General features: G+C 43.7%; 1 protein-coding gene and 2 long non-coding RNA genes across 5 annotated transcripts; 1 reads left to right on the top strand and 2 right to left on the bottom strand.

Annotated features, from left to right (window-relative positions):
• Positions 1 to 24,507: 24,507 nt before the first annotated feature.
• LOC133219763 (uncharacterized) lies at positions 24,508 to 32,635 on the bottom strand. The gene is made up of 3 exons (XR_009727518.1): positions 32,476 to 32,635; positions 32,154 to 32,268; positions 24,508 to 24,733 (listed from the first exon to the last, which is right to left on the bottom strand). It is a non-coding gene; the product is annotated as an uncharacterized LOC133219763 (long non-coding RNA).
• Positions 32,636 to 40,376: 7,741 nt separating this feature from the next.
• Positions 40,377 to 44,418, top strand: IRX5 (iroquois homeobox 5). 2 transcript variants are annotated; one of them, XM_061367271.1, is made up of 4 exons: positions 40,461 to 40,852; positions 42,001 to 42,406; positions 42,656 to 43,405; positions 44,120 to 44,418. In XM_061367271.1, the coding sequence occupies exons 1-4, from the start codon at positions 40,604 to 40,606 to the stop codon at positions 44,128 to 44,130; spliced, it is 1,416 nt and encodes a 471-aa protein (XP_061223255.1). In that variant the 5' UTR covers positions 40,461 to 40,603; the 3' UTR covers positions 44,131 to 44,418. The 2 variants fall into 2 exon arrangements, with proteins under 2 accessions (XP_061223257.1, XP_061223255.1); XM_061367273.1 differs by lacking the exon at positions 44,120 to 44,418 and having other exon boundaries at positions 40,377 to 40,852; positions 42,656 to 43,925.
• A 12,079-nt stretch (positions 44,419 to 56,497) lies between these two features.
• Positions 56,498 to 58,821, bottom strand: LOC133219760 (uncharacterized). 2 transcript variants are annotated; one of them, XR_009727517.1, is made up of 3 exons: positions 58,540 to 58,821; positions 57,972 to 58,149; positions 56,498 to 57,342 (listed from the first exon to the last, which is right to left on the bottom strand). It is a non-coding gene; the product is annotated as an uncharacterized LOC133219760 (long non-coding RNA). The 2 variants fall into 2 exon arrangements; XR_009727516.1 differs by having other exon boundaries at positions 56,498 to 58,149.
• Between the last annotated feature and the right edge of the window lie 13,268 nt (positions 58,822 to 72,089).

Genomic DNA, 72,089 nt, shown 5'->3' with positions numbered 1-72,089 from the left:
AACCACAATTTAGCCAACTGACTCCCTGAAAGGTTATGTCCCTGTGCTACACATACAATATAACATCATTTCTTGGCTCAGGCACTATTTTGGTGTAATTCATGACATATACACTATATTAGTAACAATTAACATGTACTGAGTGCATAAATGCTTAACAAAGAAAAATACTGCTTTGTGCCCAAAATGAGGGAGCCACACACTGTGAAAGGAGATGTGTTCCCTGAAAGACAGTGCATGTTACAGTAAATATCCATTTCCATTAAGTAAAAATGCTATCACTTGTTAGCCAGATTTTTATGCACACATGTGCAATTTTGTATTTTCTTTTAAATATAGCAAATTCTATCATCATTCACCACTAGGTCTTAAATAAAGACTACTGATGATTTGGACCACAACATTCTGCCCATCAGTATACATGATAACTCTAGAATCTAGTTCCTATTTTGATCCAATGGACAGTAAGTCTTACACTGATGACTAGAGCGAGTGCTCTAGCTGTAACTGGACTCCAACACTAGGAAAGCAACAAACTCCCAGTGTCTTGGTCAAGCAAGGTAATTGCCCAGAACCCAATAACTTTATTGCCGGAGATATTGTTGCCAGTTCTCTCAGGGGCCCCATAAACTTAAAAGACTCTGCAGATAAGGGTGGGCAGACTTCCACATGATGCTAACCTCAGAGAGAAGCATCTTAGGAGCATGAGTCAATCACAGTACGCTCTCTCTTTCCATCTATAGGCAAGCCAATACCACAAGGTACAGAGAGTTAGTCAATAGCAACAAAGTTACTAATTTTTGCCCCAAACACCCATAAAATTATGGTGAAAACAAAGGCATCCAAAGGTAGCTGTAGCAAAATTTTTTATTATAATTTCATATTTCAAGTTTATGGTGGTGAAACAGGGAATTTACGCAATTCATTTTGATGTAGAGCCTCCATATGCCATAGACACAAGTGCTCCTTTTAGCAGTACCTTGTAAGATTAGGTGCTGGCAATATTACTTCAAAGAAATTCTTGACAAATGTTTTGTCAATATTTCTAAAGCAATATTTGAAATTAACCTCCTGTAGAAATGATATATGAACAAACAAAACTGGTACAATTAGAAACTAAACTTAACACTTAAAAAAATAATTAAATGAGGCAAGAAATTCTGGATTTGTTCGAAGAGCTAAACATTGGAAAAATATTATACTTTTCAAGTGAATTTTATGAGGAATTTTTACAAATTTGCAGTTTTCAAAAGCCTGTAAACATTAGCTTACAAGACAGGAAAAGAGGAAGACTAGATTCATTGGTGGAAGCTGAACATTTGATACACATTTTAGTTTCTTTTTTTTAAACTCAAGTAGCATAGGTCACTGACTGTGTAGTAGCTCCTTCCAAGGTAATTTGCTGTGATGCTAAAAATGGTCGCAGTATATCAGAGACAACATTTTATTTTATGATAAAACTAAAAAGTGTATAAATTATGGTTGGCAAAATAACCAAGGATAACACTAATTTATGTAAATATGTACTGTACAATACAAAGAAATATGCATTTTTGAGGAGCATATAATAAGATTAAAAATCCTGCTGATTAAAGCAAATAGCGTTTTTAATGCATTTTGGGTTAGTCAGAACGTTTCCAACATGAAATAGAATTCTGCTAAATTCAAAATATAAATAAAAGAAAATTAAAGAATTAATTAGAAACAACAAGCTGTATTTCTGATCACAGCCAAGAATACAAATCAGATAAGATAAAAAGGAATTTTATATCAAGTATTGTCTATCACCCACCTCATCTGCCTGTGTGATCACAACTTCTAGGATGCTGCTGCTGCTGTCATCTTTTCATCTTCATGCTGAGCTTCTTCTGTTCCTCCATGAACAGATAGATCGAAGAACCACAGCCTAGCACTTCACCAACACACTCCTCATCTTCTGGAAAGTCAGTGCTGACTGAAGTCTCAACATCTTCTACAAAGGCTGACAGGGACTCTTTGTTAGCACTGCGCACGCTGTCAGAGGTTACCTGAGCCTCGTCAAAGGTCTGGTGTCTCAGGATGACAAACTTTGTTCCCTGTTGAACAAAGACAAGACAAGACATAAAGGGCCTTTCAATAGGACACTGACTTCTTTAGCTTTGCTGTGAACTATATTTGATACATAAGGGATCGTAAGTGTGTATCATGCTGGAGACTATACCATTTCAAAGCTTGTACACTATCTTTCTCAGGGAAAGGGTTCTGCAAAACAAAATTATTGCACCAGCATTCATTTATTTCCACAGAGAAATCCTTCACACACAAAATCAAAGAACCTTGCACACTTTCTGTATCAAATAAACGAATAATTTTGTCCATGAGCTCACTACTGCCACAAGATTCAGACTATGCTCCCAAGTCTAGGAATTGCAAGGTTTTCTTCCCCTCTCCAAAACACCCGGTGCAGGCTGTTGCTCACAGCAGCAAGCTGAGCTACACAGCTCTGTAATCCATCAGGAAAATGAGTTTGGCTGTCGAGGAGGGCTGTCAGAGTGGTATTGGCACTACAGTTAAACTCATTATATTAGCATGGTGTTTATATACAAAGTACGACACACTATGCATCCAAGTAATTCAAGCTCAGGGCAGTGTTATTAAACTCCTTCCTTTCCCACATATTTGATGTTCTATCTCCCATTAAATTCCAAGGTTCAGCACTGGGAGGATTCTCATCTCTTCAGCCTGCAAATATTTATGGCTGTATGTGTGAGAACATACGAACTTTGGGGGTTTTTAATGCAAATCCACAGATGTGCACTATGGAACCTTGTTATGAAGCACTTTGTTATAAAGAGATATTATTTCATTATAATTATTACTCTAATTGTTTCTACTCCTGGCCTTTGAATAAAATAACTTGACATTAAGTGTGGGGTTTTTTTTCTTTTTCAAGAAATTGGCAGCATATGGCTTTCCAAATGACACAGGACACAATTTAGTACAAAAAGGAAATGTTCTGTGACTAAAATGACATAATGTTGATTTCCATGCAAAGATTGGTCTCAAGGATTTACAGAAAAGACAAGAATGACCACATATAAGTCTAGAGTTTCACTTAATAAATCCATGTAGCAGATTTACACTGGTCAGTTATGTACCCCAATAAAGCCACAATGAGCACTGTTCACTCACAAAGACCAAAACTGACATCTGCATTTGGGAAAAGTTCAGCTCTTTAGGAACAGTAGGATAACCTTGAATACATGTGAAACTCTTGCCAAGAGAGCATCACCATAATATAATGAGCACGTTCCCCTTCCATAAATTAGCAAGGTATACTTGTACACTCCTTTATATGGTCATAAAACTGCTGTGTCGTTTAAAATCTGAACACCATATACCACTAATCTACATATTTTTCATGGTACAACTTGCAATTGTGCTGTATCTCAATGTAAATCATAAGATCAGTATAAACCCAAAGCAGGTCCACCCCTTGTTTCCTCAGGATGCTGCAGACGCCCAGACACTTCTGACACATTCAGAAAAGCAATGTACGAATTGCAGGACCAGCTCAACTTCTCAGAAATGGGTCCAGTCCAGTTCTTGCCCTTACATCTCTGCAAATGATCCCATTTGCTGTCAGTTGTGTAATACGGGCAACTTTCCTACTAGTCAAGCGGAAAAGACGGGAATCCTGTGCACCCAGTGTGACATGGCACTGGAGGAGTGAGCATTAAATTAGAGTGAGAGGTTATAAGTCTGACAGAAACCTGATCTGTATTCCCTAATTATGGAGGCTCACTTCCACAAAACTGACACAAACGTTAAGCCAAATTAAATGTTGTCTAATTAACTATCATATACAAGACTTCAAAGTGGGATGTCTACATGTTATTTAGCAAAGTAACTGGAACAAGAAGACTCACGAGTGATCAGTCAAGGCAGATCTGCTAGCCCAGCTAACTGATACAAGGGTAAGCCATCTCATTCCCACTCATCCCTTCCGCAAGTGCACAGCTCAATATGTTTCCAGAAAGAGGCACTGTGGTAAACAGTGTCACACAACAAGGTGGGGGAGCTGGTAGGGCACGATTCAATGGCACCGATCTCCCCAGTGAAGTGCTAGAAGCTGTTATGAATGGCCTGGCTGATGGGCTGATGACTGATAAAGAGAAAAAAACACCAGTGCTGATAATCATTAAAAACTACACACTGCCATACGACAACTACAAGGGCCAAGTGACAGCTGTCAAGGTAAATGGAGTTTGGGAATCCTGCTTTCTTAAAGGATCATCTATGCATGTGTGTTATTTGGGGAGAGAACAATTTAGCATGCAGGTTTTAAGATCTATTCTCTCCCTTGGGAACTGAAGAGGGGGAAATAATTTATGATGCTCTTAATTGAATGTAAACATTCTGTATTTTGAATGGAGAAATAGAAAAGTATTTACTTCATTTCAGATCACTGTTCTTGTGCAGTGCTAAGACCTTCACCTGGCATCAATATGCGGATGAGTCTGAAGCATGGGTGAAGTTATCTTAACTAGGTGACAAGATGCCAAAGACTCCAGCTGAAGGAGCTATGGGCACAAAAAGGGAGAAAAGGTGGAGGCGAACTGCACTATGATGAGTATGGGAGAGAAGCAAAAGATGCCCTTAATGTGGGCTGCACTATCTGCAAGAGAGACATCCATCCAGATTAGTCTCAGTACTAATGGATCCTTAGCATAGTCTAGAACTGGGAGGAGCTGAGCAACAGACAAAGCAACATCTCAGCATGGGTCAGCAGGCCTTGGCACGACTGCTTTCCCACCAGAGGCGGGAGAAGCTCGGCTGCCCCTCTGCGTGGGTAGTAGGGCTCAGCCAACATGCATCCGATTGATTTGAAGGGGTTTTGTTTGTATCACAGAAGGAAACAGCTGCAGCAGTCCGAGTAAATCAGCCACCATTTCCCATACAAATCACTGCTTATCCTGTCTTAGCTTCCCAAAACCATGATTTTGTTTGTTTAGGAGCAGCCACATTAAAATGCAATAGCTAAAGCACTGGAAAATTGATTTGTGAAAATTTTAGATGATCTACATACAGCCATGGTTTAATGGATAACACTGACCATACAGAATACAAACACACAGAGCTCCACTGTTTATGTGCTCCAGGAGCATGGTAGGAAAGGCATGTCACAAAAAAAAAAGAAAATTGGGCAAGGAAAGTGTGAACAAAGCTGCTATTAACATAATTCTCCCTAATTGTTTTACAACTGTTGAATTGATAGTATAAAAGATTCTACTATTATTACCAGCTGTAGTTTATCTGTCTCTATTTACCTTAAGCTTCCAAGCATTCTAGTTACTCAAAACCAAATTGAGCTAAACATTCAAGCTGAAGTCACACAAAAAGGAGGATCTTGAAAGTTTAACAGCCACCCACCCCCAAGACCAAATACAACCTTTCAAGAACCTATCTTCTCCTGTTATCTCCAGTAACAAATCCATCCAGGCTAATTAAAGTTTGCACTGAGCATTTTCTTGAACTGCAAGTCATAAAATTCCTGGGCCCTTATTCATAACAGACTGTAGCCAGAGACAGTCCTTCCATGTCACTGTCTCCAAGACCTTCTGTGTTAGGAGCTCATTGTCTATCTTCGCTAACCATCCTGTAGCCTGATGAAAACCAAAAGGGCGACAGTACCCAGCTTTAGAGCTGAACTGTCAGCCTTGACCCCTGGCTACTGCTCTGTCAGAGCCTTGCCTACAGTTGGCAACACAGGGATAAAGAACAAGTGGTTCAGGTCTGGTGATTTTTATATACACTGCAGCAGGTTTCCATTTCTCAACATGCCATGCTTACCAAAACCAAATAAAAGATTAAAACCACTTCTATTTTTAAATGGATATTCTAAAACCTAATGTTTGCACAGAGTGGAGCAAAACAGGAATGAGGAGAAGACACCTATCTGGGGAAGTGAAAAAACAATGGAGAAACAGACAGCAAAAAAATGAAAACAGGGGTCCAGTTTCTGAGCCAGGCTGCAGTCTGCCTTCACCCTCACAGCCCTGAGACATCCAAGATCAACACAAAACACACAAGCTGTTTCCACCTGAGTATCAGCATGCGTGACCTGACTTGTCAAACAAAAGAAACATTAAAAAATAGATTTTCTCAAGGGAATCAAACACACCCTGTCTCCCCTTTTACCACAGCCCTGTGCTGAGCTTCAGAGCCTTGCCACAAGGACCTCTCCTATCCCCTTCACACACACTCCTCCTTCCTACCACCCTGTGAGACCTGCAGTCCTTTGCCAACCCCTCCTTGCCTGTCCCACAGCCAGCAGCCCACCCTGGGCATGTACACCCTCAGCCTCTTTCCCCCAACATAAGTGGGTCTAAAAACCTTTTTCTACTGTGTGCGTGTTGATCATGCCAATCACTTAAACTCTGTTATGGCAAGGGATAGCAAATACTCACTCCCTGTTCCCTTCCCCATGCTCAAGATCCCGCATCTACATTGCATTGGAATTACTTAGGAGAATGACAATACACCACTAATAAGAGCATAATTCAATATCCAAAGTGCTTTGGAGAGCAAACTGCTGACAACTCAAAATCCCTCTGCAGCCATCAAATACCATTCATGTTATCACTGAAAACACTGTCTGCAGCCCAATAAGCCACTCACTGACATTTGGGGTTCTGGGCTGGTCTTTCTTTTCCTCCACAAGACATTTTATCCAGTCAGAGTTTCTGAGCTTTGTAGCTTTCTCCAGAGTCCCCAGATAACCAGCAACCTGGTCAGAACCAAAATCAGATCAATCGGGTTCGGTCAACTCTCCTGTGTGCCTGGAGTGCCTACGGCTTTCTGGCAATGCTCTGCTCACTGTCACTGTTTCTTGACAAATCAATTGGGTATTTTTCTGCCTACCATGTTGCAAACAAGTGTGTCAACCCACTGCTGATCTGCAGGTTATGACTGGGAAAGATGAGAATAATTATTTTTTTTAATTCAGGTCCCAGAAAGGGTCCTTTCACACTTTGTAGCTAATATCTTCCAAATTATATCCTTTCTATTTGGACTGGAGATTCAATGTAAAATTAGTAATGAGGCATTTGGAAGATCTTGCAGAATGACTCAATTGCAGTACAAGAAAACATGAGAGAAGAAAAGCAGGTTTTTAATAAAAAGGTGGGGGGGGGGGATAAGCAAAACATTTAGAAATATGTAGCTGGGAGTTTCTTTTTACCAATGAGCATAAAGAGGGGAAGCTGCACAATTCGCACACATTTGGCTATTTTATAAAGACACAGCAATCTACTGAAATGCTGAAACAATTTCCCAAGTTAGAGTTTGCACGGATGATACCATATACCCAACCTTGTGGAGATCTAACAAATAAGCATAGCATGTACAGCAGAAGTGTTAATATTCGTAATAGTAGGAAAAAAAAATAGGTAATGAAAAATCTTCCTGCAGTGAAAAACTGCCAAGCCACCACGATTCACTCTGTAGGAGAGAGAGGGGAAACACACTGCAGCCAAAAACCAGCAGTCCCTGTGCTAGTACCTGGTAACTTTTTCCCTCTATGGGTGATGCAAACAGCAGTATCAGGTTATCATATGTTTCAAAACAAAACTTCTTTTCTTTTTTTATTTTAGGGAAACATACCTCAATTAGTATTTTCAACTTAAATATCTATAAACATAGATGTACAGATTTCAGTTCTCCTTGGCTTGAACTCAGAATTTCTGTAGAGCATAACCTGCTAATCTGTGCATTTTTCATTCTTGTGCAAATGACATGCCTCTCCTTTTCCACCTCCAAAAAAAAATATTAATAGCCATCTCAGCCATGCAGAGGAGTTTGTAACGTTTCTATTACAAACTTATTTCAACCTGCAATTACCAAATAACTTAATTATCCTAATTATATATGAAGCTTTACTATAAATTAAGATTAAACTAAATTGCTGAAATAAATGCTAATATATTTAATTGTGGGATGACTTATCTTGGCTTCACTGCTGTTCCTCAAGAGCAAGTCTTCCAAATAAGCATGACTGAACAACGTCTTTGCGTAGAGTTACCCAAGCTCATCATACAGCAAGCAAAAGCAATTCAGTGTTTCATGAAGAGGGCACATTTTCACTGCATATCTCTACTTCCAGTGGGTAGCTGTCGATTTCCATGCAAAGCTAAAGATTCATTTTTACTTCCAAAGTTCAAAATGAACCTGATAATGATTGAGACCTGTTCTCTTCCAACACATTACTGATAGACATGAGAAGATCCTGCTAGAAGTGTGGATTGAAGCAGATGAAGTGGAAAAGGGCAGGCCTGTCACACTTGGTGCTGCTAAAGATGAGAAGTTACAGCCCTAACAAACCAAAATAAAAGAGACAGTTATCAAACATGCTTCTACATACACTCAGTCTTGCCCAAATCTGCAGTGCGCTGCCTGCTCCAATATTTATCTTTCTTGAAACAAAACTGAACTCTAACTGAAGTTAATAGAGGATATTGCGACGTACCTGGGAAGAGGTAACTATCAAAATGCTTGTCTCTCATAACCCGCCTCAACATTTGAGACCCCATCTCTGCCACTGCAGTAACACTCTGTGTTAGCTAGTGTCTGATCTCTGCTGTTAGCTTGTTTGGTATATGTTAAAGGTAGGTACGGTAAATTTGATTTGCAACCCGTCTCATCTCATTTACATGATGAAGCCACTGCAATAAAGTACTTCTGACATATTACATGGCCTATGACATGATGCCAATGGAAAATGACATGCCCCACCATGCTGAATATGATAACATTTATCTGTATAACTAATAACTCCTAACAATTCTAAATTTAGCCAGAAAACACAGGAAAATAAAACATGGATGAAAAAACCACCTCTTTTCTCAGAATCTTTCTCAGGTCCCTTTAAAATCAGCCTAGGGCTCAGCAGGTGAAAACAAAAGACTTTCAAAAGGCATCGTTAAGTTTTTATAAATATCTTTTTAAAGTAAACATACATACAGAGTTCATCATAAAAATAGAATTATTTCAATATTTATTTTTAGTATTCTTCAAGAATTTCTTTTTCTGCAAGTGCCAGAATAGCGCAGATCTGATTTAGATCCATGATTAAAATGAACTTCTCAGCCATAGTTTTTCCCTCAGGGGAGTCAAGGCCCAGGCGTCAGAAGTTGTGTATGAATCAACATTAAGACTTCACGGACACACAGCATTTTCCTCTAAAAGACCTGAGAATACTTTATAAGTACTAATGAATTAAGTGTCCAGCACTTCTGTGAGATAAGGAAGCACCATCCTTCTTTTACAAACTGTGGGCAGAAAGAGGTTAAGTGATTTGTACAGGGTCACAAAATAAATCTGTGTAAGGCAGAGCAAAACTCATGTATTCTGTCTCCAAGTCACGAGCTTCAGTGCGATACCATTCTTCATCTCCACCTCAGTCATGCAAGGGCTAGTGCTAGAGTCACCAGGTGTTTGAAACACAGAACCTCTCACACACACAATCCCCATCTCCTGATTACTCAGATTTTAGAAATGTTTACATTTTTACATATTTCCTTCCGTGACAAAGTTTTACTTGCCTTAGAATTTGCAGAAAGGTCAAAGTAATTATGTGTAAATGTGTCATACGTGTTATAACACCCTAGAGAAATCAGTCAGGATTCTCGAAGGTCAAACTGATGAGGACTCTAGGAAACTGGAGAAAGCTCCATCAGAACCATTATAACCCAGTCGTTATCTGAAGACATTCCCCTTGGAGATGTGTGTGCTTGCAGGAAAGTTAATGGATCCGAGAAAGCAGCAAACCCCAATTCTGAAAAAAAATATTTAGGTTTTCTTGCCAGATCCAGTAATAAGATTAATTTAAAGAAAATTTTAAATTGAATACCCAGGGCAAGAAACCAACTTCCTGGTACTCCAATGTATTAAGCAATGTAAACTCCCAGAGGAAGTGGTAGAGCCCAGATTGCTCAGAGCACTTAAAACCAGACAGGACCAAACAATTAGTTCCCTTGTCCTGAGACAGACAATTTCTCACCTGTAAATGGGCATTTTTCCAGCAGACAATCTCAGCCTTTAATAAGATAGGATTTTTTCCCCCTTTGCGCACTTACAAACATGATGAGGCAGGCACAGACAGTGGAAGGGAGGTTGGATTGCCAACAAGAATCCTATTAGCTTTCCCAGCACACCCACTCCAGCACTTGCCATGAGCTCATTCACATGTTGGGAGGTGGGACACACTTATCAATAACAAAATTGGTTAGGAAATCAATGCAAGTCCACATAACCTTGAGTGAAAAACCTAATCCAGTAAGTGCCTCCATGAGTGTGTGCATGCAGTCAAGTGAGATTCTTTTAAATAATTTTAGTTTACTATTTTGCTATAGTTGGTTGAAAACATTTTCATTCACCCTGTTTCATTAAACCATCCACTACTGAGGAAAGGCCAGTTTAGAACTTTCAGTTTGAAAGCACAGCAGAAATGCACTTGTGATATGCTACAGCAAGCAAACCATAAGAAAAAATGACAAAAATCAGAGGAAAAAAAAAAAAACCAACAACGCTGCTTATTCTCACTCCTGGCAAGCCCAATATATTTAAAACACATGCAGAATTCAGAACTACTTACAAAGTGGACTTGAGCTGATGCTGGTGAATATCAAATGAACTATGAATGGTTTTGCAGCATGTAAAAGACATACTGGGAGACTGCTACGATCTGCCAGACAAAACCAGGCACAGTAAACTGATCCCAGGAATCTCAGGGACCCAGCTGCAGCGCTAAACCCCACGGAGCGGTGCGGGTCCTGTTACACCCTGCCAAAAGGTTGCGGCTTCAGATGTTCAGTCTTGAGCAAGATTTTAGAAACCTGAAAGAATTTCTCAGATGCTTTTTCCAGCAAACATTTTAACTGGGAAGGAAAAGAAGGGAAAATGCTTCACATGATGATACTTGGCTGGCTAGGTTTCTTTCTTAAACTTCAAAATGGCCACTGTGTGTTATTTACTGTGACCTTTTCACCATGAAGTTTTGTCACACCAGTTGTTCTCAAGCCACAGAGACTCTTGCACCAAAACAAATCTTTGCTGGGGAAGCATGCATTGCCTGTGCTCCCAAGTGCATGTTCCTGCAAAGTTAATTCTTGTGTGGGGACTGAAGGAGAGGAAACTGTGCAGTAAGACCACAACAAGACTTACAGGAATGGGAATTTTCTATGGCGTTTTTCTTGCACATTTTGCTGGTCATATGCCACAGATTATCTGTTCAATCATGAGTTTACTTAAAAAATATACTGACTGCTAGATGGAAGGAAGTTCAGAAACTAAGAACTGCAGAGCATCCTGTGCTGCTGGTATACAAACCAACTGGTTCCCTGCTGTGCTGCCAGAAAATATCAATTTTTCTTCTGTCTAAACAGCACTGACTGTGTAAGGCCAAATAAAATGTGTGACCAAAACCCACAACTACAAATAGCATTAGCCATTAAGGGAAAGGCAACCATCTGATTTGGCAACATCAACTGTAAAAGGCCCTATGCAAGCAGCCTGTCTAAGACCTCAGGTTGCACAGGCACACTTACTGGCATCAGACACCCAAGTGCAGCAAATAAATGGACACAGAGAAGGCAGCATTGTTGAGGAAGGTCATCTGATTTCAGGTGTAAAATTGTGGCTGTAAACTGAACTTGTCAAAAGCCAAAATGGGAGACAAACCTCAAATCTTTCTATATCCTTTATTCACAAGCTATGAAGTGCGAAGGGTGGCTTCATTCTGTGCATTTCCAGACCTGTTCTGACAGAACAAACTGCAGCATACCAAAGTCGGGGTACCCAGCTGGACCAGTTTGAACTGCCCAGAGCTGAACATTTAGCTGGGAGATCAGCCCAGTGAATGGTTTTATTGTTTCCTCTCCAGATCCATGCAGGAACCTGTGGTGTCCCCAGCACAGAGCAGATCCATCTGCTCATAGGCTGTACCTGAGGCATGGTATTAGACACAAATGCCCCCCAATTGGAGGTATCTCATCCTGGCCTCCCACTTCAGCTTCTTTCTCTTTCAGAGCTCAGCACACCTGCGCCCAGCTGCAGGAGAAGCCAGGCTCACTCTGCCACAGAGCTTACCACCAGTTTATACAACAAACACCTACCTAACAAGCCATGGGTTAAAAAGCCCACGCCTCCTTCTTTCCCCTCAACCCCTAAACCAAACCAACATCAGAAAGTGCTTCTGCATGGCTTCAGTAGGTAACCAGCAGTAAAAGCCCAGAGAAGCTCTCCTTTCAGTTCACTGAGACTTCATCCATTTCATTTTATTAATTCAGGTTGTTATCTGATTGCAGTTTCCTCAAAATTCAGTAACAATTGCATAATCTCTTTCAAGCATACTAAGTTCCTTTGCTATAATGTGTCTGTTGGGTCAAACCCCTACTAAATCATGCTCTTCAAAATGTGATACAATCATCACATAAATTTAAGCCTTTTAGTGCAGGCCTTTCATCAACTCATAATGCTGTCCATGAAGCAAAACCTAGACACTCTGGAAAGCCTAATTGTAAGTTCAGGCTATGAAATGCTCATTTTTCTCGTAAAACCTCTTTTTATCACCATTTCTTGTTGCCCTATGGTGTATATTGATTTTATATGTTATGCAGCAAGAGAGATAATTGTGTGCAAAGAGTTGTATGCCATTTAAGAAAAAGGAAAGTAAATAAGTCTGTTTGGCAAAACTATGAGAAGGGATGAATGAGTAGATGTCACTCTTCCTACAAAAATAGCGGTTGCAGCCTCTGCTGTGATTAAACTGCAACAATTATGACAGTAATAGTTGAATAAACTACAAACAAAGGTACATCAAACAGAGACCTCATGGGAACCTCATGCATTTGGCTAAACAACAATGTAGGGTTCATCCATCCTCTGCAGCAAAACAAAAGGTGGGTGTCCCCTTTGTCAGTATATCATGAAAACTGGACCAGGTGGCTAATCCTCCTCAGGGAACTTGAACCTTGGCAAAGCATCTACCAGAGGCTGAACAGATGCTTAAGCACTCATTAGCCAATTCATTTCATCGTCACGCACATGATGGGAGTGTAACATTAAGAGCCTCACAACCCTGCTGCCACCCCCCCCCCCAACCAAGATCCCAGACCCAGACCCTGACCCTCTGTTCTTCAACAGGGTCCAAGCTGGTGATGAGAGTTTAACTTTTCCAACTGTCTGGAAGCATGTAGATCAGCAACACAACACAGCAGGAACCCAATTTCAGAGTTTTCTGAACAGTTGGATGCAAGTTTTGGAATACATTTTTGTGGTCCAGCTTCCCTATTTATGGGGCAGCAGGGGAGCCCACTCTCCATGGGTCTGACCCTGGAGGCACAGGGAGGGGAGCTGGCCTCCCCATTGCACTGCTCACTGCTGTATCCCATCAAAAGTGGGATACCTGGCAGCAGCTGCAGAATCAGGCCCTAAAGATGGCAGATACACTGAGGGTGACTGGAAACTTCACATCACCCTTCAATCACAAAAGGGTAATTACTCTAGTACCACCAACAAATACCTGAGGATGGGATTATTAAAACAGAAAAAAATACAAGGAAAACACACATCAAAAGCCCTAGGAGATATTCAGAGGGAATCTAAAATACTGCATGGGGGGGGGGTGTATAAAATATAATTTCAATAATATAAATACAACAGAGGATACGGCAGCAAGTCACAAAGAGCAAAGCTGATTTTTTTCATTGGGTAGTTTTAGGAGTTTAAGTCATTAAGAAAATAAGAGGCAATATGTAAAAGGGAGAGAGGAAAGAAATTAACTCTACCTCAATGAGAAGCTGAAAGCAGAAAAATAGAAACCCTCTCTCATCAAGCGGTTTCTCTTTCATCCAGATGATAATGGAAAGAGACTCAGCACCAGCAGAAACCACGATTTAAGGAGAAACAGCAAGGAAGAGACTCCTGTACACAACCATACTTTGCTTTCACCTTGTTCTTGTAACACACCATCAAAAGAGAAGTGCTGCATTACCTACAAAGCTGAAGGGGACTGCATCACTGGACACCATTCTGTGCAGTAACTCTGTAAAACCAGCAAACCATTGGAGAGTCGTTCAGCCAGGACTGCAGGAAAACTTCCAGCAGTTCCCAGGTATTTTGCAGTTTAATTCTCATTTTCCAAACCAGGTTCACACTTGTTTAAACAACAGAAACATCCATGGGTACAATGCTGTGATGTTTGGTTTGGTCAGTTAGGAACCTCTGGAAATCTTAGCTATGACTGATACCACACATTCACCTCTGGGATGCATGTCTGCTTTAAAAAGAAGCAGAGTTAGTCCAAGTTCATACTGAGAAACCTGCTTTGAATATTTTTATTTATTTTTATTTTCTGAAAAAAAGCCAAACATATATTAGTTGATGTAATACAATGAATTGTGCTAAAGCAACTTAGCCAGCAGAGGCTGTTAGACCTGGCAAGGCTGGACTGGCAGCAAGTCTCAGAGAAAATTTTTGCTTCAGATCCAGCTGCCTACCTTCTTTCCACAGAAGCTTGCTGCACACTTCCATACTCACCAGGCAGCAACCAAGGTTATGGAGAGCCTTAGAAGTAACTTTGAATGTCCTTTGGCTAGGACTAGCCTTTTCTAAAGTATTTTTTAGTCTACCTTTTAAGGTAAAAGTTGTTGATGGAGTAGCTGGTGACGTGCTTCTGAAGAGATGATGCTGGTGGATTTTAGAGCAGAAAAGGGCATTTTATCCTAGACTTAAAGATGAGGAACCAGCAAGGGTCAGAGACTGCCTTTGTGTGCTTTACAGAGACTGGAAGAAGACATGACCAAAACCAAAAATAAAGCATAAGAGAAAAACGTCTTTACAGCTGCCAATCTTCAGGCAACTAAAGCACACAGTTCCCTTCCTTACCCCATCTTCAGAGAGACCAACTGCTGCAGGACTTACAGGAACTGATCCTGGCAATAACACTCAAGATCCAAGCCTCAAAAATCTTAGGAGAGAACAGCTTTGTAGAAATAGACTTAAGAAAATAAATAACTTGTCCCAGACCAGAATAGAGACTTCTTAGATCCCAGATCAGTGACATGATAGCAGTGGTGCTACTATCATGTCAGTGCAGCTGCTTGCTCATCCACATGAGAGGCTCAGCAAAGCTTTCAGATGCCAGGACAAAAGCCCAGTCCAGGTGCAGCTCATCCCACTGCAAGACCCTGGCTGTATTCCCATGCAATCTAGTTGCATCAAAGGAAAGGGGATGGTGGGAAATGCCACAGTGTATGAAAGTAAGAGCTGGTGAAGATTATTTACACCCAGCAGTTACTCACAATTACATCAAACTCTTGAGTACCCCAGTTCTGTGCATCAAGGGATTTCTAACCTTGGGTCTCTGGTAAACACAGTTGAAACAGGCTGGGTACTGGGATGCAAGCTGGGGAACTTCAGAGACCCTCCATCAAGGTTTCAGTGTGCATGAGGGGTGCTCCTTCCTACATTCTGAGCTCAAATGCATAAATCTGTTAAGAGAACAGCTGATTTTCTCAGAATCACTACCTGCTCAGGAAACACACAGAGGGAAGCTCCTGATGCCTTGGGACCATTGCTGTGCCCTGGCAGGCCATCAACAAGAGAGAGGTGTTCATTTGTAACCCTGACCTTTTTCATAATCATTTAGCACTTACCTGAACGACTCCCGCAGGTTTTGATTCTGCAGCTGGGTACCCCCAGATCACCACCACTCCTCATTACACAGATCCATTGATTGCTGCTCATCACTTCACTGAAGATCAGCATGTTCAGCTAAAAACAGATACCAGTGGGAACCTTCATCAAACAAGTCAAACCTACTTCTGAAAGACAGGCTGAAGAAAGAGCAGTCCATGTTTAAAATCAAGGGAAGTCCTTTCCTTGAAAGCCTCCCTCGCCGCTCAACCCAAGTGCCATTTGACCTCTGACTACTATTTGAAACATCTCAAGACAAAACCCCTTTTACATCTCAGAACCAGAGATATTCTTACAGGCTTTGACAACATTTGCAAGTTTTGGTGTGAAGCAAAGCATGTTTTTGTTTGGTTGGTTGGCTTGTTAGAGTTAAAATAAACTTTCTCTGCAGATTGTCCTGCTGTAGAAACAAGTGGTTGCAAAGCATGAGAGCAACAGCTAGGGCACTTGGCTTGCGCTGGATATGGCATTGCATAGGCACAGTGCTGGTCCTTACCTGCTTCTGTCAAGAAACAAGCTGTCCTGGTCCAGTGCTGGCTCAACAGTATGGACTTGCTACATGTTCAGCTTGAACACAGAATCTACATTGCAAGCAGGAGTCAACTAGAATGAAAGCATCTTCAAAACCAAGTATTTCATCTCTCCTGCCTGGCTCTCCTATTTCTAGAAAGGAAATCAATGCTTTAAAAAGGCAAAAGCCTGCCATGACCAAATGCAGCTTTTTTGTATTCAGAAGGTACACGACTAGCTGGCTTTAAGCTCTCCTCCTTCCCCTACTATCCCAGTTAAAAAAAAAAAAAAAAAAAAAAGAGAAGAGAAATGAAGTCAAATATGCTTTATTACTTATTAGCTGGTAATGTAATACCTTCTGACAAGCTGAACAGTTGTAGCAGGCAGCTGTGGAAGTTGCTACACGGGCTGTTTAGAACAAAAACAGGAATGAGAGACAGCTCTGAATGGGAGTTTTTGAGCAGAGCTCAGCCATCCTACTATGCCCAAACCAAGTACTTTCATCCAGTTAATTTAGTGAATGAATCCCTTAGGGTCTCCAGCCATCTACCACTACAGCTCATTAGAGCCCAATATCCAACTCTTCATGTTGTATCACTGAAAGCACTTATGCTTAAAACATAATTAAACTTAAAACAAACAAGACCTCTTTCCCCCACCCCCCTGCAGCTCCGGGACCTGCCCCCCCCCCAACTCCAGCCTGTGCTGACAAAGGCATGTGCTTCTGCGCCAGTATTTGGGAAAACACCGCACGCTTCCCCCACTGCCAGCGTGACATTTGCCCGACCGTTCATCCTGTGAGCAATTAGAAATCTAAATACTGGGTGTAATGCCTGGCTATTGGGATTTCAACTCGCAGATCTCTTACAAACGAGTAATGCAGTAAGACTTGCTGTCCGACGAGGTGTCTTATTGAAATATCCCAGGCTGGTTCGCTTGTCACAGCTGTCGTCTCAACCATTTGCACTAACACTGTATTGCTTTCATTACAAAAATAGAAATTTGTGTCCTAAGTGCTGTTACATTACTAATGCTAAATATTTAATTCCCTGGGGTTCTAATTATGGTTGAGCACTGGCAACACTGATTCTACTTTTTAATAACAACTGTAAAAGCAATTTGAGCATTTTTCAATTAATTAAATACATAGTGTACGAGTAACCTCTTGTCATCTTGCCCTCCAGGACCTGAGCTAATTTGTGTGGAATAAAATGTTTTGAAAATTAACTGATATACTAGTCTGATCATTGTTGTTCTATTAAATTATGGTCTGCCAAATGAGCACTGTATAATAGTTACATACCATCCCGCTTCCTTATTTATGACGGCGTGGTGGGTTTTGAAACAACTTCTCCAGCACATTTCTAGGGAGCCCATTGGGGAGCCCTAATTAGCAGGCAGGAGATGGTCCGTGTACACGGCCATCAGCAGACTTACAGTGCGGTGTGTTTTCTTCAGCAAGGAAAAACAAAGCCTCTCTCCATTCTTCAGGCTTCATTTTCACCTTCTTTCACAGCTGAAATTAAAAGTGTTAATTAAATGACTTTCTGCAGCATAAACTCCTATGGATTAGTTAGTAGTTTACACTTTAACACAGGGGAATTTACTCACAATATTGAAGCATAGAAGTAGCTTAGAAACCAATTTTTTGTCTTCAACTTGCAGAACCCAATATGAAACAATGTGCCTGTAAGAAAAGTTTGTTGGAATAAACAGACCCTTAAAAATATTGCCTGCTCCCAAGACATCCAGGCATAAAACTAACTTCTACTGCATCCCTAACATAATGCTAAACTGAAAAAAAAAAGTTTATTTTCCATTTATGCAGTCCTAGAAGTTTAGAACAGCAATACACAACAGCACCTTATGTATTCTGCTAAGGGAAACTAACCTCTTGTTTTTCATAAATAAAATAATGCAAAATCAACTGGGAAGAACTAGCGAAAAGCTCCAAAATTTTGAAAATATTTTTTCCATAGCTGATTAATAATGTTTTTCAGCATATATTTTAATAGTGTATTTTATAGGGTGCAATAATAAGTCAAACATGTTGCTTGAAAAGTGCTTAAGGTTTAAATATCCCAAAATTTACAGGTGAAATTTTATGGTTTTAGGCAAATAATTTAAGAGTAAGGGCAATGTATGATAGATAAACAGCCAGCCAGAGTGCACTATTAAGACTTTAACACCGACAAAGCATTTCATGAAGCAAAAATGTCTTACTAATATACAGCAGTCACACAGACTTCCAGGTGAAAGCTGCCTGTGACTTAATAATTGCTATTTAAAAAGAAGGTTTTGGAAACGACGCTTCCAGCCAGTGTTTTTCTGTACTGAGACTTTCTCTCTCAGCAAGGTAATGGAGGTAGCAGCTCCGTAACTGGAAGCATTCACAAAAGAAGCAGCAGCACACTTCCACTACCTTGCCTGGTTCATGCACCCCACTCATCCTGGGTCTGCCTCTGAGCACAGCTGCCGCAATCACCACCACCACAGGGTGAACCTGCTTAGCGCCCCTGAACTTGGCATCGTGTGGGTCTGAAAGAGGTGGGAGTTGTTTCTGACAGTGTTGGTCAGGCTCTGGGGTCACTAAATAGAAGAATCTGTCCCACAGATATTTCCTAAGACTGCCCCATCTTCCAGGAAAGTACTTTGTGCCTGTATCCCTGCTGAGCACAGACACTGGTAACACTGTGCACTCAACTGTGCTGGAGCAGAGCGCACTTGGCAGAGTTCTCCGCACCTCGGGCCACGTACACAAAACACATGTAAAGTGAAGTTAAAAAATGTTCTGATCTTGAATCTTGCATGTTTGTTAACTCTGCCTGAAATGCATAAGTATAACTTTAAAAAAGGGCTATCAAAGATGTTCTAAAGACATGAGCTGTTAACAGGGAAGGCAGATGAATGTGCTCTAACAGACATAAACTTGTTCCAATAAATTGGAAAAAGAAAGGAAAGGAAAATAAACAGAAGATCATATAAATAAAAATTACAATATTGGTAATTACATCTGTTCGATAGACTTTTGGAGGACATTCATTTATAACATGTTTGGCCATCGTGTGTTGCAATCACAAACTTGTTTTTTCATGACTTGCAAGCCATTACACATGTGGAACGCTGCACTCATCATACTAGTTAAAATGAAACCCAGCCTCAGTTTACATTAAGTAAGATCCCTTACTTGCTACACCCAGATGCTCACACACTAAGAGCTGCAATTTAAACTAAACACAAGTGCATTTCAGTTTGGTGGGGTTTTTTTAATAAATTAAAATTTTAAAGTAATAATAAAGTGCAGATTTCTTCTGGCACCAACCAAATGAAGATTCACTGTCAGCATTACAATACTATATTTTTTCCAAATAAATACTAAATAGAATATACAATTGCTGTCAAATTTAAGTGCTCAAGTCTTAAACATTTGTGTGCAGGTGTGTGTGTGCATATATAAAACACACGCATGCACAAAATAGGCAGAACATGAGCCAAAGTATTGTAGTAATGGCTCTCTTCTTAGAGCCAGATTTATGTAACAGCATATATCTTTACTACTATTAAAAGCTCCCCAGTATCTCTAGGTGTCTGACTTGAATAAATCCAGGAAACATTCTGCTCACACACTGAGTTTTAAGAAATGTGCAGCATGCGTCAACTTCAATAAAAGCAGTGCAGTTCTTTAATTACCCCATTCACCCAGCAGCTGCTTTAACGAAGTATTTTTCTGAACATGTAAAAATGTAAAATACCCCCAAAATCGGTCATCTATGTGCAATGACTACTCAGCGTCTAACAATAATGGATATACTCAAGGACAAAAACGTGAGTCACACCAAGCCCATAATTCTCACTGAGTGACTGTAAAGCATTTACAGTCAGCATTAAGCTTTTAAAACTCAAACCCTAATCAATTGTAAATAAAGAAACAAAGACCTCATGGTTATTTTTTAAATCTTTAACACTAGCTTTAGTTAATTTTTCTGCTTTTTCTAATTCACACAGCATTCTTCCCACATAAAATATATGCAAAAACTTCTGCATGAAAACAGGCTAGTACATGCAAGTTAAAAAAATCACACCACCTATTCAAGCACGTGAACTAAATATACCTGGCATTTTGGACTTCAGGAGTAACATACTGCTTGCCATGTTGCAGAAAACATCCCTGTTAGCCAAAAACAAAGGTGCACAAGATCCAGAAAGCTAAGTGCAGACAACCTCTCCCTTTCTCCAAATTCTCATGCCCCCAAGCCTTTTAATGATACAGGAGAGCCAACATCATCTCCCCAGGCTGCAAAGAGCTTGGAAACTCACAACTTGCATGCATTTATTTCAGCCTTGGTGACAGCACAGCAACAAAAAGCCCATTAAAAAGAAAACAGGCAGATTACCGGATGCGATCAACTTGCAATCATTTTTTTTGTAACATGCTCATGAATGGGTGCCAGCTAACTAATCTGAGTAGAGAGCAAACCTAATTTATACACAGCAGGATGCTGACAGATTATTTTAAACCTAATAATATTTTCTAGCAGCAAGGCAACATTACACTTCATAGACGTACACACTTTGTAGAAGACATTTGCTTTGTAAAAAAAATGTTCATGTGCTTGTTTGATTAATTTTGGAGGGAAGTGGGTATGTGAATGAGAGAAACCCAACTGAAGGTGATGAAAGGTAACACTGCAGAACCAAGCAGTCAGGTGAAAGAGGATCTTTGAAAAAGGCATGGTGTTAGAAGACAGGAACCTTGCCAAATTAGCAGTTAAGCAATTCCCCCCACACCAATCTTTTTCTAAAGATAAATGTAAGTAACTTTGACTAACTTTTCAGTGGAGGCTGCTAGGCTGTGAAGATATTTGTTACAGTGAGATGCCTGCCTCTCTTCCCAGCCAAAAGGATGTCTAAGATGACCCAGTCTGACCCCAGGTGTAGCAAAAGCCACAGAAGCCAGTGAGGAATTCCTCTACCCCACCCAGCCATTTGTTCAAGCCTATACCTCTGCAAAAACATTTAATCTTCCTTCAAAAGACAGAAAATCTACTATTCCTGTTTAATGATTCACTGCTCTTTATTAAAAGTTTGTGCCTTGGAGTTTGTCATCAACTGATTTTTATCTCTGTATATTGTCAACACATACTGCCTTGAAAATGTTTTGCTATGTCTGGAGTATGAAAACAGTCATATCAAATCAGTTGTTGCATTACAGATGTAAAGATTACTTTCAGGAATTCACATTTTATTCAGCCAAGTTTGAACTGAAATTAAAGGAGTTAGAAAGTAACGGTGTAGTACCACTTAAGAAGGTAAACTGTGTTTTCTCCCACATATTTGTGGAAAACATCCACAGAAATCATGTGTTTAAAACAATAAACACGATCATGCACGGGATCCTGATAGATTCAGCTGAGCACAGCAATCACTGAAGAGCCAGGAAGTCTAGTTGAAACCAACCTATTATTTGGAGTCTTTATAAGCAAAAAAAAAAATCTGCGCCCTCTGAAGCGGTGTTTTGTTTTCATTTTGACACTAGATAAACAGTATGACAGTCTTAACTATAGTATTTAATCATTTTAAATGCTTGGACGTAAAATTTTATTCATCGGCATAACATATCCATGTTATTTTATATCCATACAGCTGTTATTTTGCAATACTGGCTTAATTATGTATTACCACTTAAACAGGCAAAATTATTAGGCAATCACACGCAATTCATTAAATATTTTAACCTTGGCACTACAATAGTCCAGATTAAGATAAAATAATACAAATTATGGACTGTCTCCAAGAGCTGTGGAGGCTTGTTTCATTTAGTTTTCATTTAATTCATGGACAGAGGAGCCATCTGACCATCCTTTGGAGGAGGTACCTCACTTCTGAGCTTGCCATGGATATCGATCCCCAGCCAGAGCACAGCTCTCACACATGGAGCTGCATCCACTTCACTATAGAACTGCAGAGATTTGATCAGGGGCAACAGGAGGATTTGGAAACTATGTGATCAGAGCTTTGCCTCCTTAACTATGCAAGCGTGAAGCACTGCACTGCAAGCATAAGCTAACAAGGCTAAAAAAGAGTTTGACTGGAGAGTCCATTTTCTTCAAAACATATAGCAGTATATCGACAGGTTAACCCAAAACTTGGCAGAAAAGCACTAGGTTTCACACTCTCTCGTATTGTATATACTTAATTTTTACATATGATTTAAAAATGGTAGCGACTTCTAAATTTGTGCCCATTGCAAGATCTCTTTGCAAGCCTGAATCCCAAAACCACCATGCCTCTTTGCCTCATGTCACTATTTTTCAGACCCATAGTTCAGGGAAAGGCAGAAGCAGGCTTGAGTCTGAAGGCATTGTAATATGGCAGTGCTGCTGAGGATAAATGAGCATAAATAAAGTTCTCTGCCTGCAAATGAGCACCTTTCCCTTACACATCAGTTCCCCTCCAGAGATAGTACATTGTTTTCCTCACCTACATACGGCAAATGAGAGGCCAGTTAAAAGATTCTGGATGCAATGCCAACCGAGCTGGAGGTTCAGTCCTTTCTTTGGAACAAAGTTATTTTCATCTAGCTGTGCCCCAAGAGGAGACACAAGCAGTGTTACTGCTCTCAGGTTCCCGACAGATCAGAAAGCCTCTTGTTCTTTGTATGCCCAAGCCATTTGTGAGAAGGCACATACACTCCACAGCCGTCTTGCAAAAAGGCTCAGTGTTGAAGGAGCACTGGTTTTTAGTGCACTGGTTTTAACTAGAGATCATCTGTACTGTTCTGCTTTTGGCATGGGGGACATCAAGAGCTCACCACAGGCCAGCATCTACTGATGCAATGTTGGACAGAGAAGCAGCAGTGGATGGGGGGGTCTCTCCAGCAGGATATGTTGCCCCTCTTCACTAAGGGCAGCTCAGGACACCATGTGTCGAAAACAATTCTTCTAAGGCAGGTGCTGGTAAAGGCAGCCTCTTGTATGTGTAAAGCACAACAGTGTGCTCCCTACATAATGGAAACTTTTGCACCATTCACACACCTTCACCAGATACATTTCCCTTAAATAGGTGTCCTGTCATGTACATGCACTCACACCATTTCTCTCCACTCTAATTGGCAGGCACAAGGGGTAAGTCAAAGAGCAAAGGTTTATTTTATACCATTCACTCTGTTCCTGAAATATGAATATTATACATAACAGAGCTGCACAGCTTTCTAGCACGTACAATTTTTACCACATCTTATCAACGTAACTGCACCTGCTGAAAAGACTACACCAAGACCAGCTCCTCAAGAACCCTCTTGACAACACATCACCCTTCCCAGACAGGCTGGCTGTGCAGTTAGTCTGTGCATTCTCTGCCCTTTCATCAAAAAGGCCCAGGGTGCTAGTTAACTAACATTTGATAACACGATTAACTCTGGCTGAACTAAGCTGGGGTGTGCTCAGGGAAACAGTTTAGCTTGCTTCCACAGCAGGGGCAATAACCTCTGGGAGACAGTGAGCAAGCAAGCGTGCATGAAGCCTCCTCCTTTAGCCAGCACAGCTGCTGACATAGGAAGCTGTATCTCTTGCCTTCTCTGAAGTTAATTCCAGCAGTTTAAAGCAGACTTGAGAAAAAAAAACATGAATCTGAAGTTACTCTAAAATGCTACTCCAAGGACACATTAGTTCCACCAGAGTCAAAGTATAAGCCAGATGCAATAGGTTGAGTTCTAGTCAAAGAGACTGCACAGAAAGTAAGAGCTAATAATTCTTAATTTGGCATAACATGGCATTCCCAACAGCTTCTGGTTCTCCTTCCAGTAACTGTGTCTTGGCAGTCTACATATTAAAAAAAAAAAAAAAAATCATTGCACAAAACACATTTTCTGTTGGGAAAAAGAAAAGAAAATAAAAGAAAGCAAAGCACCTTTCTTTGTAATACTGTCATTCTGAAAACTGAAGATGCTTTCACTGAAAGGAAAAAATACGCTGATCAAAACATGAAGGGGACAAAACCTCATTCATTCCTTATTTGCTTAAGAATTACTAAAAAGAAACATTTTGCAGGAGGCTAAGGCAACAGTAATTTAGACAATAATAAATTGAACATTGTAAGAGTAACTATTCCATTGAATAAAAGAACTCTGGCAAGAAACTTTTCACATGGTATTCAACAGACATTCAAATAAATGAATGAAGTACGCAAGTTAAATCACTTCAAAAATAAAGACTTTCCAGCGGTTTACCATAATGACAACATTGTATAGAAAGACACAATAGCTCTTTGTGGCCCCAAAATTGTCAGTTTTATTTTACACAGATGACTTCCAAAAGCATTTTGTCATGACAATCAAGTTTTGAGGAAAAAAGACAACCTGTCATTTGATAAATAGATGAAATTAACTGTCATTAAAACCACTTAAGCACTCCTCCTTCCTGTTATCCTTCTCATCTTGGCAGTAACTGATAAGAAGATTTCAGGGAAGCTCAGTCATTGATGGCAGGATCTAGAAAAGAAACAGTTTTGCATAGTTATCATTCACATTCACAGCTTCTAGTTACTGCATTTCACTAACCTGCACTTAATTGGCTTTCTTCTGCCACTGGCATGAACCCAATGGACCATGTACTTCATACAAATCACCACTCACTGCTGCAATTACACCTAATACCATAAAAATATTGTAGTGGTTGCATCCTATCACATTAATACTCCATACAAAGGTAACTATAACAAGGACCTGTTATCCACCAACTAGAACTGCAAACACTAGCCAGTGCATTAGCCAGAAAAATCAGATACCATGCAGTTCATTACTTATGGAACATGGTTGAAATTGAAAGCAGTGGATTTCTCTGTAACTTCTAGAAAATACACAACTTGTTCACAGAAACGTATCACCAAATTCAATGAAGGACCAGATGCAACAATTAAACAGAATTAGCAAAGAGGAAAACTACAACTATGTGTTTTCCCAGGAAACATCTGAGATTTGCTGGGCTACGCAAGCAGCTTCTTTAAGATGAAAGGAGGGCATGGATTAGTGAAAGAAAAAAACCTGAGCCTTGCACAACTAGACTAACTCGCATACCTGGAAAGCTGTGTGCATGGCAACCCCACTTCCAACATGCTAAGTAATTAATTGTATTCCCATATTAAAGCTACCATGGCAAACCTCCACCTTGGCAGATTTCTAGCTGGCTTTAATCTTCTTCATCTTCCACATGGCAGGTTCTTCACACCAACTGGCCTCAGTGACAGCTGAGCTTTCAATGCCATACACCACCTTGATGCAAAGGGGGTTTGCCCTTTCCTCCACCTTTCACTAGACTACACTGCAATTTATAGTCACAGCCCTGACTTAACAACTGCGCTGCAGCTGCACATCTACTGACATGACAACAGGAAGCGATGGTCTTCATCCCTATAGGAATGTAGCTGCCTTTTTGGTTAGCATCTTACATCCTTTTTCCTGCTGAGGACAGAGCATATGGTCCTTCGAAGGGATATCAAAATAAATATGACAGGTCAGTGCAGTCATCATACTGAATGAATTCAGATGATACCATATCTGAAATGAAATATATGCATAGAATAAAGATTCAAATGACAAAAAAGAATAAATAATAAAAATCCTTTACCCTTTATCCCTCCTCTGAATTATTTATGAATTCTGCAACTCCAGCTGTTGCCACCAGCCCAAGGACATTACTTCATTTTGGGAATGACACTTGATACTAAAAGATAAGTTAATAAAACTAAGACACTGTGGACCTTCCTTAAAGGCCACAGCAGAACACTACAACTTCTGTCTTCATTTACAAAGGAAAATAATAAACAATCAATTCAGTTCATGTTTCTCAACTTGTTTCCATAATCCCAGATACAGATTTAAACTCTGATGCATTAAGCCAGCCATGCCTTTTTAACCACTGCAGTTAGGTAAGACTTTCAAAGCATCCTGGATCCTCCACATATTTTTTTAGGGTTACCTCTCTCTAACAGTTCACCATGAATCACCATACAGAAGACTTTAACGACACTATCTCAATTTAGTGGGAGCTTTTAGTACATAATGTGGTCATTCCAAGAAAATGTGAATGTTCTGCATATATGGAATATATATGCAATTTATAAAATTAAAATATATGCAATTTATCAAATTGCTTTCGATAAAAGCAATTTCATAAGCAATTTCATAAATTAAACAAAAAGAAACAACTTCAACATGTGTAGAGCACAGAGCTTCAACTAACCATGACATTTATATTAGTGAATTTTAAATTCCCCTGTCTGCCCACTTAAATGAATTCTCGATTCAAGTTCCATCACATACTAGTTCTTAGATTTCAAACAAACAAATTGGGAGGAACAAGGTTTAGCCAGTAAGCACAATTTCCATACCTACATTTACACACCCTTCTCCCTCCAATACCCCTTCAATAAACTAAAACAAGTTTACAGTTTATCTGTACAGCACAAAACACTGAGGCAGAATAAATATAAAAGAAAGTCAAATCAACTATCAGCTTTGGTTGCCACCTTATTCATAGTGAAATCTGAACATTAAATAGGTATACAGATCTGAACTGCTACACAAAATCACCCACACCGTTAACACTGCACCACCTTCCTACTACAACAACATACCAATATACTCTCTGGTGATGCTAAAGGAATGACATTTGGAAAAATCACCATGAAGACATGACTGTCTTCATGTCAGACCTGAAATGAAGTGGGTCAAAACCTGCAGGTCCCCAAGTGTCAAGGGACCCCCAAACATTAGCCCTTCATGATTTACCAACAGCCTCTTCTCTGCCACAGAGGAGATTACTCTGTTCTTATCTGTGACCTTTATTTCAGTGTTTTCTGCTTTTATTTTTACCTAACTCAGCAGCTATTGGGTTTATGTTCTGTTCCCAGGAGATCCCAAATGCCACAAGAACTTTTAACTGATTAATTATTTGGGATTGTTGTTTGTTTTGTTGGGTTTTTTCTTCTCCATAGTCACCTAAAAGGGAACTAGAAATTGTAGCAGTTCTAACAGTAAAAGAGAGATGTGTGAATAACCTTAAGAGCTTTTGAGGTACCACCACCAGCAATCTCCAGTATCACCCACAGAGCTTGCAAGCCATTTGTCAGCTTCCTGCAGCCAAAACCACACCATTTGCTGTGTTGCCAAGTACACAGTTCAATTGAGCCCCAAACCAGAATGCCAGGCAGGCAGGTATTTAATAAGCAAACTTGTTTTTGGGGAAAAAAAGCAATGCAAGAGATATTACATGTGTTGCAAGTGAAAGAAGCAAATGGCTTGCAAGCAGAGACCACTTTGGTTTAGCTGTCAGCTGTCTCTTCAGCAGTATCTGCTTTTGTTCAATTTGGTACCATGCAGTGTTACTCAGGAAAAGGAGTTGTAGTCAAAACAAACATTTATTTGCCCTTCAGTCTGCATCAGAACTGGCACTCAGCCCTGAACAGTCTCCCTCTTCCTCACTACTGTGAGAAAGCTACCAAAAGGGACCTTCCCTTCCCATCTCCTGCTGTTGGCCAAAGAAACAAAAGGCACAGAAACAAAGAGAGCAGGCAGAGACTTTTGGATGTGTAAAATACCACTGAGCAGGAAATTAAGGTTCAATGGGTAACATTTAACAAGAGCCCCAAATTCTCCTGTTGTCACTGCTGTGTATTTGAGGTTATTACTCCCTTACTGTTAACAGTTCTCCAGTATTATGTGAATCCCAGATGTTCTGCACAAAACCCCCTCTCAAACCTACAATTATTTACAGTTGCAACCTGCTCAAATGTACATCACATTTTTTTTTGAAAACTAACAAATTAAAACCAGTAACATATCTCCCATTCCAGGGTTGCCATTTAACTCTCAGTGCCACAGGTTCTCTAGTGTCTCCTGAAATACTTTCTAGTGGTGCTAAAAGAATGACATTTGGAAAAAATCACCTGTGTGCTGATAGGAAAACATCCTTCTGAAGATTTTCACAAGCTAGCTGGATGCAATTGAAGTCAGCCCTCAGAAAATAAGGGAAGTCATCTTTGTGACCAAACATGCTCACTAAATGCTTCTGGCTATGACATTATTTCATAATTGACACATTATACACAAACACCTCAAGAAAATATCCTTCTGTGTATGTCTGGATTACATAGCTATTTATACCCAGTGCTTTTGCACAGCCTTCCCAGTGCTGCACGATGCTCTTGAATACAAATGGCAAACTGATAATTTCAGATGATAGGGGTCTTTTTTTGTGTCAATATTTTTAATGTTAAAAAAAATTGTACCTCAACATGGTCTTTAATCTAATCCTTACCCTAAACAATTGAAGTACATCCATATTAATCTATTAGATGCTTTTCCACACCACACCTATGGCACTGCATAAATTACTGTAATTTAAATGAATTACTACTTGAAATTCTCATTTGGTAAGAAACATGCAGTGTTACAAGACACTGGAAAGAAAAATATGCAGTATGGTAACTGAGTTTTATAACACAGTATATCTAGGTTCTCATAAGCCAGCTATTCTAAATTGTTAAAGGACAAGAATATTGGACTGATCACATAGAATACACATCAGTATGTCCAAGAAATCAATAGTACGAAATTAAATCTACAGTTTATTTAAATACTTTCCATGGCCATATATGCAGAATACACTTCAATAATGCCAATTAAGCTGGCTGAAAAATACTACTGCAAAAGACATTAACCCCAGTAGTAATTCTGTCTCTGCCCTGGATAACTTGCATTTTTCTCTTTAAATATCTAATTTGCTGAAACACATTGAAGAAAAAGAACTTGGGGTGGAGGGGAAAGAAACAAAAAAGAAAAAAAAAAACCCACCCCAAGTTCTATTCTTATGTTACTCTGCATATTACTACTGCTTAATGATGACTTGTTTAAGACTGCACGTTTCAACTACCTAACAGTAAAGAATGAAAAGCTTCTTGCTACAAGCTAAAAAGAAAGTCTTTACCATGCTCCTTGAAGAGCTCATTTTCACATTACTCAGGCTTCATTATGCTGAATCAATATTCGTTTAGTCACTGGGGTTATTGACATATTTTAAAATAAAAGTATACCCTTCAGCTACTGCACTCATTACGGGTAATTTGTCTTGTCAGGGAGCAGGGAATATTATCCCAGTCTTTCAGGGGCTGACAGCCCATGGAAATACGTCCCCTTGGTTACAACTGTAAATAATTTTAAGGTAAAATACTGAAAAATCAATGACTGTTTCCTGCAATCTGTCACAAACAAATCAATCATAATCTGCACAGCCAGAGAGTATGATTTGAAGGAGATGAGAGCAGATGTAATTCTTGGCTGGAAGCTCTCATTTCAAAAATCACTTCACATAATGGTGTCATCATTTAAACACTTAGCAGTCACTGCAACTACCACTCATAACATTTAGTTGGACAAAATCACAAGGAAGAGGAAGAGAAATACCACTGCTGTTATGTAAACAAACACTTGATTTAAATGGTTGCAACATTAGCAAATTTCACAGATCTAATAGCTAGGCTTGTCTCTTCACCAAAGTTCAAGATGCTTTGCTTGCCCAATGGAAGACCATCTATAAATTAGCTTCTTAAAAAGAAAAGCGTTTTAGATGAAAAGTAGGCTTCAAAAAAGTTGAGCAGTAATATCCAGTACTAACTCTGCTTCTAAAATATTTCCAGTTTGTTCACTCCAAGCTGCTCACAACAGAACTACGCATCAAATTCTCAAGAGATTAAGAAAGGAGAATCATCTGAGGTATCTTTGTCTTTTTAAGAGCAATAACTATTTCAATGCTTCTTTGTCCTCTACATATTACATTTCACATCTAATTTTCATTAAGCACATACAGACTCAACTTTAGCGCAGGTAACCACATTGAAGTACTGCATAAAGTCATAACCTACATAAATTAATTTATAATATATTTTCAACTTGCACTCAAAGAGATTAACTGTTGTATATGGAATTACATCTGTATAAAGGATCAATTCATACATAAAGGATTAACTACTGTGCAGTCAAAATGCTATAAACTGATCTTTGTAAATGTGAATAATTTGTGTAAAACTAACCTATATTTACAGATTTACAATTTTTTGGCCTGAAATTATTTCCTCATTTGTCACCCCACCTAACCCCACATTATATTTTTACCCTGACACTACAGTGTTTGAGAGACTTGTGTGCAGATCAGTCAAGACAAAAAAGCAGCAGACGGGATGAAAGTGTTCAACTGCAACTGTGGGCCTAAGCCTGCACTCTTTGCACAAACCAAATTCCCAAATGCTCATGGAGTGTTTCACTCCAGAGTCTAACTTGAGCTCTTAATCTTTAACATGCAGAACCCGTTATCACATATTCATTTTAATCACATTAACCTTACCAACTCATATTTCTGAACATTTATCTCACAACTGTGAGACTAAGGAAAAAATGCAATCAAAAAGATTAGATTATTTTCTCTTTTCTTGGAAAAAAAAATAAAAATCCCTTAATACTTTTTTTAAAAATGAAAGAATAGGGGATACTGTACACCCAAGTAAACCTCTCCAAGGTTTACCTTCCTTTAAAGCAGGCTTTAAGACTCTTTTATCTTCTATATGGAAAACACACATCTCTAATTCTTTACTGATGCACATCAAAACCACTACTGTTTTTAACAGCTGGACAGATTCTGATTCTTAGCAAAATAAACTATTAAAAGAAAGAGAAACTAAATTCCTAGCCCAGAAGAAACCATTCCTGCCTGAAAGGCTAACTAAGTGCAGGAAAACTGCAAATGCCAGCCGTGAAGTGAATCAGCTTATTCTGGGGAAAGGCCACTCTACTGTGAAAGAAAGCAGGAGGAGGCAGAGAGTGAGTAATTGTTAAAAACAAGAGTAGCTCCTAGAAACGAGTTGCAGTACCTCATTTCTTCCTGGATGAGATCTATAATGAAGCTATCTGATGGAGAGACAGCCTCAGGCTCATCAACCCTTTTAAATCTCCTCACTGGCCAACCATTGCAGAGGGAAGACCCTGCTTACTACATTAAGCCTTTCTGGAGGGACAAGCAGTGTGCCATACTGAACATATCAGCATCCTTCCCCACTGCCATTCCCCTGAGCCAGGTTATTATATCTCATGACAATCACCTAATTAGTTGCGTCAAAAATCACAGAAGATAGTAGAGATCCATTCTTCCTATTTGCCAGCTCTCCGATTTGTAAAAATGAAGGCAATGACTCTTCCCCTCCATTGTAAGGCACTTAATAAAGGTTAATAGTTAAGCCTGTCACATCTTCCAGACAACACTGTCAGATGCTTTCTTGCAATATTTGAGAACTACTCGGCTCAGGAGGGCGCTCCCCCAAGTTCCAGATAGAAAGACTCCCAGATTCCATACTTAGATGCAAGAGGTCTCAGAGGGCTGTGCCACACCAGACATTTCACAACTGCTCTGACAAGGGAAGCCCTAAGAAGAAAGAGCAGCACATGCTGTGGCACTACAGATGCTTATGTCCATGGGTCAGCACTACAAGTGCTATTTTCTGATGGACAAAGCATTAAGATATTGCAGCAGCTAAGAGAACTGTGAAGTCTTTCTGGTTAAGAAGTTGAACTAACTTCAATTTCTTGAATGAAAAGGTACTTTTCTTCATTTTGTCTTTGTCAAGAAACAAAAGACCTAAAGGTTATGGAAAGAGCTGAAAAAAAACCACTGGCTTAAAAAAATCTAGTAGCATTTCCTCTAGTATCTGCCTTTCTGATTTACTGCTCTCACTCATAATATTCATTTAAGCCACTAGTGTATGTACGTTTATTTAATGCAGCTGCAGATGATCACTGAACAATGAAGCACTGCAGTATTACATCATGCAGTACTATTGGTATTATACTATTATCAATACTCTACCTAATGAAGTTTGTAAAGTTTCCATGTTTGTTACAGAAAGAAGAATCTTGCTTTGAAATAGCTCCTGCCTGCCAAGTCTGATCTTCCCTTCTTCAGCAATGCTTAAACCATTTCACTGAGCTCACCTAGATAGGATGAAAAAGAAAGAAAAACAATTGTTACAATGCTTGTCATCTGCACCAAATGATTTTCTTAACAGAAATGGGACTGAAGCTAACGTATCTGGAAACATTACTTATGCATTCTGTAAGAACCCAATAACTACAAAGGAAAGTGCCACTACTGTAATGCCTTACTTAAGGAATCTTAGCGTACACAAAACAAATTACTTACCATTAACTCTGAATTGGATTAAATATGGTTAAAAAGAGCCACAAGCCCAAATGCATTCTTGCTTTGTATGAGGTTTCTTTCTGCACTCAGGCAGGTACAAGCTAGGAGGGACAGCTGGGTTCATTTTTCCCATCGTGGACCTTGCTGCTTCTGCTTGAGTGCAACCTACAAAGGTAAAAAGTGGATATATGGAGAACAAGAAAACAGAACAAAAAGAGAGTATTTGTCACTAACTTAGATAGCAAGTTTCTCTCACAAATGAGGATTACAGACTGAACAATGCAAGGGCTTCTTCACTCATTGATCTATCATTTTTGTTAAATCCCACAGTACCACATCCCACTAGTTCGAGTTCAGTTCTGCGTTTTTGGAGAGATGCACCACAAACAGGTGCCTATGGGCATCAAAGATCTGTGAAATGTGGAAATTTAATGGAATTTAGCTAACAAACGAGTAATAGCATTAATAATTTGCTTTTGCTCAAAAGCAAAACAGTCTAGCCAATTTAAATCTGAACATTTCTGAGAAAAGCAGAGGGTTGTAGTTCGGTAAACAGAGGCACCAAGGTTACAGGAACAGATTTGGGCCAGAAAGTGCCAGAAACTGAACAAGAAAACAAGTCTGGGATTCAAGATTCCTAGATCCTTCCCTACTACCACGCCTTCCCATCATCTTACCCAGTACAAAAGTCTCTCGGCCCTTTTGCAGCCTCCTCTCAGACAGCCATCTGGGTGGGCTAAGGTTAAATTTTACTTAGGGACACAGTTAGCATGGTTTATGCCACAGAGAACATCACCTGAATTTTAACTGAAGCAAGAAATTAAAAACTGAAATAAACTTCAGAAAAAGCAAAGAGAAAAAAAATACCTTTAAAATACCTTTTGAACCCTAGGCTCTACAGAGCCGTTCTCTTCCCAGGAGGCATTTATGGATTCTAATACCTACATAAGGTGGGAGAGGGTAAAGCCCTCCCCAGACAACAGCCAGGAAGTCAGCACAAACAAAGTAATTCCTGCACCGTCAATATCATAAAGAAGTTGTAGGCACCTTTTTATAATGACAGAGTACTCTTAATAAAAGCTTCAAGCAGGTTTTATAGCAGCATATTATCCAATGAAACCAGTAATAAACAGCACTGTAGCATTATTTAGTGCAACTCCAATACGCCAAGAGTCTCAACCTCAGTTTTATTTATCACACAGGCTAAAATGTTAGCTTGGCTTTACAGTAGCAGCCAAGCCTGTAGCTATTTTATCCCAAAACACTGCCATCTGGGTATTGATACTTTGCTATGGGATATGAAAGAAGAGCATAGTTACCTAATACAGCTTAACTGAAAACAGGACCTACATAATATACCACTCATTATTCTAGACAAAATTAAACCTGAAGGGCACAAAAAGTTCCGTGGATGTCAGCAGAGAATATTTCAGAAGTAAATGTTGGGTTCTTTATCTGTGATAGAAATGCTGAGAAATACTGTGAAAAAGCTGTGCTTATGGAAAGAAAAAGATAGGTTTTGCTCTGCTGGGAAAAAAATAGCTTAGGAAGAAGCATCTCCTTATGGAGAAGTAGGAGAGCCATCAGTCACAAGTTTGTTAGTATAGTAAACTTATGATGATCTGCATTCACCTTGAAAGGTCTGACTGGCTTGCTTTTTTTCCCAATGATATATACTTAAAAAATATTAAAATATTATTCTGGCTTTACAAATACATTCACCTTAATCTGCAGAAAGCAGCTTCAAGAGTCACTTGTATCTTTATTATCCACATTAAGAGACAGAAATGAAGAAACTCTAATAAAAATCAGAAATTATGAGCTGTTAAAACAAAAATTCTTTGGGTGTAAGGCTGCGAAGGCTACCCACCTTTACATGTCTCCTCAGAGAGGTAATGCTGAGCTCTCACAAACACTGGTCATAAGGACTGAAAATATATGTAAGTAACGTAAGATAAAACACAAACCCCTTTTTACATAACACTGCTATTTAAAGTCACCCACCTTTAACACCCACACTGGAGATCACATTCTACCTACGGGAGCTCCCATCACGCTACAGCACCTGCAGTTGAAAGGGAGTGTGCCACTGTATGAAAAGCTACAGGCACATGCATGTCCTACGGAATGGCATGGGTGGCCACAGCCATCCTTCCTGCTGAGGTGCTCCTCTTTCACAATAAGGAGCCAACAGTAGATGTGGCTTCCTTTAAGTGAGAAACTTGCTTAGACATGAAAGAGAGCAGTTTTTAATTTTTTCCACTAAAGTCAACCATTAGGAGAGTCTATTTTCTACATATGGCCATGGAACTTTAAGCAAAATAAACCCTAAAGACATTCTTAACTTAGTCCATATTATGCCAACAAATTCAAGCAAATTGTGCCATTTAAGTTAATTACAGGAAACTACAAGAAAAGTGAAATACCTTTTCCGGTTCTCCCATGATATTGTCAAGGTCTTTAGAGTTACAAGTTCAGTACAATAACTAGGTGCTTAAAAGACCTGCCAGCTGTGCTTCTGTGTATGGTTTTATCCTACATACTATACAGGTTTGCTGATGCAATTTAAAAAAAGAACTCAGACTGATAATCAGGTTCCTTTTTGCAGGAAAAAAAAAAAAGAAGGAAAAAAAGTGATTTTACATAGAAAGGCTTGCTGGGAGAAACAACAACAACAAAACAAAACAACAAAATCAAAAAACCAAAACCAACCAAAAAAGTCTACCTAAGCTCCCTAATACCCAATTGCTAAACACAGAAGAGTTATTCTAAGTGTTTGTGAGCTTATACCTTGGTCTCAGACTGAACAGAGAATAGTAACAAATAATAAATGCAGGCAGAAGAAAGAACAGAGTAGCCAAGGGTGTCTTGCAGAGCTCTGCCCAAGATCATTCACATAGGCTAAAAGCCACCAGCACTTCCACTGCACAGACTGGCCCTGTAATTCCCAGCACTTCATCCTGGTATAGCCAGCAGCAACGTGCAGATGAGAAGGTACCTGCAGGAAAGCGGCTCTAAGTTTTACTGACAGTGCTTCAGCCAGTATTTTAGATGCACTGTTTTAGTTCTTGCTCAGCTAATAATGTATTGATTTAACATAGAAAAACACAAGCCACTCCCTCCTCTTCACTTGTAATTAGTTTTACTTCCATTGTAGGGCAAAGGTGAGAAAGGGAAATCTTTTTCTCTTCATGCTTAATTAAAAAGATGCACAGTCACATGTATTTATTTTGCTCTGAGTTGTTAATACTTTTAAATATACTGTATAAAACGTCTCTTAGCAGATGTTTTCAGCAGCAGTTTCCACTGCCATCTGAGTCTTAGAGTTTTGTTTACACGGACACTTTTAAACACAACAGACGGAAGTGGATTATCTTTCGTTGTTTTGGTCTTTTTTTAAAGAGGATTCCCTTTAACATCACATACATGACATCTTGGTAATATATTCATAAATTGAAGCAGATAAACAAATTACTAAGTAAGTGTCTAAGCACAGGCATTCTTATAAAGAAATGTTAAACAGGTTTTGAGAAAACAGCCTCCTTCTCATCTACTCCTGTAAAAAGAAAAAAAAGGAGTTGAAATGATCTCCTAATGCATCTCCCTTCATAATTCATGCCGAAAGATGACATTTTCTCAGGATCTTAATTAAGATAATGATGAACACCTGTGTCGGCATTCTTTGGCAAGACAGCATTATCCATCATAATCTTTTAAGTACTCTCAAAAAACCCCAGCAAAATAGTATGATGGAACCAATCTGTTGCCTCTCTTTGCACTAAGTTTTACGTCTCAGATGCACACCAGAATGATTAGATCTTTAAAGACTGCAATAAAAGCAGGGTCGTTATATTTTAATGTTTCATCAGAAAGTAGCTATTGAAGTAATTAAGTTAAGGTGTAACATACCTAAGATACCCAAGTTTAACTCCATCCACTACAAGCCACCTGCAAACAAAACACAGAGCCCACCAATGGCTGTACTTTAAAAATGCAACTTACTGTTACATTCAAGATCACCCTGCATCTTTTTTCCCCTCCCATAAAGACAATATTCACAGATGATCCCTATTCTATGTTTCTGAGCTAATTTATTAAGCTATTTTATGCTGTACCACATACGTTTGCAAAATCTAAATGAAATTATGCAAATGGAACCAATGTAGAAAAACTAATATGCAAGTTCAAATACTGCTACACTTAGGGTTACCACATTTTGTGCAGTCATCTCAAATGCAGGTTCTCCTTGTGTCAAAAACCCTATTGGAGCTCTACTACTAGAGTAAGCAAAGACCATTTAAAATAGCTTTACAGGACCAGCCCAGAAGACTGAAGGCTATAGAAATAATGACTTTAATTATGTATTTATATAAGCCGAATTTAAAGTCACAAGCCTTTAATTTAAATAAAGAGTGCACAACCAGCCTGCAAATCCTACTCATCATTAGGTAAGAACTTAATGCTAATGTTTCTTCTATCGCATTAATGGTTTAGCTTCCAAGGAATTACGATAAAAAATATAGCAATTACAGAATTTTAATATCGACTTGCACTTACATCATTTCATTGGCAGCTGCAAAGCAAACACCTGATACCAAGAATTTATCCATACCTTCAAATGCAGTAAAAATGAAAAGCAGCAAATGAATCCTGAAGCCCCACACATTTGTTATAAAAATTGGCAGACCTACGTAAACAAGTGTCTCAAAACAAACTTCTTATTTCCCTTCAATCAAAGGGCTTAAAAGTCCTGCAAAGCAGATTAGTCTTAAGCTTTCACAATTTAGTATGCTTCCTTCTATGGGAGTTAAAAGTTGCTGTGACTAGTCATTCAGTCTAGCTATCAATGTGCAAATAAAGCAGAAAATAGAGACATCCTTGAGAAATGAGCCTCAAAGTTGATATAAAGTGAAGGTGACAACCAAAGCAATAGAATGATAAACTAAATGTTCCAATATCTTGAATAATTATCTACAGCTCCTTTAAAACTGCAAAGAATATAATTGTGGCATAATGTCGTGAGAATGTTGGTTTGCTAGACACTTGATGGCACAAGAGTCCTATGGCTCCCGCTTATTAATCGGCTCTGGTACTCTGCTGCAATGCATGAAAGTATGCCTGAACTCACCCACAGTTCCCGAAACGAAGCAGGATTAGTAGAACATCAGAAACAAAAAGGGTAATTTTACATGACGTTAACCTTACCTCCTCTTCACAAAAAAAGCCAGATGCTACGGGAAGATGGTTAGAACTTCTGCTTCTCCCTACAAAGAAACGCGCAAGGAAAAGGGGTTGAACTTTAAATGTATAAAACTTTAGCAAGATGATACCTCCCTCCCGGAAAAAGGGCTGTTGTCAGAGGATTATGACAGAAATGCTTTTGACTGGAAAAAGAAACGCGGTGCTGAAATGAGCGGTAGCTGAAATGCGCCGCGGTACAAACACCGCTGACACCGTCCGCTGAAAACTGGTGGAAGTGCACACCTGTGTGGAGTGAGCTTGTAAGGGAGCGTGGATTCGCCGACAGAGCCTGTCTGGGCATCGGGGACACGGGGACTGCTAAGGGAACGGCACAACGACGCTTCCACATTAGGAAACATAAATAAAGATAAATTAAAACGCGGGGAAATTAGATAAAGTAGGGAAATGACAGGCAAAGCGCTGCTCGACAGCCGCACCGAGGAGGGTGCCCAGACCCACCTCGCCTCACTGTACGCTGCTCCCGCGATCTCCGTCTTACTGCGGGGCCCGACGCGGCAGCGCCCTCCGGCTCAGGAGGACAGCGACCCTGGGCAGCGACCGAACCGAGAGCTGCTCCACGCAGCCAGCGCCCCGGGAGCTGCTGCCCGTTGGGGCCTGAGGAGCGGCGGGGCCCGCCCGGCAGGGGGCGCCCCAGCACGGCAGGGCAGCGCCGCCGCCAGGTTCCGCATCTCCGCCGGACACCGCCGTCCCGCCACGCCGCTTCCTCACCTAGCCGGGGGGCCCGGCCCGGCCCTGCGCGACCTGAAACGACCAGCAGCCGCCCCGGGCGGGGCGGAGCGGGGCGGGGCGGAGCGGAGCGGAGCGGAGCTGACCGCAGCCGGCCTGGGCCTCGGCCCACAGGGCCTCCACTCGCCGTCCTGCCAGCGCCGCCTCCGGACTCCCCGGCAACCGCGCCGCGGGCCGCCACCGCCCCTTCACACCCCGTCCCGCCCCGCGCTGACGGACATCTGCCCGGGCCAATGGAAGCAGGGGAGGACCGCGGCAGGCGGCGGGATAGCCAGTCACGCACCGGGACGGGCGGGGCCAGGACCACGGGCTGATGGGGAGTGTAGTGCGGGCCGCGCCCCGCCCCGGCACCGCCGCTGCCGGGATCCTCTGCGGAGACACCGGGGAGATCAGTCTCTGCCCGCCCCGTCTTGCGCCCGCCACCTCCTGCCGCCCTGCAGCGGGGCTGCTCGGGAAGGTTCAAGCTGTGTCCCGCCGTTCGGCAGCGGGACTGTGGCAGCAGCTGCCGGGACGAAGCCCTGGAGGAAGGGAGGAGGGAAGGAAGGAGGGAGGGAACGAGGTGGAGCGGCTTCGGTGCCACCTCCTCGGCGACCAGGGAAGCTTCTGCCCCGGCCTCCCCGTTTAAAACAGCCCCGGCTCCTAGCGTCTCCGCGTCCGTTCCCCTGGGTCCAGCGTCGAGAGGACTCAGGGCCGGGAGACGTGAAAGTTACAAGATTAAAAAATTTGCTACCATAAATGTAATTAAATCGTCTCCGTCTCCCGGGAAAGGCACGGACGGGGACAGGGTGCCAGGTGGTCGGGGCGCGGAACCCGGCGGAGGATACGGTCAGCGGCCGTGGTAGCAGAGCTCTGCCTCAGCCGCGAGTGGAAACAAGTGAGAAGGGAATAACCGGGGATATGTTCCTATAGGGAAATGTATCTGGTGGAATCAAAGGAGATTACATCTCCTGATCAGCGGGGATTTATCCTGATTCATATGGTTTTAATCTGCTTTCGCCACGACCCATCACGGGCCGGGAGGGGAGATATCTGGTGTATCTTAGAATCCGCGGGCAACCCTCCCCTGCCCGCCGAACGACTTCTGCAGACCCGTCCCGCCGCTCCCTGTCCAGGTTGCCCTGCTCCCGGACCGACTCTGGGAACCACTACTTCCATGAGGTTCCCCAAGCCCCCCGCGAAGCCAACCGCCGCTTCTCGCCGGACCCGGCTCCACTTGCATAGCCGCCGCAACAAGTCCGGTAGCCCCGGGCGGCCCCCGCCCGTCCAGCCGCACATCCCCGCACTGCCAAACCGGCTGCGGCGCTGCCCTTCCCTGCCGAAAACAGCCTTTTTTTGTTCAGAAAAAGTACCACCACCATTCACACACCCCGATCTATTCCACCTCCAGTGATTTAGGGGAGGGAGGGGCAAGGGGCAGAGAGCAAGAGGAGGGGTGGCTACGCAGAGGGGGAGCCGGGCGGCTAATAAATCTTATTAAATATCTACTTTTTTTTTCATATACTGATTGGCTTGCATTCCGGCGCAGCGCGGCTCCGCACGGTATTTAGCACATGCAGAAAGTTGGAGCCGATCTCAAACGGCTCGGCGGTGTCTGCAAACCAGGAGCCGGCGCACTTGAGCCTCCAAGCGCGGGGAGGGCCGAGGGAAGCGCGGAGCCCTCCCGCTGGTTGGGCCCGGCCGCGCAGCCCAGCGGGGTCCTGCCAGTCCTTCCACTGACAACACCCCGCGAAGGAGGAGCCTCGCCGGGCCGCGCAGAAGGCGTCAGGAGCTGCAATTTCCAACTTAGCATCTTGGCAGGACCCTTCGGAAAGCGAGAGCGAGGAGGAAGGAGAAAAAAAAAGCCCCCCAGTGCAAGCGGGAGAGAGAGCTAGCGAGGGAGGGGAAAGGAAAAAAAAAAAAAAAAAAAGAGAGAGGGGGAAGCGGGGGGTGGGGGGAGAAAAAGGAGGAAGCGGTGCCGGGCTGCAGGCGAGCGCGGAGCGGCAGCCCCGGCGCAGAGCAAGGTGCCGCCGCTGCCCAGCTGTCGAGGGCGGAGAGGCGCCGGCGAAATCCCGGTCACAGCGGCTCCAGCCCGGCAGCGCGGCGGTTCCCTCCCGGCGCTTGGGCTCCCGGGTGTATGTGTGCGCCTGGCCATGTCGTATCCTCAGGGTTACTTGTACCAGCCGTCAGCGTCCTTGGCTCTCTACTCCTGCCCGGCGTACAGCACCAGCGTGATCTCCGGACCCAGGACCGATGAACTTGGGAGATCTTCTTCGGGCTCCGCTTTTTCCCCTTATGCCGGATCTACCGCCTTTACCGCCCCTTCCCCGGGTTACAACTCCCACCTCCAGTACGGCACCGACCCGGCCGCTGCTGCCGCCGCCGCCTTCACTTCCTACGTGGTAAGAGCAGCTCCGGGCTGCCGGCACCGCGCCGGGCACGGCGGCATCCCGCGGGCGCCTGCACCCCCCTTCCCCATGGCTTCCTTTTTGTTGGGATTTTATTTTGAGATACCGGGGACAAAAGGGAGCACGGCTCCCCGCCTTGGCGCTCAACTTTCCCGCATCGCCGCCCTGTGCCGCCGCACACTGTTGCGCACAGCCGCCGGCACGGCCCGGGAAAGACGGGCTGGGGCTTGCGGGGACCCATTTCACACGTCATCTCCCCCCCAAAATTAAAATATTGGAATATATATATATATATTTTAAATGAAACAGCAATCGTGTTTCCGCAACAATTAGCTTGTTGCAGTTTAAAAGGGAATGGACCCAGCAGTGGCCGGCGATGGGAGAAATCTGGGCGATAAACCAAGGCAACTTTCCCCTGCACGGCGATAATTAGGCTGCTTATATATTGCAGAGCTCTAATCCCACTGCCGCGAGCGGCTCCGCGGGCACTGCGCGGGGAAGGGAAGGAGCAGGCAGGGCACTGCGCCGCCGTGCGCGCCTGCGGAGCCGGCCCGGGGCATCTCTGCAACAAGAGCTGTTGCCGCCGCCTGTGCCCCACGGTTCCCTCAAACCCCCGGAGTTTTGCTCAGCTTCTCCACTAGGTTTAAGGTGTAGGCAGAGTTTCACAGTATCTTCATTCCTTTTTCTGCTCTTCCTTCTTTTTCTCCTCTCTTTTCTCCTCTTCCCTTTATTTTTCTTCTCCTCCCGCCCCTGGCCTGGCAGAGAAGCCTCCCGGCCCGGCTCGGCCGCCTGTGCCCGGCAGGTTGCCCCTCCGCGATCGCAGCGCCTTAGGGAAGGGTGCCCCCGCCGTTGTTCGCCCCACGCCGCTCTGCCCACTTGCTTTTCCGTGTCTGCATTTGGGAGAAAGGCGCTGGATCGCTGCTGGCGGCCGGTGGCCTCATGGGACCGGAGCCTCGCGGCCTTTCCGCCAGTTCTCCCGGGAAAGCCGGGGGAGAAGCCAGGCAGGGCCAGAGGCCGGGGAAGAAGCGGCTGGGCGCGGACGGGGGCTAAGGGCAGGCCCTAGCGCTGCCCTTGCAGTGTCATTGCCGCCCCGCTGCCGCCTGACTTCACCCCCTCCGGGCCGCTCTCCCCTTTCTCCCCAGGGCTCGCCCTACGACCACACGCCGGGCATGGCCGGCTCCCTGGGGTACCATCCGTACGCGGCGCCGCTTGGCTCCTACCCTTACGGGGATCCCGCGTACCGCAAGAACGCGACGCGGGACGCCACGGCCACCCTCAAGGCCTGGCTCAACGAGCACCGGAAAAACCCCTACCCCACCAAGGGCGAGAAGATCATGCTGGCCATCATCACCAAAATGACCCTCACCCAGGTCTCCACCTGGTTCGCCAACGCACGGCGGCGGCTCAAAAAGGAGAACAAAATGACCTGGACCCCTCGGAACCGCAGCGAGGACGAGGAGGAAGAGGAGAATATCGACCTGGAGAAGAACGACGAGGACGAGCCCCAGAAAGTAGAGGACAAGGGGGACCCAGGGACGCCAGACACAGGTAGGGCAGAGGGCTTGGCCGAGCCACGGCGGCCGCTCCCTCGGGTCTGTCCCCAGCCAGGGGCAGCGGTGGGACGACTTTACCCTCCGAGCGGGAGCCCTAGGCAGGGGAGCTGGGGGCAGCGCTGCGGGACTGTCGGTGGTGGGGCCGGGGAATAGTCGTGGGGGACGGCGAAGTGGGTGGGCGGGTTTCGGGGTACAGGGAAAGCCCTAAAGCTGCCCCCCCAGTCCTGTCCTTTGCCCCACTCAGGAGCGGCAGATACCAAAGCAGCGCCGGGCTGCGAGCGCCTCCAGGAGTCCCCCGGCCCTCGGGAGGCCGAGGGCGGCCTCAGCGACTCAGATTGCAAAGAGCCGGCGGAGGAGCGGCTCGACGGGCCGCCCGCCCACTCCAAGGCGCCCGGTGCTTCACCACTCGGGCCGTGCCCGGTGAGTCGCGGGCCGCCACCGGCGGGCGGCGAGGAACCCCCTCCGTACCTCCCCCCCTCCGCCGCCACCGGGCCGCCGCACGCCGCTGACCTCCACCCGCTGTTGCCCGCCGGCGCCAGCGCCTCCGTCATCCACTCGCCTCAGCAGGCGGCCCTCGCCAAGCCCAAGCTCTGGTCCCTGGCCGAGATCGCCACCTCGGCGGACAAGGCGAAGGAGAATGGGGGTGAGCCGGTTCCCCCCGGCCCCGCTGTGCTGTGCGGCGGCGGCCCCTCGCGCTCTCCGCCGCGGCCGCGCTCGCCGGCAGCCCAGTGCCCATTCCCCAACGGGGCGGTCCTGCCGCGGCCGCTTTACTACACGGCTCCCTTCTACCCCGGTTACACGAACTACGGCTCCTTCGGGGCCCTGCACGGGCACTCTGCCGGCGGCCCCGCCGCTGCTGCCCCCGGCGCCCATTTTAATGGATTAAACCAGACTGTCCTCAGCAGAGCCGAGAGCCTAGCTAAAGACACTAAAATGATCAGGAGCCAGTCCCAGGTAGACCTTTGCAAAGACTCACCTTACGAACTGAAGAAAGGTATGTCCAACATTTAATATCGGCTTCTCCTCCTTACCCCCTCCTGGGACTGCAGTTTTGTTCTTTTTTTCTTTTTCTTTTTTTTTTTTTTTTTTAATTTATTGAGAGAAATAATAAATTGCTTTGGCAGTTATTTTTCCACTACCAAAAGAAAACAAACAGAAAAAGACCAGCTCCCCCCTTCCCTTCCTCCCAGCACCCCTCCAAAAGTTTATAGATTCTATTGGAAATGGCTGGGTGGAAGCTGCCCAGAAATGTCTTAACCAAGTGAAAAGCAAGAGAGTGACAAGCTCTCTCACACACACAAAGAAGAAAGATTTGTATTAAATCTTATTCTGTATATTTAGTGTAGCTTTTTTTTTATTATTATTTAAATTGATAATACAGTATCTTTGAAGTAAATTATGAAATCAAAACACCTGTACAGGCATTAATGTTGTTTTCGTAATATAAATATATACATTTCTGTGTCTTTTTCCGAATTGTTTCATAGTTTTAAAATATATATATACAAGTTTAATTTAATTTTTATGCCTTTTTTTGTTTGGGTTTTTGTTTGTTTTTTGTTTTCTCCTTGGGTGTGAGCTAAGCTATAATGCAAAAAGAAAAAAAAAAAAGTTATACACTTTAAACACAAAAACTGCAGCCGCCTTTGTAAAATGCAAATACTTAAAAGAGATTTTTAACAGAATCAAACCCACTCTTTTCTTGCAGCGGGCAGATAGGTGCATGGTTGCGGCAATCCCGCAAGCTGTAAAGAGTCGCGGGGATCCATTTAGGACCTTACAGTAGCACCTGAGCCTTTTTCAAAGGGACTGACGCTTTCTAAGAGGAAAACGGGGAGCAGCGGCACCGGGACGGGAGGGACGCCGTTTCCGGAGACGAAGGCTTCAATCGGGCCATGCACAAAGGCACTTGTTAGAAACATCAACCCGAAGCGCAGTCCCGTCTTTTAACCTAATTACTTCCAATCAGTGTCGCGTTTTATGCAAAGCAATCAGCTGGTGAACTTTGCTAATGAGTTCGATTTTCTGCCAGATTTAGCCCGCATCGCTGCTGCTGAGGTGCGGTGGCCGGGGACGGGGATTGCACGGGCAAAGGCCCTAGGTGCGGCGGGGACTCCCTGGCCCCGGCCACTTCCCCCACCTCCCCGCCCCCCGCCGTTTTGCACCATTGCTCCCAGCCCACGGGACGGCGCGGTCCGGGGAGCCATCCGCGGCCGCGCAGCCCTGGCCGCGGGCGCGGTGCTTCTCGGCGCTGGCAGGTAGGTGTCACACTCGGCCCGAGTTTGACTCCCGCCGCCCGCTCACAGGTGCGGGAGCCCCGCGGGGCCGCCGCGCTTTCCGCAGCGCCCACGGCGGGTAGCGGACTGCGGCAGCCGCCGGGGAGGGGAACGGGCCACCGGGGCGCTCCCGGCTGCCAGACGTGCCCTGTGCGCGGGGACAGGCAGCGCCCCGGGCGCCCTCCCCCTGATTCCGCAGCTCCCCGGCCTGACTGGGGCAGAGTGGGGCCCAGAGGGAGCATTGGACTGCCCAGCGCGAACCTCGGCGCCAGGTTCGGTCCCGGTGGCGCGGCGATCGAGCGGCCTGGGCACCCCCCCCGAACAAATAACAGCGAGAAACTGCTCCAGCACCTAACTTTGAGACGGGACTTTCCCCGTTCAAATCGGATTTTGTGGGTGCCGGTTGTACTCGAGCGCATCGCCGCCGTGAAGGTGATGAGGAGATGGTCGGGACCGCCGGGGATGGTGTCGTCACCCCTCATTTTGTTTGTTTGTTTTTTTCTTTACGAGACAGATAATTATTTTGTAATCTCTTCAACTTTGTCAGAGCCATTTATTAGCTGTAACGGGTTTATTCATGCATAATTACATTTTAGGGGATCTTAAATAGTAGTTTGTATTTTATGTTTTAAAGATGAAGTTCGTGTTCACTTCGTTATACGATCTTTGTAGGCAATATGGTTTAAAATCAAAATTGTTTCAAGCTGAATGTGTAAAGAATCAAATATTACTGGGGATAATAATAGTATGTTATTTTGTCACTTTATAAATTATAAATGAATTTTAAAAAAACGCTCGAATTCCTCTGTTGAATCTTTCCTTCTCAGTCGGGAAGACCTGCATGAAGGCGCTATTCTCAGCGCAACGGGGAGCTGTATTGGAGTGCCCTGCCTTGTTTATAACGGAAGAAAGTTGGCGTGGCCGGGACAGGAGCAGCCCCCGGGAGCGACACCGGGTCGCCTACAGCCCGGCTCCCTGGTTCACTGCTTCTGGCGGGATCGCCTCTCCCTAAACTCGGTGGAGGTCCTGGCACCCTGAGGCCCAAGGGCCAGCCAAGCCCCCCCGGACCGCATCCGGGCACAATAGGTCCCGCTGCGGAACGGCCCCTCGAAATAAATAGGGTTTAATTTTTCATCTAGCTGTGGATTTTTTTTATATATATATATATTTTTTTTTTTTATTGCCGCTCTACCTTTTCCCAGCTGATCTTCCATCTCTGCAAAAGCTATTTGGCAAAGCAGCTTAGGAGCTTCACTCGTTCAAAAGCCCCATTCCTTATAATCGGGGTTATTTTGAATATGTGAATCAGCGATCTCAGTACGGTTTTCGTTTGATGTATAAATTCCTGATGGAATTAAGCCTTTCCTTTAGGTTGCAGGCTGTCGCCTCTTTTATATCGTAACTATTACTGTAGCACCATCGATTTCATACAAGAATTTTATTCTTCACCTTTTTCCGCTGCCATGGGAGATAACGCTGTACAGCCTGTCTTTAATACAAACAAGATTTTTCCAGGTTTTTGTTTTGTTTTGTTTTGGTTTTTTTTAGTAACAGAGAGGGGGGAGGGGGCAACGTCTGCCTTTTTTTTTTTTTTTTTTTTTTTTTTTTGCCTCTAGCATGTTAATATGTTGTTAAAAAAAAAAAGTTTTGAGCATATCTTAAAATAAAAATAATGTCTGCTGCCAATTAAAGCTACCGCAGGTTACTCAGGAGCAGTCTCCGGAGAGACCAGGACGACGCTGCGTGCCGGGAGCGAACCGCCGCCTGGGCGCCGAGCCGGGCGCAGGGCTGCCGCTTCCGCGGAGGTTTGGGAACAGGAGGGCTTCGTTACCGCTGCGGAGCGGTCGGGGGGAAGGCAATGGGGAAAAGGCAGCTGGCGGAAGGGTCCTGCGGCTGGAGTCCCACCAGCGCTCCCGGGAGCAGGTGCTTGCCCACGGGTGCAGATGGGAAAGGTCCAGCCTCCGCGTGGCGCCGCTCCGCGTTCGCGGGAACAGCTCACCCCTTTCCGCCCCTCCTCTCTACCTCCTCCACGCTGCCCGGCACGGCCCTTGATGAGCCGAGGAGCCGTGACCCTCTCTTCCGCCCGCCCCGACGGTGCGGGTTTCGCTGCCCAGGTGGCACACGGCCGGCCCCTCCCGCAGGTGACAGTCCAACGTCCCACTCCAAAACCCCGCCGTGAACTGCGGCTGTGAAGCGTGTTGGCCCGACTGGCCCGCAGGAGCTGCTCATCAGGGACCCGGACCCGGGATGGGGCATACAGAGGGTTCTGGGGAAAGCTGCAGCCCGTCGGGGGGAGAGCACAGCTGCCGCCGGAAAAACCTGCTCCGGGCCCGTCCAAGTCAAGCGTGCTCTCCCTGTGAAGGGTAAGGGGCTTCCCCGGGGAAAGCCACCAAGTGCCCCCTCTCGGCTGGCCAACCGCGGGGCCAACAGCCGGGGGCTGCAGCCAATGGTCCCATTCACCGTAAATTCTCCTCCGTCCTAGAAAGAAACGGACAGAGCTGCGGGTGCGATTGGCAGCCGGCAGAGTCCCCGAGCTCTGGCGGGGCTGGCGGGCTCCCCCCCTACCTTCAGCCCCGCTTCTCAATTGCGGAGACGGCGGGGGGAGAGGCGGGGAGCCTGGCGCAGCCCTGCTGCTTCCTCTTTCACGCTTAAAAACAAAACAAATACTAATTTAGACCCTCAACACCCAGGACCGTGTTTACATCCCCCCCGCTGCTCTCCCCGCTAGTGTTGCTTTTCCAATGTCCCGATTAACCTACGGGGCTCCCGCGTGGCGCGGAGTCTCCGCGGCGGCAGGGATGGCGCGGTCGCGCCTAATTGGCTTATTGGGTTTCTCCCCTCTCCAGCCCGGTAAGAGGATCAGAACAGCATCTCCTCCCGTCGTGCCTAAAAACTGCTTGAAAGCACCTCCGCCAAGAGAACACGGGAAGCACACGGCTAGCAAGTTTAAAGGAGGCGACTGAAAAATACCACAGGGGTTTGCAGTAGGGAAAAGTACAGGAACTTCAGCCAAACCGTAGATGAATTTTAAGAAATTGAAAAGGGGGGGGGGGGGTGGAAGGAAACCTCGGCCCCACAGCCCGGTCCGCATGGCATCCAGCGCCGGTCCCAAGCCGGCGGAGCGGTGCGGAGCGGAACGGTGCGGAGCGCCCTGTCCCGCTGCCCCGCCGGCCCCAGCAGCAGGAGCCGCGGCCTCTGGTCGGCCCCGCAGTGCCCGGGGAGCCGTCCCTCCCACCCCCTCTCTTTCTGTGACCTGCCTAGGTTATTAGTAAGGACATCTGTGACTGGCAAGGGAACAAGTGTTACCAAAACCAGAACCGGCTGTTTTTCCAAATGAGCAATATGTTAATTCCTCATCCCCCCCTCTGGTTTCTTTAAAACCTGGCACAAATACATCAATAGCGGAGAATAAGGAGCCTTTGCAGAGAACAAGTGGCAGTTTTGAATTTACCTTTTGTGTGCGCCTCAGATGCAATCTTGAGGCATTTTTTCCCCTCTCTCCCACAGAAAAAGAGTGTTAATCTGCCCTGTCTTGGGACCCAAAAGGATTGGAGTGGAGTAGATATTCACTGGAATCACATAGGGGAATAAGGGTCTTGCTTTATTGAATCATCAAATCCCAGGAATGAAGCTCTTAATTAATTATGGGTGCTAAAAATTCAGGCCAGCTGTTTCTTTCTACTTGGCTCTGACAGAGAAAGACAAAGTCTACACCGAGATCTTCTAAGGCGCATTCAGCATAAATCAGCGCCCTCGGCGGCGCTCCCGGTCGTCGCGCGGGCCGGCAGTGACAGATGGCGCATTGTCCCCACATTCCTCCACCGCCACTTCGCGGGCGCGGAAGCGGCCGCCCTGCCCTGCCCGAGGCCTTTTCTCTATGGGGCAAAGGGCTCGCCCGGGACAGCGCAGATGCTGGCCGAGGTGTCGGCCCTGCCCGACGGGGCGGCCGCGGGAGAGGGCCTCCTATGCGAGTGCGGTGTTTTCGCGTCAGACAGAGCATCTCAGCTCGCCTCCTTCCCGACGACAGCCCCAGAGCTGTGCGTCCTGCTCCCGCCCCGATGGCAGGCTGCGGAAGAGCCCCCGGGCCCAATGCCCCTCGGCTTCCACTGTGCTGAGGCCCTGGGCGCTACCTCCACGCGAGGGCCTAACGCTAACCTGAGAGGATATGGGACACCCCCCCTCCCCCTCCCCCAACACGGGCGCTTCTACTTCTTTCTCAAGGGCAGAAGAGTTTCTCTGAGTGGCCGGCGGCTGCCTCGGGAAAAGTGCGCAGGGTTCTGGAGCTGCCATCCGCAAGGGGTTGGAGGAAGCGGCTGTCGCAAAGGCACCACGGCTTGGCCGGGTCATCTCACATCCCTCAAACCGCCACCCAGGCCCCTCTTTCTGGGGGCGGTTACGTTGGTTTAATACCCGTTACTCAACGGGAGGGCGCCGCATTATTCTCACGGCTGATTCGCAGGGATTCCCCTGGCGGGGCCCGCCCGAGCCCATTTCGCCTCTCCTCTCACGTCTGCGGGCGGAGTAGCCTTTCCCAGTTCAGGCCGGCAGAGGCAAACGCAGCGGGAGGCCGGGGCCGGGCGCCCAGCTGCAACCCGGGATCCTGCCCCACCGGGCAGGGGTCCGCCGCCGGGTGCTACCTGCCTCCTCCACAAGAAATCTCTTTATCTCCAAGTACCAGAAAATAAATGTCCTCCGCACGGCGTTACTCATCTGTTATAATTAGAGCATGTGCGAACTCGCAGCGTGCCGAGAGCCCGGCTCAGGGCTGATGCAGGCACTTGTGCAATAACCGCCTCTTTCTGCCGCGGCGGTGCTGTGCGTCCGGCCCGACCGGGGGCCCTGTTCGGGGCCGCGTCCTGGCCATACCCGGCGGCAGCGGTGCCCGCGCCCGGCTCTCCCTGCGGCCGCGGCAGAGGTCGTGGTCCACTCTCTCCTACGAAACTGGCTTTTATTTGCCTAAAGCAAACCACAGACCTCTCCGCGCTCATGCCTGATGGATGCAAGTATAAATGTGCACTTATTTAATTGGATCAGGTCCCAGGATAAAAGAGATAAACGGCTCCCAGTTTGCCAAGTTATTTTCAGAGGCATGCAGTGATGTGTGGAAGGAAAGTTAATGAAGAGACACGCTGTACTTAAAAAACCTCTGGTCTAGACTCGCGAAGGGGGAAGCCTCGGCAGCTGCGGGTGGTGCGGGGCTCCCAGTCCCGCCGCAGGTACCGGCCTCACCTGAGCCGCAGCGGGGTCGGGGGAGGCTGCGCCGAGCGAGGCAATTAATGTTGCTCCCCCTTCCCTCCACCGAACCGTTCTCTGTTCCTGCTGCCTCCCCTTGTTCCTCCCTGTGTTCTACATCCGTATGCACGAGACGTTAACAGACGGTTATTGATACAAACACAGTTTTTGTTGCTAAAGGCCTTCCAAAACAAATTCTCCGGCTGAATGCCAATGTATGCATGTTGGCTGGTGACAGCTGATTAGTGAAATGATTTACAGCCAAGTTAAAAAAAATGATACTGTCAAAGGCAGCAATATGAAAAAAAGATAAGACAGCACAGCCTCAAGGTTTCCCACTGTAAATCCACCCAACAAATCTAAACCTACACTACAAATACCTGAAACACTCACAAATCAATTGGTCGCAGATTAAATACGGTCTCTATTTTGACTCACCCTGGCAATCTGCAGCTCTGCACGGGAGCAGCCCCTCGATTTATGCCTCCAGACTCACCTGCAGCTGGGCCCACTCCTGCCCAAGCTGCCCCATGGCCTCCCTGCAATTGGAGACATAGGCCTTCTTTTTGTTTCAAGACTTTTTCTCTCATTAATTGATTAAAAAAAAAATCCCCCTTCCCTCATTTCGCTGTAGCTCTTCTTCATAAAGAAAGCTTTTGCTCTGCAATAAAGTAAGAGACTTTGATCCCAGATCATCCTCTTAGGCCTTCCAGCTGAAATCAGTGGAGAAACTATGTGGAGTTATTGTTCGCACTTGCTGCACTTCTGATTCAGAAAGGGCTGATTTATTAGCTTGTCAAGGGAAGCATTGTTCAGGAAGGCAATCAAAAAGCACTTACCTAGCTAAACTAAAATTACTGCCTTTTCAGTGGCTAATTTGTATAACTCCCATGGAGGAACTTGGGAAGTGTTTGATGAGGCATAAAATGATGATTAATGAATTTATTGGCCTGCTGCTCATCAAATAGGAGTAGTATATCTTTCCTCTATTGGGCGTTGGGTCTAATGCTACATGCCTGTGTAAAGCAAGTCCAATATGATCTCCTTTTTAGCCCCCTTTTAACCTCCATGACCTGAAGAATATCGCTGTGTAACAGAGGCAACATCAGGGGACTGCAGAGACAAAGAGCCTGTTTGATAAAACAGTAAACGAGAAACTCGAGGAAAGTTGCTGCAGGGACAGATCTGCTCAGTTTTCGGCTTTCAATCACTTTGACTACTGAAGTAGAAACTAGATAAGGTGTGAGAAGCTAAAAGAAAACCAATTTTAACTTTCCAAAAGGGTCCAGCCAAACAGCTTCATTGCTACTTGAAAGAATGAATGAGTGTGGGAAGTTCCAGGATTCCTGAGTGATAGGGCATGCTACAGCCCCTCACCAACCAGAAACGCAGAGAGAGATGGGCAACATGCCCCAAGCTGGCCATACCCACAGCTGACCTCTAACCTGGGTGCTCTCATGAGATTTGGTGCAACCATTTGAGCCCATGCATTTTGTGGTCTTTTTCCTCCACTGAAACAGTTGAGGGATTTCTCCTCTGATCAGTGTTTAATCCCTGAATATCTATTTTGGGGCTAAGGGCTTCTGAGAGGAATAATGTACTTTCCCCCTTTTAAAAGCTCTCAATTACTAGTGATTCAGTGTCTACCTGCACACACATGTGAATGACCAGCTGTCTTATGCTCTACCCATTGCTGGTTTGAACAGGTTAAGACCCCCAGAAGATCAGAAACATTGTTTGCATTCTCAAAAACTTGTTAAAATAAATTTGCCTGAAATTTGGAGTCAGAGATCTTCCCATGATTGAGTCAATTTAGCTCTTAGCTTCCCTGTTCATGCAGCTCTGAAACTTGTTGAGGGATCTGCAACTTGCACATCTCCCAGCGAATGTGCACATGCTTCAGCTGGAGCCCTCTGCCAGCAGCTTCTCTTGTTACCTTTTGGGGCTTCACAGAAGTACCCTCAGGCCTATATGTCAGCAGCCCACTGAGCTGAAGACTGAGAAGGTGTAACAAGAACATTTTGCAGAACTACCACTCAAATGATGTGATATTTCAGGCTCCAATAAAGCTCACAGAAGGAGGAAATGATAGCATGGAGGACAGCAACCCATCTTCCCTCTCTGCACCTTCCCTTTGTGCCTCTGCATGCAAAGTCAAAGTGCAGCCTGCTATATGCTCCTTCAGAGGGGAGTCAAGAATTAAAAGCAAGCTCTAGATGAAGCAGTGCAAAACTCCTTCCTTTTGCTGCCTGTTTGTGTTGAAACTCAGTCTTTTCTGTATTTCTTTGTTCTTTGGGTTTTTGTTTGGTTTTTTTTTTTTTTTTTCCTTTTTGTCTAGTATAATTTTTTTCTTTCCACGGTCTGTCCTCTTCTGGGCTGCACTAGCAGATGTCTGCTTCTGAAGAGCTGTATGGGAACTGTCTGAATCTGGCCAGAACCTTTCTCTGATACCATCAGATCAATGGCCCACTGTATGTATTTTACTGTCTAGGTCTCAGCCCTGAAGGGCAGGAGTAAAGCTCTCCTTCACTTTATGGGACTTCAGGTCATACCCTCTGTGAAGGGCAAATTTGTCTGTCCCAGTAGGTGATAATTGTAATTTTAAACATTCTTGTTTGCAAAATACTAGGTGTATAGCATACCAAGAAGGGTTCATTTTCCAGATCTGTTTAGAAATGGTTTCTGGAATGGTAGAAGGAACATACTCCTGACCAGTATTTCAGTTCCCACAATGGAGGCTGTGGGAACAAATCAAAACAAAACTTGCCTGAGACTTACATGTTGGTTTCCTTGACAAAAGGAAAGAGGCACCCACCTGATGTTTGCAAAATCAGAAAACACTTATTTTAATGCTACCAAATTGGTATTTGTCTGAGACACTTTTAACTGAAATGATCCTCTGGAAAATAATGTTTGTAAACATCCTCGAACAAATAGCACTCTCCTGACACAAGCCTACCATCAATATACTTCTCAACAAGTTTTATCTGCAAGTCCTTGACCTGTGACTGCTTTTACAAAGGCTCTCTGTTCATTAGCAATTTCAGGTCATTTTAAGTGCTTGTGTCATGAACACATAGCACAGCTGTAAAATATATGTATTAAATGCCAGCTGCATTAATATAGGGGCTTATTTTCCTCCACTTGGCCCCCAAAAGCAACATGATCTTACACACTGATGAAAGAAGACATAGTTATATTTGCATAATTACAGCAATATTGTAGGTCTTTAGTGCAATAGACCTAAGAGGCTGATATATGCTTAAATATGTATAGCTAAAAGTTACCATGCTGGGTAGTGTGCACAGCATTAGACAATGACAATTTTGGGGCATAATTGCTTTAATGTGGGCAATTAAGACTAAGTGCATGTGATTTTAGTGTCTGCCCTACATTCCTCTGAATGATTACAATGATCAATACACATGATTTATAAGTCGCTTCCTATTGATCGAATGGTAAAATGTTTGACCTTCCTTTGAGGAAGTAATTTACTAAATTATGACACCACGTAAAGTCTTTCTTGGTTCAGAGGTGAGGGGTAATGGTGCTCAGAATTAGAAAAAAAATCATTTTTCCCCCTTTTCCTCAAAATAAGTCTCTGTAATGTCCCTGACAATTTGCTGACTTCACCTGTGAAGGGAGGAGTCAGACACATTTGTCTTTGAAATTAAGGTGGAAGAAACTGGAACTGCAAACTTGGTCCATTTCTACAAGAAACCCTCTGAATGAACTTTATCTGTTTACACCTGTATGCCAAATCATCAGGAAGCTCTTGACCGCAAGATCTCTGTTGTTGTGAGCGCCTGGAGAAAAAACGTGCAGCAGCAAAGTTGGGTAAATGGAGCACTCTGAGTGCTGTGAGCAGCTGGGACACGTGGCAGGGCTTCCTGGGCTGCCTGCCAGACTTAATTTTGCTTTGCATGCACAGTACCGAATAGCCTTTGCTGTATCACATTAGCAGGTACAAAAAGAAAAACAACACAGTGTTCATGAAAACATGTTAGCTGATGAGCAGTAACTTAGTTATGGCTGAGACACGTCTTCCACACTACAACTGCCATCCTAAATGTACACAGTAGCAGATTGGATCAGAATTAATAGATACTAAAGCACTGGGATGTGCCCTACTCCTCGGGTTGTTTCGTGCTACCCATGGGAATTGTGAGTGTCCCCAGCCCCAGCAAACCGTATGTTCAGGACAGAGCTACCCTGCCAAAAATATGTATTACTTAAGGGATTCTGGTATCCCAGAGAGGGCTGGGAAGACCCCTACAGACACCCCTCTCCCTTTAGGACCCACTTCACCAGCATATTTTCACAGAGTAGCAGTGCTTCCTGGCATGCCCTCCATGAGTATATGGGTGCTTGGCCAAATTTAGAGTTAGAGTTGTTCAAAACCAGAAAATTCCTTAGCCCTTATATTTTTGGTTTTAGATTTTCTGGGTGTTAAGCTTGTAGTACTTTGCTCCATTGGGTTCTGGTAGCTGTTCAGCCATTCATGGTCCTCCTCAGCTCAGTTAGACTGAGTGAAAGGCCTCAAGTAGCCAGCTGGATCCTGAGTCTTGGGGTCACTTGGAAAAAAGTCAGTTTTGAATCAGTTTTGTACACCAATCCAACTGCACCACCCACGCAAAGTCAACTGTCCAACTGTCCAAATAACAGCTGTCCAAAATCTCTCTTCAAACTATCCAGATTTCATCTTTTCAAACTAAACCACAATGTATGTACAAATTTTCTACATTTCATCATTTCACACTGAACTGCGCACTCGCTCTCTTGATTGCATCTCACAGACAAGCCTTCCTGAGGTAAGCCACTCTTCCCACACTAATACTCCAGCATCAACAAATGCCAGCGTGAAGGCTTCCACAGTAACATTTCAACATCAACCAGGCCCTGTATCAGAAGTTTCATGCTCTCTGTTAAGAGTCCACCTTACAGTAATAGCTGATGAACACACATGATCTTCACCAAAGCCAAACATGGCAACCGCAGATTCAAAGCTAAAATCCCACGTGCAATGTGATGCAGGTGTGAGATAATGCAGAGGTGGGCTTGGAAGTTACAAAGTGCACACCCCATGACTTAATATGGCATTTTACTGGGGAATGTGCATTCTTTCTGGCAGAAGCTGCTTAAGGACAAGATAGGAACTATTTTTCAGGTTTCTGACACCAAGAGCAGTAAGCTGCACCTGTGATGTGGTGTAGGATTTTCATGCCCATTTCCTTCCCTGACCAATCACGTGTTGTGGGAAAGAGAGAAATATTTAGGGCAGGATTAGCAACCTTGGTGTTCTTGTCCCCAGGCACAGTCAGCCCAAGCCCACAGGCATGATGGAAGGCCACTCTCCCCCACTCTACCAAAATGCTTTACCTCAGCATTTTCTGCCCAAACACACAGCTGGTGCACCTGGTGTGCTTCAAGGTTTGTACCCCACCATTCTTCCCCTGGCGTACCTCAGTTGTTTCCCCATGAGCCACCCCCAGTGCCATTCCCCCACAAAGTACCTCAGTGTTTCCCTTTGAACCACCCGTGGTGCCATTCCCACCCTGAAATACCTCAGTGTTCCCCATGGAAGCCCTCCTGGTGCATTCTCACCCTGAGTTACCTCAGCATTTCCAGCCTAAGCCTCCAGCACTGCGTCTGCCCTGAGGTATGGCGGCCACTGCCCCTCCTGCTCTCAGACCATAATGGCAGTGCTGTCCTTGCTCTATGTCACCTCAGCATTCCTTGTTCAAAGCAGGTGCCATCCCCTCAGGCCCCCTCCCCTGGCATCACCATTGACACCAGTGTCATCATCTGAGCCCTGCTCAACAGTCAGCCTGGGGCTCCTGTTCCTCAAAGCCACTCCTGTGCTTCTGCCTCATCCTAGCCCTGCCTGGCCCATGGCACCTGGCACATCGTGGTGGCTGCACCCATCCCTGGGTGTTCTGTCATGCCTCCATCCTGGCTGGAAGCAGCCAGCTGGACCTGGAGTTTTGAGGTCACTTACGGGAGCACACTTCCGGTGAGCTCTCCACAGCAACCCAGCTACACAACTAGCCCCCATGCTGCAGCTAACTTTTACATACAAACTGCCCAAAACCCACCTAAAAACTGGCCAGACTTCACCCATTCACATTAAACCACTGTCTTACTCTCAGTACTGCATCTAGGACAACCCTTCACACAGAAAGCCACTCTTCCTGAGCTCATATTCCATCATCAACAAACTCCTGCATGCAGGATCATGCTCTCCCTGAGTCTGCTCTGCTCTACCTGCTGGTGAAGATACTGCCCTCACCATGGCCAAAACACTTGATCAGCTGGTGCATGTGTGGATCATCTGTTCTTTTCCATCTTACTCAAAACTGAGGCATCCCCAATCTCCCATGTCATGCTCAGCCTCTCCCTTCTTCCCTCCAGCTTCTGCACCCCCCAGTGCCCTGCACCCTGGCCTCAGGTGAGGAAAGCAGTTGGAACATGTGTAATCCCTGTGGACAACCTGATATCTTCTATACTTCTGCGGTATAATGGACAAGGAGGAGAGGGATGCTAAAATAATTACAATGAAAGATGAAACATACCGTAAATCATGTAGCTAGCAAAAAACATCCTATTTATTGCTTGCTGTGTCAAGCATGCATACCATTACACAATGTCCCCTTCTGAAATCCTTTCTATCAGGAGAATAGAGCATCAAAGAGTTCATAAATTCCCCAAAACAGCAGCACTGAACAATGAATTAAAACTACAAAGCAGTTAGAATTCATGGTTAGAAAAAAGTTTAGTCAAAGGGCACACACTTGTTGAGAAACTGAAGGTAAATCTGCTTGCCAGACTGGAGGGGACAGCGTCTCCTGGAGTTCACTAGCCACTGCTGAAGCATTCCTCCTAGGAACTTCTCTTTTCTAGCCAGAGAAGATGCTGGGACACCAGTTGCAAACAGACTTTATGGGATGAACAGGGCTGCTCTGGAAACTCAGCTCTGAAGCCCTCACTTCCCACCTCTAACCCTACCCAAGTCTTGTTCCTGAGCAGTGTCTGGCTCTAGACTATAATCAGCTTGTATCTAGGTTTTGAACATTACTTTCTGTTTTCTTACAGGGCGTTAACAATCATCACAGAGGCTTAAGGTTCCCCGGATGTCTCATTCTTGAGCAAAGTTATAACATGACAGAACATACTACAGTCACTCTTTGCTGCAGATACAGCCACAGATAAATAGTAAATAAATAATTCTGCACCCAAGCTCCCATTTTCTTATGGATGGCATCATTCCTTGGTGGTAATCCATTCTCAGCAGGTTCCCATGCAAGTACTGTACAAACATTTGGGTCCCACTTCTGGGTGACCTGAGTTTAGCAAGGGCTGGTCTATCACTGGGGATTGCATCAGGACAAGAGGGTGGACAGCTGGTGATGGCAGTACTAACCAACTATTAAACATGAGAAGAAAATGTTATCAAGTCCCAGGCAGGGAACCTTGGTGCTGAGACAGCTGTTTGTACTCCAATTTGAAAATTTTCCCAGCAGAGTGTACTCAGATGTGCTTTCATTACTTCTCATTTAAACTAACTTTTCCTCAGCTGTCTCCCTTTTTTTGCATCAAACAAATGAATTTACTTTGTGTATGAATTACATGTTACCCTTTTTATTCTACAAATGTGCATCTCCTGAGAGACTCATTGAAGAACCAGCAGAAGAATGTGAAAGGGGATATCTGCAGACCAAGATGTAGGAACTGTGTCAATAGGCTCCCCTACATGTCTCCAAACCCATCAAGGTAAACCTATTGGAGGAGAAGAATGCAGAGAGGGATATCAGTGCATCTTGGAAAAGTGGAAATTGAAATTGTGCTATAGATTGGCACCAGAGAGCCAAAGGTGGGGGAAAGCTGGGGCAGAGCCTAGCACTCTGCAAACCAGTACCTGCATGAAAAGCAGTGGTCAAGGAGCCTCCTGGGGCTCCTCCTGGCCAGGCACTGGGTTGCAGGGAGAACCACAAAGCAGCTTACACCACCATTGTGTAATAGGGAAATCTGGATAATTGCACAAATTGTACCAACCTGCTGGCTGGCTGCTGGCACATCAGCACACACAAGTAGTAGAAAAAGGCGGTCTCTGACAGCCCACCAGCGGAGGCCCTGCTCTCAGGCTTTGAATCCCTGCCAGTGGAGAAGCCAGAAAACAGCACAACAGAGACAATAATGGAACGGTAAGTTACGGTCATGTTGAGGTAGTGCCCTGCATGGGGAGACAAGAAGAAAGAACAGACTAATTAATCTCATTGCCTTTTCTCTTTGCTTTCCTATGGGCAAAACTGAACACCAGTGCCTCACCCACCTTAGTAACACACTTAGTAACTTAAGTAACTTAGTAACATAAACACACTTTGCAGAGGAAGTTCTAACCTTGAACTGGCGATCAAGCTATTGGATATTCTTTGCTTAAACTCTCCAGCTGCTGAGGTCTGATGTCAAGCTTTTAAATTTAAAAGGTAAGAGCTACTGCCATAGTTTTCTCTGAATCTCTCCTGAAGAACATGTGCCCAGGTTTTGTTTTGTTCAGCCTAAATTTCCCAGGCTCTGAACATCTCAATTTTGTCACTGGCCCACTACACAGGATCCACCTGACCTGGAGGTAGCACCTGTATGTGAGTTGGCATCTGGCAGGAATTCAGTCACCTAAAAAGAAGCGTCTATGGCATCTTAGACCTCTCTGGGGCATCCAAGTTATGCCCTTGGTGGCCACAGTGGTACTGTAGGGCATCTCAAATAAAAGAAAAAGGTGTGAGTGAATCTCAGCCCTAAAAATTTTGTATTCGATAGCAAGAAAAGGCTCTTTACAACATGATTCATCTCCTCCTAAAATCAGTGTCTAAAACTAACCAGAGGATTGACACACTGAAAGTACTAATCCTGCCCTCCTGACGGAAGAGAGCCCCTGGGCACTGAATCAGGTTCCGGTGTTGTAGATGTCTAAAGCTAGGTGAGATGACTTCACCCCAAACTGTATACAGGTGTGCCTCTTCCCATTACAAAATAATCTGCAGTGATCTGAATTTAACAAAACCCAGTTCTAACTACTGTGAAATAGAGATACCATGAATTCTTTTTACTGATTCTAGCAATCATGTTAATGAGTGTTTAAAAATAACTTGTGAAAAGCTTTACAGTCCAAATATCTCTATTATAGAAATATTAAGTACCCTAACAGTACACAATAAAATTGGATAGTGGTTGCTATAATAAAAGAACAAGATCTCAAAAGTCTTCCTTACATTGGAACTTTACTCATGAACACTTCCATTAGTTTTCTGTTGAAATATTTATGAAATAAGATAAAACTCCATGACCCTTTACTCAGGAATGCCCATAATCACATACTTAGCTTTAAATGTAGAGCCACTGAAGCTGATGAGACTTGAACACACAATCAAAGTGCACTGTTGAGTCAGGACAGCTTCCTCACACGGGACTGTACATACTAGAATCTGGTCCTAAACTGTAACCTTTTCTTTATGGTGTGAAGTAATATCAAATATTTGATGAATCAAATGACTACATTAAAATTAGCATTTACATAACTAAGTTACTAGATGAGAAGAAGAAAAAAAGGGAAATATTAAAGGGTGTCAATATAGGAATGAAAAAGAAACTTTGAACACAAAACCAGTAGCAGGATTCATGGGATTTCACAAGTTCAAAATGTAACTGACACATTTCTTTGTTGTTGTTAATTTTGTTTTGCTTTCGTATTAACTGCATCTCTTTGATGAATATTTTTAAAGATAAAATAATGGCTATCACTCAGGCTGCTTTGAAGTATTTCTGAGTTGAATGACTGGTAGAATTTATTGATTTCATAGTGTGACACTAGAAGTTTTGATATGGGATTTTAAAAAATGATATTTGAAGTTAAAAGAAGACATCCTGATTAAAGCCAGAACAAATTGTTTGGCTGAGATTCAAACTCTGGTTCACATGCCTTTCCAAGCTTGTAGATTCACTTGCTTGCTAGGAAAGGCCATATGCTTTCAATGGATGAGTTAAAAATTCATGCCATGGAAGAGCAGGAAACTGCTTCAAAGTTGGGAACCAACAGAACAGCTTAAACCATAAGGGAAAAATATATTCATAGACATTATATATAAGAATGAGGTAGAAAGGTCTTGTGTTTAAGGGGTTCAAATCTGAGCCACAGACAGCATGACCTTGAAACAAATCCCATAGTCTTCTGTACATCCGTTGCCCATATGCAAACTACTGATAATATCTTTCTTGTCTTCTGCTTTGCAGGAAGCAGTGAAGATGAATAGCAGCAATATGATGCTGTAAGTCATGGCTGGCTAGAGAGGTGATCTGTTGGGTTATCAGTTTAAATCTCAGAGAGACTGTGATGTATGCTACTGATTTGGTGGGTGTAATCACTCATTGCCAACAGTCTTCTGGATAATTCTAGTTCAAAAGGTACCTCAGAGACCCCAGCACACAGGGAACTGAGTTTCTGTGCTGGCTGCTTTTGCTGAAGTGCTTGACATACTCATGGCGTCTCCAGGGGACAGGGGGAACATCTAGAAAATGACTGGCCCATACCTGAGGGCTGCTTGGTATTTTAGGATCCAGCAAAACCCTATAGCTGCCTTCTCCTCTCCAGTCCAGTAAACCAGGACAGTGTCCTGTGTGGCCCAAAGAAACCAGAGTGAAAGTAGGAGTTCTTCAGAATGGACCACACCACTAAATCTTTACAGAGAACATCTGCTCAAAAGCACTTGAGTCCTCATTCTTTAAATAACTGACCTAAGGCACCTGCTCACAGGGCAGTTTCCACATCCTGGGAGAAGACTGCTGCTTCTTTCCTCAACTTTCTTCCATTGGTGGTGTCACTGGGGATAAAACTTGAATTTTAAAGAAAACATTCACTAGGGCCATTTGGGAGGGTTATGAAGAAAAAAAATACCTTGTCAGTTTTGCAATGGAAAATGTAATAACTCACCAGCAAGCTATTGACCAAGTTGTTAAACTCTGGGAGTAAAAAAAATCTGTTAGGTGAGCTGGTTAATATCAAGGCTCACCACTCACTTCTGCATACTACAGACCATGTAAAAGGCTTTCCAGTAATCAGTAGAGCTTAAGAAAAGTCTCTGATTAAGTTTTCTTTCATCTTTCTCTTTTCCATCTGGTGTTAAAGATCAAACCTTCAGTTCCTCTACTCTTTTAAGCCTTGCCTGTTTGACAGCAAACTTCTCATCCATCTTAAATCTAGTGCAGGCTAGAATGTCTTTCAGCAGTGGCTAGAGGGTAGATATATTATCAAATACTAACCATATTGCTCCTTCTCCTTTTATTTTAGCTCTGTATTTGTTATTATAGGATATATCTGTGTTTTCTGAATGCTTGGCTTCTATCCCTGTATTGCAGGATAGTGCTGCTAATGCTTTGCAAATCACTGCATCATCCCTTTCCAGTTTTGGAATGTCCTATCTGTGCTTGGCGTAGATTCTTCCAGCTTCACCAGCATCCCAGGATACCAGTCTCCTGGGACTTTCAGCAACTGTGCTCTTAAAGACATTACGACGTGGGAATTGATGAAGGCTTTGACAGTGCTGGGGCTGTACAGCTTTAAACTGCACTGCTACTGATTGCCTGCTTCAACAGAGACTGCAGCAGGACAGGAATACTCAGCCATTGTTTAGAAATCAATCTTCTCAGTGGGATATCGGTAGAGACTGCTGGAACCACTAGGACTGACTTAGGTCTGGCCCTGATCCTCTTCTCATGGCACTCTTGCATTCCTTAGTAGCAGAAGAAAAGCAGCTGTAATTACTTGCTTGTGGCTTACGCAAAACAAAAAAAATGGATAATCCCTCCCCATCACACTGGTGGCCATCAAAGGCCACCAGTAAATGATATAAAGTATTTGGATAGTGGTAAATAGAAGACCACCAAGATGATTACGTTTCTCATTATTTCAAAATTTGGAGTCTTTTCAGGAAGAGAAATTCTGTTTTCTTCCCAGTTCTACCTCCTAACATCACTTGCAATCTACAACTCCATGCCAGCTGAGTTATCAAATCTATTTCGAGTATGTTTATCAGTCTAGTTATTGTACCAGAGATTTGTAAAATGTCTTCCAGGCTTTGTAGGGAGGAGGCAAACCATTTGAAAAAGAGAGATAATAGATGTGGAAGGAAGAAGAAAGCTGCCTCTGGCAGATTACACTGGAGTGGCCATGACCACCTTGCACAACACTAAGCCTGGGAAGGGCAGGTCTCTATTGAACAGTGCAGCCCAGCAGTAGCAGATCTGAAGACACTTGATGCGCACACTGTGTCTATAACAGAGGATTTACTTCACATTAGCTCTAGTCTGGTTCTGGGAACTGAATGACTATATTAGATGTAGTCCTGGAGAGCATTTTCTCACGTGGTTTAGACTAATGGAATAAATACAGTTTGTGTATTGGAGACCACTCCATGATATGAATCACAGAAACACTGGCAATACTAGTGAACTTCTCTTCAGTGGTACTCTCCTGACCCAAAGTCATGCAATAAATACACACTCTTTCTGTAATACCTATCATGGGATATATTTATCAAGCATTTGTGCTCAATAGGCATGACACTGTACTGGGGCAAAAGCTTTCTCATGCAATCTACCATTTCCCTCAAAAATGCTGGCCTGCAACTCCACACCTACATAAAAGAGGGGGATTAAACATGCTTTGCAAACCAATTTAAAATCTTAAGTTTACCAAAAAAGTCATCAATCTGAACTTGAATACAGCCTGTCTGTGAGGAGAGTTAAATGGGGTCTTTGTGGAAGAATGGTATGATGCCATATGTCTTCCTTGCTGTTCTGAGCCTGGACTAAAGATTCTGAATCCTTAAGAAGAGTATAATAAGGCACCTTTGGAAATGATCAGTTCTGTGTCAGAACCAAAGCAGCTGTTGCCTGATGCTGATTGGGACCTAATACAACAGGAGAAATGCAAACGCACATTACTGGGCAGATGTAAACACCCTGCTTTCATATCCTGCTTTCTAGTAGTTAGAGCCTGATTTACATCCTAGAACATGAGGTTCAATATCCTTTTCACTATTTTTATATTAGTTGTAACATTAGGGTATTTCTGATTCCCGTATAAGATCTAAATCTGAATCCTAAATCTCAGCCTGAACAATTTGTTGTGGCAGACAGGCCTATGGTTAAATCATGTGTTGTGTAAAAAAGCATTTCCATTTATCAATGCTGGATTTCATACCTTTAACTATCAATTTAGTCAACACTGGAATTCACTTAAAACATTTCTTCACAATGTAATAGATCCTATATGTGTAAGTTCATGCTCAAATAGTGAAACGGCAATCAATTGTATTTACAGTTACAAACACAATTACTTTGCAGCACCACTGCTCCAGTTCCTGCAGCTCAGGGTAGTGTGGAAGCAAGGATTAATATTAATGAGCACTGAGAGATGGGTGAAAATAATAATAAATGCAAACATTCTGATTAAACAGGAGGAGGCTGTGAAACACTAAACCAAGTTTGGAAAGGAGCAACTCCTTGCAATTTTTGTTGGCTCATATCACTCAATTAGGGTGTGAATCATCCATCACTACCATACTTCAGTTCTAAAGCAGCACAGCTTTGATTGTGGAACAGTTCTGCTGATAGAAAAGCCTGAGGGACATAACTGTGGGTCAGACTTCCCATTTTTAAAAATTTGTTGGTTCTATGTTGCATGCAGATTACAGGCATGTTTTATGGTACACAGTTTGACAAAATGCATTTTATCTGCTGAAGGGAACCGGACTATGGAAATAAATGAGCTATTTTGAAATTAAAGATGTGCACAGGCTCCTGTTGAAATGCTTGGAGAATATGCTACCTTTCCATACTAAATTTAATTCTTCAGATAATACTTGCTTGGCAAACCATGCATTTTAAATGCACATTTATCATCCCAGGAAGCTTAAATGATGGCACATACCTCCCTTTTAGGTTGCAGGTTAAGAGCTCCTTTTGATAAATCTGTTTTCTGTAACTTGGTTAATGTAGTAGACAGCTTATTTGACTCACAGAAGTGTTTTCAAGATTAACTGGTTAATAGTTTGTACTGCTTTGATGTGTATAGTCCAATAGCTATATGATTTGTTTCACACATTTAGTAAAAGTTTTAAGTTGCTCTTTCCCTCAATAATACAAACGTTGTTTTCTTTTTTTTCAGTTTCTAAACTACAGCTCCAGTTTAGGGATAAGCCCCTTCATTCCTGGTTCTTTAGCAGCATAGAATGATGTCAAGTTTCTCAGAGCTGCTATTGATAGCAGGAAAACCAATGCAATCTGGGCAGAATCAGCATCATCATAAATGAAAGAGTAATGTTTTGATTTTGTGCTATAAACAATAAAATAAGCACCTGATTTTTATCCAAAAAAAAAAAAAATAAGAGGCATAATTAATTCAGACAAGCTTCAGGGTAGTTCTAACATGTGCTCTTTACAGTCATGTTTATTCCATCTGATGGGGTTGCTAGGATTCTACTGCAAAATAATACCTATCAGAATTGCTATTACTGGTTTACATGGGTATGACATGGCATCACTTCGTGAACTCTTTTTCTCCTTCAGAACCTGGTAATTTTGTCAAGCTGGGTGTGATCCCAGCCTTCTACAGCCAACATATTTGTACTAGGTGGAATGAATGAAGGAATAAATGGGAGAATCCTGTGTGCCTGGAAGTAGAGCAATGGCTCCAGGGGCTCCATTATCCCGCACATGGCTGTCCCTAGCTCAGAACAGAGATATAACTCTTCGTGAGAGAAAGAAAGTGTGCCTGCACCTCTTAGTGTATACTGAAGCAAAAGCAGATAGTTCTGTGGCTGAAGGACCAGAGACATTTTCCTGACACTTTTAAGCTTCTGTGAAAGTCTACACTTTGGAGAAGATACTAGAACACTGCCAAGAGCAGACCATATGGCCTGGGTTGGGAATGTTGCTTAACCAACTTCAGTCCTTTCTGAAATAGAAATACTTCACTGTCCTCCTGGAAGACAGCAGTTCTGCTCCAAGTACTCTCTGTTTTCCAAAAGCTTCATATTCCCTTCACCCCATGGTGCCATCTTTAGGTCAGTATGAGTAGGTGAAAGTCCAATTCCAGCCAATGAATTTGATTAATCTTTTCTGCTGCTGTTTGCCAAGTGAAGATTTATTATTTTATCAGCTTTTACTTATTTGCTGTCATTGGAACTAGATGATCTTAAGGTCATTTCCAACCCTAACTATTCTATTATTCTATGGTTTACAAAACTGATGAATTGACTGAACGCTGACTTACTGGCAACTGCAGACCAAGTCCTGAGGAGTAGGAGGGACATGAGGCCTCGTGCAGTCTCCACAATTAAGGATCTCTTAACTGATGAGTTTGGAAAAAAAATATCTGCCATTCACAGGCAATTATTTCTTACAATTACTGGTGCCAAGTCAGACTCACACAGATGAAGACAGACTATAAAAGCAGCTGATTCTAGCCATGCATCAAGAAAATTACCCTTAATGTAATATTGTAACTTCCAAAGCCCACATGTAACAAACTATAAGTGCAGGATTTCGGAGAATTTACATAATTGATTATATTAGATGTTTTATCCTAGTCTCAAACTGCATCAGATAGGAAACAGACACAATTTGTGTGATACAATTAGCAGTAAAATTCAAACTCTCACACATGCACATGTATGCTGGAGTAGTAGGTCTGCCCAAGAGCAAACCAAAGCAGCCTGAGATTAGGAGGCAAAGATTTCACCATCAGCTGTAGCTACATCCTGTTAGGTCCATAAAAGAAGGCAAGCTCTCAGTGGCACTCTCCCTTGCAGCTGCACTGCTTTCAACTGAGTAACACAGGTTAGAGCACTGCAGATTCATCCACAGTCACTGCAAAACTGATCATGAGACACTGTCAAACAGTTACTGTGAATACTTACTTCATGCCTGGTATAGCACTACCACAAGTCATGTCAAAGGAAGACCAAATAACTCTGACCTCATGCTCAGAATGCACACACACCATTCTACCATTTTGAGCAAGTTTCCCTCATCAGCTTTACTTCCAGAGTAACTTTCAGAGGCAGAGGAAGTCAGAATCTGAAGTAATGCCTTGTGTTGCAGAGCTGCTAAACTGATCAAGCAGCTCCATTTTGCACCAGGGTGGGACTCATCTCTGTGTAGTGGGAATTAAATGGTAAACTTTTGTCTTTTGTCAAAACTTAATATATTTCTTGTAAGCATATAGTGGTTCTATTTCTCTTTAACTTGCTAAATCTATTTTCCTTAACTGAGCTCAAGCTCAATGTAATTGCAAGTAGTCCAATCTTAAAACCTACCCATTCATTCCTGTGTCTGAGAAAGATACTTTTTCCTTGCTCCAGTTCAATCTCATCTCTCATTTACTCTGCTTGGCTTCCCCTTTTGACCTGTGTTTTGTCCATCACTCCACTTTCTCCTTGCATATTGAAAATATCCCTCACAGAGGCCCTGTTCTTCAGACATGCCCGACTGTAGAGCAGGACTGTCTCAGGCAGGGTATGCTATACTTCAGCCTCCTGTGAGCATCCTTCTACAGCTCTGGGCAAAAGAACACAGCAAGCATACCCTCTGCCAACATTCTGGGAGCCAAAGCCCTAGAAATATGCTACTAGTTCACAATTTATTTCTCTGGCATTACTCTAAACTCAATCTCTGTGTCTTAGGATAAAACTTCTTACTTAAAGCAATGCATCTTTACTATTTCAAAGTAACTTTTCCTTGATTGGGCTGAAAGGTTAAGTGGAAACTGAGCAGGAATTTAATCTGAGAGACTTACTATGTACTGAAAGGTACCCATTATACTCCTTTTTAAATATCAGGTAAGACAGAAGTTTGCATTTGCTGAAGCCACCTCCTTTATTCTCTCTGCCAGCCAGTATTTTGAGCAGTCCAGCAACGATTTAAGCAATACAGTCTTTAACGTTGCTCTTTAAATTGGAAGACGTATTTTTATGCATACTCTATTTTCCATTCTGAAATAACAATATAAACCTCTCTTATGTAGCTGAAACATGACTTCTTGTCTCTATACTTAACTCATCTAAATTATACCTGAACACTTGCAGAGAAGTTTAGGAAGAATACTGATCTATTCCAAGACCCACAGGAAATAAATATTGTGAAACATGCTTTTCATTCCCTTTGTTCTGAAGTTTTATGACTAAATGCTGTGCTGGTAACACAGGTTTATCAGGAATGCCTGACCTGTCCAGATCTTGAACTCTAATAAAACAGTTGAACAGAGCAAGAAAAGACAAGGGAAAAAGGGGGAAGAAAAGGGAAAGAGAGAGAAAGAAAGAAAATGTGAAAGAGTAAGCCAGCTACAATATGAAAAGTCTAATTGTTATTTGTAACATAAGGTCAGTGTTTCTATCACAGTTGATAGAAAAAAGCTGATGTTGAGCTGGTAACATCTGCTATTTATCCCATGATTTCAATATTCCTGTTCGTACAAGCTAAAGCTCTGGCCTTAATTATTTAGGCTTGGATCCTACTGGGTCTGCTTTTTTCTCTGAAGACAGGTCTTCTGATGGAAAAATACATTTTGGAGAACAGATGGACGTGGCCAAATAAGGTCTCTAAGATTGCTGCTATGGAACATAGTCCTTGTCTCCTATTTTACAAAATATGCAGGGAGAGTAAATTCACCATTGAAAATTAGTAGGTAGAATGTATTTCTGATAATGTGATACTGAGTCATTAATAAGAACAGTTTGAAACAAAATCTAGGATGATGGAAGCCTAGCACAACCTGGAGCTTTACTTGAAGAGCACCCTGTTAGTGGCTAAGCATGTAGAAGCCCTCCCTGTATGCTCCACTGGCAGGAGTGTTCCTAAAGGACACAGTATTCACTTCTGAAATCTCAACATAAAAAAGGCAGGAATAATATTAAAGAAGCTCAGAAAATTATACTGCAGGCAACGAGGCTGAATGTACATAAATGTATACTTAGCATAAGCATATTTGGCTGCAGCAATAACATTAACTAAAATAAAAAGTGAACCCCCAAGATCTTGTGTGTGAATAAAAAGATGCCATGCCATGAACTTAATTCACCTCCCTCTTTTCTTGGTTGTTACCAAGAAGGTAACAACTGAGACTGTGTTTACAAGCCTGCCTGGTTACAGCTATCCTACTTGAAGGGGTGCTCACACCATCTGCTGTCTGCTCACAACTTCCCCTTCTGCAAGTCATTATCCCCTCTCATCTGCTTGCTCATCTGCTTGCTCTGCTGCTCACATAATTGCTCCTTAACTAATTTCAGCCACAAGGAACCACATTAATAAGGACCAGTACTGGCACTGCTAAAGTAACCCACCTTGTTCCAGCTGAAAGAGGTCGAGGAAGAAGACAAAAAGTTTGAGGTGACAAGAACTTTGGGGAAGGGGTGAGGGACCAGTCATGGGACAGTGACTGAAAGGGATGTGAGCAGAGACTGGCTTTGGGTACGTAGACAATTTTCTTCCATTGGCCTTAGTTTGCCAGAAATGAAAAAGAGTGAGCATATGGGTCACCAAACACTATAAAAGACTGTACAAGGTAATTTGCAAAATATATCAAGCCTGGTGACATACCTTAAAATGAAACAAAACAGTATCTTCGCCATCCGTAATTGACATGTTTTCGACATATGATCAACTGCTACTAGAACAATGTCTTTCTTTGCATCCATTCTGCAAGTAATTATACGTCCTCCTCTGAATTTCTAAATTGATTTAACTGATCGCCAGAGTCAAGAGGGATACACAGCACAAGATCACCATATCATAAAAATAACATTCAAGGGAGATAGGTTGTGAAACCTTAACAGCTGAGCATGTCTCAGTTAATATAACACACCTAAATCTGCAAAACTGCTAAAATATAAACAATATGGATTTGGTTTTATTGCAGGTGTAAGAGTTCTGTTGGTGAGGAAGCCAACCTCAACAACTCCAGGTAACGTGAACATACTCTTCTGAGATGCTACTGAGGTACCACGCATTAGTTTAGAAACCTACGGCCTTTTTTATTGTATGAGACATCCAGGGCATTTTATGAACAGAACTCAGAGGAACTTGGCAGAGGCTTTGAGAAGCAAACAGCACATTACTTGGAAAACATAAACGACCTTTATAACTCCTGGTGTTTGACCCCAAGGAAAAGCTTTTGGCAGCATCTGCCCCTCCAGTCTCAGAGTGGTGTCAGCAGAGGACAGGCAGAGATGAGAAGGTTTTCTGCAGTGGTCTGGGTGTTCCCAGGGAGGAGGAGGGCTGGCCTACACCCATCATACTCCCAGTGCTAAGCCTTCAACAGCTAAGCAGGCTGGTGCCAGGATACGCTAGTTGTGGCTGGTGGGACCATGCTGTTATGGGAGCTGAAATGGAGCTGCAGGTTCTGCCATGTCTGACCTCGTGCAGTCTAAACCCAAAGTAAGAAATTTCAGTGGTTCATTCTTGCCTAAAGATGTCATATTTCATAGGACCCTACCTTAAAGATCCTATTTTATATGGTTCACAAGGCATGGAAACAAGAACTTTGTTTGTGTAGGAAAGGCTAGAGAACCTCAGGGAGAACCTGAAACTTGGGAGACCTCCCAGTGCCTGCTCCCAGCAGTACTGAAGCTAGAATAGTATTTGGAGAGAAAAAGGTTGACAGTAGCCCTGCAGCTTCCCTTATCCCTCCCTGTTGTATAAGCCCAAATACAAACATGAAATCTGCAATAATAAATAAATCTTAGATGGACAGGCCCCTGGCAGAGCTCAGGCTGGCCCTCCATTCTCTTAAGCCAATGATCTTACTAAGCTACAAAACCGCTCTTTCAACTCCTCAGTCTGGTGAACTTTCTGATTGCCAGTTACAATTCCACCACACAGTATCTTGTAATTGTTGTCCTACACAGAGGGAAAAATACTAGGGAGCTTGGGTGGAAGCCACATGTACAATTGCTTTTGTGACTCCTTTACTGGGACTTCAGTTCTCACTGTGAAGCAAAGGAATCTTCCACATGCAATCAGATGTACTGTTCACAGTAGATAATGATCTCCTTAGCTCATTACTCAAGGGACTTTATGCTGTATCACCAGTCCAGAGGAAGGTCAAGAGGATGATCAGGGGACTGGAGCACCTCCCGTATGAAGATAGGCTGAGAAAGTTGGGGCTGTTCAGCCTGGAGAAAGAGAAGGCTGAGGGGAGACCTCACATCAGCCTTCCAGTATCTGAAGGGGGCCTATAAGGATGCTGGGGAGGGACTCTTCATTAAGGACTGCAGTGATAGGACAAGGGGTAAAGGGTTAAAACTTCAATAGGGGAAGCTTAGACTGTATATAAGGAGGAAATTCTTTCCTGTTAGGGTGGTGAGGCACTGGAATGGGTTGCCCAGGAAGTTGTGAATGCTCCATCCCTAACAGTATTCAAAGCAGGGTTGGACAGAGCCTTGGGTGACATGGTTGAGTGTGAGGTATCCCTGCCCATGGCAGGGGGAGGGTTGGAACTAGATGATTTTAAGGTCCTTTCCAACCCTAATTATTCTATGGTTCTATGATTCTATGTATCACATGCCTGATGTGCTTCAGCTCAGGAGCTGCCTCTTGTACCATGTGCTGTCTCCCATAGCTTTAGGCAAGATGTAATCTAGGAAAATCCACCAAAAATAACATAGTAGAAACCACCCCAGAAATATGTATACATCTGGCTTCCAAAATGATCCTACTGAAGTACAGCAGGTTTAAAACAAACATGTTTTGCCACTGCAGAGCTTGTCAATACGTTTCCATTGCCACTTGGTGTCCCCAAACCTGTGAGCAGCAAGCACCTCCTGCGTAAACTTGGCAAGACAGTTACAAGCTGGATACATAAATGTTATATGAGGCTTATATTTGGTTTTGCCAAAGGAGTGTGCTGAGACTGGCTAATGTCACAATGGGTGCCAGGGTGCTGAGCCCTATCCTGCTCAGCTGAGGTTGCTAGCTGCAAGAGTACACGTTACACAGTGCCTTTGCATCGCACAGCCCATTCCCAAGGTCCACCAGGTCCCCAGAGGAGAGGAAATTCCTAAATGCCAGGAATGCCTGCATGCTGCTGTGTTACAGGCCCAATAAGAGAGCTCAGTCTTTGAGCACTCCTTCCTTCTCTCTCATCTATACTGCAGACCAAATTAGAGCAGTTTTATAATCTCTGGAAGTAATCTTTAGGAGACAGATGCATTTTAGACAGCAATGACTACTAATCAAAATCCCTCAACTTTTCCATTTCTACCATTTCCCAAGATCTGTACTTTCTCTCTGCACAGCTTCAAAACATCACAATGCTGAAGTCCTTAACGCCCTGAACACTGGGAAGGCGTGCAGCAGGACCAGTGCTCTGGTACTTAACAAGCATTCGGGCTCCAAATTCCATGACAAGTCTCGCATATCACACTTCCCTCAAGAATGTGAGTAGGCAAGTTTGCCAGACAGCTCCGGCATTTGGAAGTGGGTACGGCCTGATCAACAGCTGAATGGAGTCAGAGAGACTCCTTCTGTTCATTACAACCAGTTGTAGAATCAGAGCCGGTGCTGCACAGACTTAATACCACCTTTGCAATGATCACCCCCACCTGCATTATTATTCACATTCATGTACCCTTGATGACCAATTATCAATTCTGAAAAACAACATTAAGTGTATATCTCATCCTTGTGAATTACTGAAGCTCTCCCACCCCCAAAATCCCAAATCAGTTGGAGGTACCTGGTAGCTGGGATAAGGAGGCATCCAGCCCCTCAGGCTCTCCATCCTTGTCTGAGTTTCTAAAGGGCCACACTCTGCTTCCCATCTCTCATGAGAGATATGTACCTCCATGTGTAAAGGGAAACACTAAGTGGCAGCCATTAAGGAAAAGAAACTGGGGAAGGAAAATTTCCTTTTATTTCCCATTATGGATTACTGTGTGTAGCTGACAGCTTCCCTCTGTATTTTCAGCCTGATTTTACTTTGGTTCTAGCACTTCTCTCCCTCCTGCTCCTACCCCAAACAGTGACAGAATATGCTTAAAAGGACAATAATATTTGACTGTAAATTATCAGGAAGCCTACAGGTAACATGCTTTTGAAACTGGCTAGATTGCAAGTTGAATG

Source organism: Neopsephotus bourkii, unplaced genomic scaffold, assembly GCF_033783945.1.
Source record: "Neopsephotus bourkii isolate Nb327-2 ecotype Australia unplaced genomic scaffold, CSIRO-AGI_Nbou_v1 NB_1374, whole genome shotgun sequence".
NCBI classification, from domain to species: Eukaryota; Metazoa; Chordata; class Aves; order Psittaciformes; family Psittacidae; genus Neopsephotus; species Neopsephotus bourkii.
Note: the sequence above shows the minus strand (reverse complement) of the source record. Positions and strands in the feature narration are given on the sequence as shown.

What these genes read in the sequence shown, in the direction of transcription:
- IRX5 (XM_061367273.1), top strand. Translation starts at nt 40,604, where the DNA reads ATGTCGTATCCTCAGGGTTACTTGTACCAGCCGTCAGCGTCCTTGGCT. An exon ending in CCGCCTTCACTTCCTACGTG is followed by an intron (nt 40,853 to 42,000) that starts GTAAGAGCAGCT and finishes CTTTCTCCCCAG; the next exon opens with GGCTCGCCCTACGACCACAC. An exon ending in CCCAGGGACGCCAGACACAG is followed by an intron (nt 42,407 to 42,655) that starts GTAGGGCAGAGG and finishes TGCCCCACTCAG; the next exon opens with GAGCGGCAGATACCAAAGCA.